Below are 72089 nucleotides of genomic sequence, written 5' to 3'. Positions count from 1 at the left end.
CCCATATTTCTTTGCATTTGGTGGCTCAGAATGTTCTTCCCTTGTTCTCATCCCTCATTTGTCACCTGTGGGGTGTCACTGGGTCCCTAATCTGGACTGTGGCCCTAGGTGAAGATGATGATGGTGGTGGTCACTGATGTTTGGCCCCACCCTCTGGCTTCCTCTCTTCTGACACCTGTGAGAAGGTGCAGTCTCAAGCACCGATGATTGGCGACCACTGGTAGCCTGGCCTCAGATTTCCCACTGCCTGTGAAAAGTGCGAGCAGCTCCCTGACTAAGTTCCCAAATGCCGACAATGATGACTGCTGGTAGTCTGGCCTCAGCTCTCCCCCTGGTACTTACCAAAGGTGCAGGCCATACCCCACCTGAGTACCCAAGCTGAGGATCTTTGATTTCTTTACCAATCTCTTGATAACTAAATTTGCATGCCTATACATCATAATTGGGGTAAGTTTAGAATAGCTCTGACCTACTTTAAAATCAAATTTGATGTGCTTCATAGACTCAAGCTCCTTTACAAACATCATTTTACTTTTGTTAAAATAAATCCAATTAGTCCTGGGGTGCAAACAGATGATATTCTCTCCCAGGAGGAATGTTCCAAGATCAGAGTTTCTGTGCAACATTGTCTTGCAAAAAAATCCTACAGTACTACTTTTTGGCAGGCTCCAATATCATCCTCAGGGTTGGACATCACGAGCATTGTGAATATCTGTCTGACTGTCTTAACACATGTCAGCCATGATATGGTCCTGCTAAATCAGGTTTTGGATTCTTATCTCCCCACAACCCAGCCTGGATAACTGCAGGAAAACTGAGATATTAGGAAGCACCAACATTCATGCTTCTGTTTAGACCCTCATGGCACTGTGCATGAATACCTTCACTTTATATAGTTTGGTTTGGTTTCTTTTACCAGATGTGTCTATGCAGAAATGGCTTCATAGACATGCATACACTATAGGTGTTCCACACTTGGTTTGATGATCTACCCTCACCATCATTTAGAGTTTTTATATGCTTGATATGTTTTCTCACTTTTATTTTGACCTTGGTCCCACAAATTATGCCATTGGGTCTTATCCATACTTAACCTAACAGTTATAAATTTGGGTATTCAATGTAATGACCAGAGAACACACAAAAGAACTGTACAGAAACCCATCTCACCTAAGAACATTTAAAGTAGACTGGGAAAAGGGTACTGGAAAAGGTATATTAAATTGAAAAATAACTGACATCTCTGAGTGTGTTTTACCTTATCCCCAACACCAGCTGTGTAATCACCTAAACAACAATAAAGAAAAAATACTTCCAGGTGACCTAACATGCAACAGGATTATTCTCACTGTCCTAATGCCTTGGACCTGATCAGATCTTCTGATTTTTTCTGAAAATGTGATATGAATTAAAAATAGAGTAAAAGAGAAGTACTGGGCTTTTTGGAGTTTTAAGAGTGTCAATGCCATGAAAATAAAAAACAACCTAAAGAGCTATTTTGAGCTTAAAGAATACTAAAGAAAGAAGAAAAAAACTTACACCTAACTCTCAACTGGAACTTTGGCAAAAGATTAATGATCCAGATTTACTACAGACATTTTCACAATACAGGTAAAGAGGAGTGTACAAGGAGTTCACTGAAGCTGTGCTTCTGGTAGTAAAAGATGAATATTATTTCCATATCTACCAAAGGGGTGGAGTTATGTAAATTATGAGAAATTGTTGAGTAAAATTGAAGAAGTCCACATGCAGTGATCTAAAAAGTATTTCTGACAAGTTCTGAAAAATGCTTTTAAGACTACTATGTACACCAAAGTTGAATTTTTATTATACATATATTTACATACATATATGTCTGAATATAGCAAAAATTACTTCCAAAAAATAAAGAATTTCTGCTCTTAGTTTGTATATACTGTACTAATTTATTTTCACTTTTTTAAAGTATTAGTCAAGTATTCTATTTGCATATAAAATTAATAGTTTTGACCTTTTTTTGACTGTAATAGCTTATTCAGTCAATAATCCTTTATGACCACCTTTAATTTTAAAGTACTTCTCTTCTGGTCAACCATCAGAAGATGTAAATGAAAAGCCTTAGAAAGTAGTTAAACTAGTTTTAGAAAACCTGGAATAAAAGGAAAACAGTATTTTCAAGTAACTTACATTTTAGTAAAGAATCAATGTTCTTAATTTCAAGGAATTCAGAACTGCCAGTGTACTAATTACATGCATCGAATCCTTCCAAATGCAGATCTATTACATGTTTGCATGTATCTCTTTAAGCATAAAATAAAGAAATTGGGAGAGATGAGAGACACTACTATAAGCTCTTTGCCTCACTCTCCACAAACAATAATTTGGGTGATTTCAGGATTTATAAAAAAAAACACCAAGCTGCATAGAACTTTGTGTTTTGAAACTTCAAGCAAAAATATCCAGTTAAGCAACTCTCTTTCTTCCTTGGGAGATAAACCAGGTTCTAAGTGCCCCCTATATAAATCATCAAACCATGGAAAAAATTACCCCCAAACTTTTTTCTTTATTGGGCCCCACTTAAAGTTTATTGTGGAGGATTTATAATCCCCATCTAAACAAGGCTTTGGAAATTTGTAGCCTAACAATAAGAAGCCAACTTTAATGTTGTAAAAGGACAAGAATGTCAGTTCCATATATGTAAACAGAGGGGAGAATGAAGACCACATTAATCTCTTCACCAACACTAATCTTATGAAGTAGTTGTGGCAGATAACTGGCATTTACTTCTCCAGAATCTATTTCTTCTAATAGATGTATTTCCTGTACTTCTTCACATAAATTACTTTTCCCCAAAAGGAATAATAAGGAGAAAAAATTTTCATGAGACTGATCAAAGAAAAAGGGAAAAGGTCTGGAAATGTTTTTACTTTCATACCAGTAAGCCATGGATTGGGCACTGATCTAAGTTTGAGAAGTTGATGTTATGTGAGTTAGGGAGCTATCAGGATTTAGCACCAAACCAGATTCTCTACCCAATCTACTAAGGTTAGTTAGACCTTGGTACTGTAGACTTTGCTTCTCCATTTGCCATCTTTTCACCTGCAACGACTATGTTCATTCACCTTAGCAGCCACAGTTCACTGTAATAGTAACTTACTTGTTCCTTTTCAGCTTTAGTTTTGTATCCTACTCTTAAAATAAAACATTATAAAATATGTTACTTAGATGGTTTAACACAGAACAGGCTCTTTCTCCTTTAAAATGTGGAGGAATTATACAGTTCAATAGAAAGAGGAACTCAAGTCTCAAAACCTAACTAAGCCATGTGGCAGAAACCATGTGCATCTTTAGCCTTATTCAACCTTAGAAAAATATAAATTCTGATGTTGTTATTATTATTACTAGGTTACAGAGTGGGCTTACTCCTTAGAATCAACTTCTTTCTTGATAGAAGAAAGAGAAGAAAGAACTGAACAGAAAATAGAGGACTGAAGCTTTTTACAGAACTATTGTGAAACTTTCCTTGAATCATAAGAAAAACAGCCCTTTGACATTTTTTGTTTTGATGCAAAGCTTTCACATAGTGACTGACTCTCATTCTCTGTGCCTATCCTTTACACAGTCCTAAAAGCACCCCATCAAACTCCCTCAGCAATATTTGTTCCTCAGGAATCTAAATTTCAGCTCTGCAGGATTTTTCTTTCCATACCCTTAAACAGCCAAAGATTGCCCAATGTCTATCCCTCAAAGATCTGGGTTCTGCTTTTGCATACTTCTCCACACTGCGAAGTCATCATACCACATACCTGATCTCTTGTTTCTAAGTCCTGGGAACCCTAGTTCTTTCCTACTGCTACGACATCCGTATTGCCTTAGTGTTCACATTCACTATTGCAGTCTTCCACATTCTGATTTATCAATTCCATATATAAATTCTTTGTTAGAACTAAAAGAATTGAGAGCAAGGGAGATAAATCAAAGGGATGGTAAACTTGAGTTGCATTCACAAATCTCCACATTTCATTACCAGCACCAGATGCCCCCAATGAGCACCATTGCATGTAACTATGGTACCTTCCATACCCATAGGGTGGTCCAAATGGCTTCCAGATAATGACCATTGAGCCACTTGGTCAAGCATCAAAGCAAAAATTTGTACCAATGGTCTAAGTACCACCAAAGTGACCTTTGGGTTCCCAAACACCTCTGGAAATGTCTGCCCCACTCCAATCTCCCAAAAGGAAAGAACCATTTAGCATGGTTTGTTTTTCTTTAATTTCTCCTGACTGCTTCCAACATTCTCATCTAAGACATGGATCCCTGTGTAAGCAGATAAAGAAGAGCAACACAAGAAATTTTCATTACAAAGTGGACACAACTGTAACCTGGTATTGATTGAGTCTTTCACATAACAATACTATCACCATGCTTCCTGTTCCAGACCAAATTGACTTTCTTCATTCCTGTTCATCCTGTGTCTGATCCACCAGCTTTCCACAGATTATTTAGAATTCGTGAAAAACCTTCCCTCAAATCCTTTTGCCCAGTTTAGCAAAAATTTGTTTCTGTAATTTATGAAAAGAAATTAAACTGAGAGGCTGGATCAATAGTACAGTAGATAGATGTATCTGAACATCAGGTTTGGTTTTTGGCGCTCCATCTTGTCCTCTAAACCCTACCAGGTGCAAATCTGGAGCACGGAGCCAGAAGTTCACTCTAAGCACTGCTGAATGTGACCCATAAAGCAAAACAAAAATCACTGAAACTAAAGGCATTAAGTAGCAAATTTTAAATGAACATGTTCTTCACTCATTTTATCTTTCAATCCATAGGATACATTGAACAGTAACAAATGAAATCAACTTCAGGCAGAGTACTTTTTTCCTATACTTTGAAAGTCAGAAATTTGTATCAATAGTTTCTAATGACACACACGATACACACACACACACACACACACACACACACACACACACACAAGGGTATCACCTATTCCCAGCATTCCCAAGCTCGTACTGAGTCATCTATCTATGAATTATTTGCTCATTAATTGTTGAGTTCAGCTGGCTCATTTCGCAGGCCCAATCAGAAAATGAGATGGGCCCAAGGTTTAAAAGAGAATTAGATCACAGAGAAGACTCAGCTTTGTTTACCATCTATAACTTCCACCCAGTCAAACATGATTCTCTTAGATAGGGAAAGATGCCTGAAAGAAAAAGAACTTTAATGGATAAAGTACACTGAGAGGGAATTAAGAATGCTTGTCACACTACAGAAACCATGTATCCAAAAGGAGATCCATCCCTAAATCAAAAAATTACCAAGGAAGGAAAGTAGAAAAACTGGTAATATTTTTCAATATTTAAACGTTATTAATTAACTTAAAGAAAATTGTACAGAGCAACTGTACAAGAGGTAAGGAGATTTCCTTGCATGTGACTGACCTGAGTTTTATCTCTGGCATTTCATATAGTCCTCTGAGCCCATCAGAATTGATCCCCAAGTGCAGAATTAGGAGTAAGCCCTGAGCAACTCTGGGTGTGGCCCAAAATCAAAGCAGAAAAATATTTTTGTTTGTTTTTAGATTTTGGTTTTTGGCAAGTGTCCTACCCTCTATATTATCTCTTCAGCTTACCTTTTTCATATTTTTATATTATAGTTTAGTAAAAGGGTTACAACAGTGTTTATTGATATGCAAAGTTATGCACCTCACCTCTGTGCCATGACTGCTCATTATTGTCCATATATAAGCTCTGAATTAGGTTTCATACCTACACCATTATATATTGATTGACAGCTATGATTTGGGGGTAAATTGGACCCTCCCCTAGCACCACCCACATGTTATAGACCCTCCACCTATACTACCAATAATTTGTTTTGTTTTGAGGCCACACCCAGCAGCACTCAGGGGTTACTCCTAGCTCTGCACTCAGAAACCACTCCTGGCAGGTTCGGGGGATCATATGGGTTGCTGGAGATCAAACCCGAGTCCACCCCGGATCAGCACACATGCAAGGCAAATGCCCTACTACTCTGCTATCTTTTCTTTTTTTTTTTTTTTTTTTTTTTTTTTTTTGGTTTTTGGGCCACACCCGTTTGACGCTCAGGGGTTACTCCTGGCTATGTGCTCAGAAATCGCCCCTGGCTTGGGGGAACCATATGGGACGCCGGGGGATCGAACCGCTGTCCGTTCCTTGGCTAGCGCTTGTAAGGCAGGCACCTTACCTCCAGCGCCACCGCCCGGCCCCTCTGCTATCTTTTCGACCTCAAATGCCAAACATTTTTAAGAACTCATGAAATTGAATCTTGTAAAGGAGACAGGCTCCTTTCCTCATTCTTCCATTTATTTTTATAATTTTATTATGAACGTCTTATAGTACCATAAAGAGCTCTATTTTATTTTCTGTAAAGTAAGGATTAAAAACAAATAGTCTTTTTATTTCACAAAAGTATTGTAGTCATAAAATGAATTCATTGAGCAAATGTGTGGGCTAAGTATTATTTTAGCAGTAAGGAACAGAGCAGTGAACAAAACAGAACCCCTCATCTTCTTTAAAGCTTAAATGGCAGTACAAAAAATAGACTTATAAATAAATATGGCATTTTAGAAAATAACAAATACTACAGAAAAATAAATAGCTTAGATGGGGGATTGGGCTCAGGAAAAGTGCTCTGAGGAGCTAACACTTGAATTGAGTCATGAGATGGTGAGAAAGAAAAAATATGTAGCACCAATAGTTGTTCATAAATTTGTTCTGTGAACTTAATGAGGAATACATGCAATCTCTTGAAAGAAAATAAAATGACCAATAAATGTTAGCAAGTATTATCTAAAGACATTGAGGTAATGGGTGTTAGACTAAAATTCAACCATCAACAGCATTGTAACTGTGTATCTCCTGGTGATTCAATACAAAACTAAAAAATATTTAATCAAAAAAATAAAGACATTGAAGTCAAACTAAGGGAATATAAAGGAATCAATGATGACCATGATGTAAGTTTCACCTAATTGCTTATGGCTAAATAAGCATCATAAAGTGACATCTCCAACAATTCTTTATTTTCTTAGTGTGGAAAATTAATTTATTTCATGTATCAATTATACTATTATATGTTGCTGAGAAATACTTTTAAACAAAAGAAATGAAATAAAAATATGTACCAAACTTATGGTTGTGTTCTCAGAAGCCAATTTTATAATTTCCCTTTTTATTGCATAATTGTATTACTTATATTATTTTCAATGATCCATTGATCATTTCTAATACTTTTTCCTTCAATTTTCTGTGTTCTTCCTTATTCTTTGGCACATTTATCAGAAAAAGACTGGTAGATCATCCTGGTTTTTTTTCCCTTATTTAAACACAAAAATTCATGTCTCATGGGCCAGCAAGGCACTGTCCAATAGTGGATATGTTGTTGAATTTTAGAATCAGGTCTGTTACATTTTCAAATCAGTGCAATAGTAACAAAGGCAACTTAATTAACTTCAGTAAGACTCGAATTTGTCATTTATAAAATATATTTAAAAATACAAATCTAGGGGCCGGTGCTGTGGCACTAGAAGTAAGGTGTCTGTCTTGCTAGTGCTAGTCTAGGAAGGACCGTGGTTCGATCCCCCAGCATCCCATATGGTCCTCCTAGCCAGGAGTAACCCCTGAGCGTCACTGGGTGTGGCCCAAACCCCCCCCAAAATACAAATCTACAGGAATTTTGTTAATAATATGTAAATGGCTATGTGAAGTGCAGAGCTTGGCAAAGGGAAAGCACCAATGAATACTGATTGCAGCGACCCTTGAACATAATTATTTCCTTTCCTTTAGCTTCTAATTACTTTTCCTCCTGTTCCTTCAAGATATAAGCCACATGTCTCAGCTACAAGTTGTCTTTTCTACATTTTCAAGCTAAATTATGGGCTTCATCATTTTATTATGTAACACAACATATTGAGATGCTCTGTTTCTACATCTATCTCTCTATTCTATATTCTGATAACAAGTGATATATGTCATTCATCTTTGCACCCATGCACAAAGCCCAATTCTTGCACACAATAAATTCCCATTTTTTGAGGGGGTGGAGAGGAGGACTACACCCAGTAATATTCGGAACTTACTCCTATCTCTGTGCTCAGGGTTCACTCCTGGAAGGGTTCAGGGGCCATAGTTATGAAGGGATTCCAACCACCCAAAAGGGAAGTGTCCTATTCATTGTACTGTCTCTCCAGCTCCTTAAATTCCCATTTTTTATAAATTCAACTGTGTAATTATCCAGGCAGTGGCTGTATAGAGAAAATGTATTTGGCTGGGAGTTTGATAAAGGCAGAATAAAGGGCCAGAGAGATAGTACAGTAATTAAGGTACTTGTCTTTCATACTGCTGACCTGGGTTTCATTCCCAGCACCACACAATTGTCTTGTAAGCATACCCGGAGTGACACTTGAGTACAAAGATAGAAATAAGAAAATAAGCCCTGAATATCCACAGATTGGCCTACCTTGCATCCCCTCCTTTATACACATACACACACGTACACATACAATATACATACAAAGAAGTAAGAAATAAAACTAAACCATTCTGGTAAGACATATAGTTAATCTGTTACTTGTAACTTATGACACATACATAGCATTTTCTAAATGGTACAGCACTGACCCTTGGTGTTGACCAGAGGATTCATCCTGAAATTACGCTAATGCTTGCTTACATTACCACTGAAGAAAAGAATGATATTCCTTAAAATAAAAAATTCATGGGGCTGGATCAGTCTTGCATGCACTAGTCTAGGACTGACCGTGGTTCGATCCTCTTGTGTCCCATATGGTCCCCCAAGCCAGGAGCAATTTCTGAATGCATAGCCAAGAGTAATTCCTAAGCGTCACTAGGTGTGGCAGAAGGAAGAAAAGGAAGAAGAAGAAGAAGATGATGATGAAGAAGAAGAAAGAAGAAAAGAAGAAGAGGAGGAGGAGAAGAAGAAAAGAAGAAGAGGAGGATGAGAAGAAAAGAAGGAGAAAAGAAGAGAAGAAGAAGAAGAAGAAGAAGAAGAAGAAGAAGAAGAAGAAGAAGAAGAAGAAGAAGAAGAAGAAGAAGAAGAAGAAGAAGAAGAAGAAGAAGAAGAAGAAGAAGAAGAAAAAGAAAAAGAAGAAAAAGAAGAAGAAGTTGAAAAGGAAGAATTCACATGACTTCCAATGAATGTTTAAAAACTGACTTTTCAAAGTTAGCCAGAAAGCAATTAAATGTCATTAGCATTTTAGTCTTCTTTGAAATGAGACTTCTAACAACTTTCTCAAGTATCTGTTGCGATAACTGTGCACAACCAAAATAGTGTTCACTCTCATGAAGAAGGCAGTATATCTTGGGAAGGATATTATTTTAGCTTTCAGAACTCAGAGGAGAAAGGCATGTTTCATCTGTCACACGATTCAACACTCAGCTGATAGTCACAGAGAAAACTGGGGAGTGGGACCTTCTACAAACGAACGCCTCTCCATCTGTTTGCAGAGATAAGAGTTCAGTAACTTCAAAAACCAAATCAGGCATGAGAGCTGCATCAGAATGGTTGAGAAGGGAAAATGGTTAGATTTTTTTTTTCACCCACACATAATGGAAATGGATGGAAAAGCAAGAGATGTAAATCTCAACCCATTGTTGGGAAACAATGTATCTTAGCTATGAAAATAAGTCTTTCTCCATTCATTTCCAAAGCTGAAAGATCATACAAATGTCACACTGCCTGCTGTGAGGTTGGTACATTCTCCTGTGCTTCCCTGCAGAAAGGGATATACAAAAACACATGCTCAGTCGTCTTCACCTGACTTGAGAACCGTGCCTACCATAATTGAACTACAGCTATCAAATGTGGTTCACAAATTGATTCTGCCTATCAGTAAAAGCTCATTTAAATAAAATGATTGATTCTGACTCGTGACAAAGACACTATTTTCTTTATCCCCCAACAAATAAATCTGCCCTCATTGTTAAGGTCAGATATTTGCAGAGAAAAATGGCAAAGAATAGAAAAAGAAAGCAAGTCATAAATACAGAGTCTATTATCTGAGAAAACTATTCAACATTCTGTCCCACTCCAGTGCAACCTACACTCTCTTCCATAAATGGTTAGAAAAGAATATGCTAAAATCTCTCTCTGCAATTTTTCCCTGGTCAGACAATCTTGGAGTTCTGGAAACATCTTGTCATATTGTTGGGGAAATCTTTAATAAGCCAAACAAAAAGGAGATAAATGCTCCCCCTTGAGGAATTATCCCGCAAAATGGAGGTAGGAAATAGTTTCCTAATACAAGTAAACATATTTATTAATTTATTTATTTTTGGTTGGGGGGCCATACCCTATGACGCTCAGGGGTTACTCCTGGCTAAGCACTCAAAAATCGCTCCTGGTTTGGGGGACCATATGAGATGCTGAGGGATTGAATGGCAGTCTGTCCTGGATCAATTGAACGCAAAGCAAAAGCCTTGCCGCTGGGCAATCGCTCTGGCCCCAGAGATTTTATTTACTATTAATTTATACTTAATTTTTAGCTAGAAGCCAAGGTCTATGTAGTGATTGGAAAAGGGGAAATTCTTAAAACAACAAAAAATAAATAAGTCAACCCCTTTTGTAAGTGTCCCATTATGAGGAACTGGATTCCATAGGTAATTTTTTCTTCCACCTGCTCTCAGAAACATCACATCTGTCTCCCTCAAGAAATCACAAAACCATGGCACTGCCCTCACTGACCTGTGAGAAAATGTATGTAGGAGAAAATTCTCTAGCTCTTTGAATGCTCTGCTTCTTGTAAAAAAAACTTTTTTTCCCCTATTAAAAACTCAGGACAGTAAAATTGTCTCCTTTCATTCCTCTCTTTAATGCCTGTCTCTCCCTTTCTTTAAGTCCTATAATTTGTTCTCTGAAGTATATAGCAGACTATGGCTTCCTCTGGTATTTCATGGGATAGAATTTCCAGTCATACCATTATTTTCTTACTTGTAACATTCACAGACTGCATTTCTCATAGATCTAGCATGGTGCTAGCAAACTTACGCTGCCTGTTCAACAAATATTTTTCCCCTGATCCACCCTTAATTGTTTTCTACTTTGGCATAATCTATAATTATTCAGAAAGATAATCAGATCTTAAATGTGTGGCTCCTGTGTTGCCATAGTTTCAAGAAACAAACAAAAAAACGCATTGACTATAAATAATTACATGAGTTGAGGAATCGGGAGACTTTATCTGACTAATATTTATGATTTCTGGCTTCTCATAAGGAATGGGATGATTTGCAACCCTCATTATACTTAGGCACAGCAGATCCCTGAAGCAGGGTGCTAGTTGAAACTTTATCTGGGTCATGTTCTCCAAACCCCAATGCCCTAAATTCAAGACAGCTTCATTGGTTTATCCCTTACGTGGTTCAAAATGTATTTTAATTTAAGCAATGTCTGTTTGACAGGAAATTTAGACCCTGCCTGGGAAGCCAATCACTGTTTATATCAGTGGGAGCTGTTTTGCTTAAAACAGGCTTTGTTATCTCAGACTATGAGAATATTGTGAGATTTTCTTCCTCTTCTTTCTCTGTTACTGTTATCACTGTCCTTATTACCCAAGTTCAAAATCTTGGAGTCTCACAGAGACAATTCTATCCCAAGTTCTTTAAACTTACCCAGTACTGGTTTAGTTTTTGGTTTACTCTGAAACTGATTCTACATGCCTGAGCCTGTCCATGTGCTCCACCCACCTCAGGGTGAGTGGCCCTCTAAAGGAGACCTAAGGAAAAGAGCTCAATCACATCCCTTTTTCTTCCTCATGGTAAATGTTAGCCAAATAAACTTAAACTAGAAAAACTGCTTTCAAGGAGAAAAGAACCTCTTGAACTCTAAAATGTCAAATCACTCCAACAACGTCTTGCTTGCCTAAGCCCATTTAAGTCATTTCTCTAACTGGAAGACTTTCACAGGGAGAGAAAAATCAGAATTGATTTATTACTACTAGTGAATTGAATAAGAGTTCATATGTCTTGGGACTGGAGTGATAGTAAAGAAGGTAGGGTGCTTGTCTTGTGTGCAGTTAACCAATGTTCAATCCCCAGAATTTAATAGAGTCCCCTTAGGTCACCCAGAGTGATCCCCAAGTACAGAGCCAGGACTAAGTCCTGAGTACTTCTAGGTATGGCCCTAAAAGTTTAAATAAAAGTTAATATTTATTTCAGAAATCGTCACGCTAGTTAGGTCCTGATTTCAATGTGTTTTGTTTGTTTTTTAAAAAGGTTTTATTTGCAGCGGCCAACTTGGTTAAGCATATGAAAAATTCTTACAAATTGGTAAGCAGAACATTATTTTCATATGTCCCTTTTTTGCTCAGCTTTCTATTTCTGTTAATGGGCTTAAAACTAATTAGAGTAAATTAATTCTTTGGAATAATAACAATTGCCAGGGAGTTGCACTCTAATACTTTATTCTTAGAGACAAGAGTTTCCTGGGGGCTGGGAAGCAATTACAACTTCTTAATGATCTATGGAAGGGAAGGATATTGGATCTGTATCAATTATGTTTTATTTCTCTGTCTCAGAAACTTTTAATGAAGTTAAGGAGAAAATTATCTATTTTAATAAAAAAGATATTATCCTCTCTAGACTGAGCTTTGTGCTGTGGTTACAGGTGACTCCTTAGGTTGAGACAATGAGAATACACCAAAGGAAATGGTGACAGAGTTCTCATTATTCATTCATGAGCACTTTTCTTTCATATTTACCATTTACAAATTTATTATGAAGTTTGCACATGGAATATGGAACTCTTGAAGAAAGAATGTCTGGCTCATTTACTTGGAAGGACAAAAGTGAAGATGAATGCAATTCACCCATGCAGATGAGAAACTCCAACCTTGAATTTTACCTTGAGAGATTCTTTGATACAACTGAAATGATAAGCAGATGAACAGTGCTTCCTGAGACCTGCATTTCTTCAGTCTACAAGTTATATTCTCTCAAAGATTGAGTGATCTGTAGTGTGAATGGTCCAGTAGCTGAAGGAGATATGCCAGTGCCATCTCCAATATATTCTTCAATGTATTCTTTTCTGGTATCTCTGTAACTAAATACCTGCAAGAAATCCCTACCATGATCACCATTCCTCACCACCTGCCTCATTTTTAGAACAAATCCCTAGTCTCATACTAATCTTAGCTTCTAAACAGTTCCCCTAACCTATCTCCAAATTATGAATTGAGTGCGGTTTTTGTCTATAATACAGGCCTTATTATTTTTTATTATCATCATCACAATATGACATATTATCATAATAAAAGAATCACTCAGTATTAAATTACAGATAAGAAAAATAAACCCAAGCTGATATAAGGAGACCAGCATGCACTTAATGAATATAGGCACTTTCCATAATCTCTAAAAAATCCAGATAACCACATATGAAGTTACAGACTCAGGAATCCTTTTGTCTTGGGGATTGTCTGCTAAGGCTCATGCCCTCGCCTACGAAATTGAAGTTTGCACCTTTGAGGCAGAATTTTGTATGTTCCTAGTAGGCGGCTGCACTAGCTCAAATAATGCATCAAACTGCCACCAGGAGCACCATCAGAAGCATTGAAAAAGGGCGAATGCTTGGTACTCCCTAAAGGATAATGTTTTCTACTCAATGTCTGTGTCACGTGCCTCTGAATCTTGATAGTTCCAAGAGATGCCTATGTTTCAACTACATGACAACAGGCCTCTAACATAGAGTCTGATCACCAGTGGGAAATGTCCCAAAGGAAAGTGACATCATCATAAATAATAAATAATTCTCACTTTCATACCTTTAGTTCTATTATAATGCAAAGATTTTATACCCGTTATCTTTCTAATACCTCACCTAAAAAGATGTTTTATTTCTTTTCTAAATTAGGAAATCAACTGGGCAGATAAAATCCACAAGAATTTATATATGGTTGCTTTGCAGAATATGGTTTTACACAGAACATTTGCAGTTTTTAATGTCTAACTACCAGTTACCTCTTCTATGTTCTCAATAATGCTACCAGTTCAGCAAAAAGTTTGTCTCAACAGTTATGTGAACATAATTCTAACTCTATCTCAGAGAGAAATGATTTGCCCATGGCAACAATAATGACAATAGTAAAAAGCCAGGATTTTAATTCTGGAGAATGTAGTTTTGCTTAAAGCCCTGAAAAATTCTGAAATAATAAATAATAGGAAATATTAGCTTCCTCAAGGGTAGTCTTTGAGCCAAAAAAAATCAGTCTTCAGAGACCACTTCTATTTTGAAAATGTTTTGTTTTCTTTAGAATAATCCATGTAATTAATTTAGATCATCTTATTAGTTAATGCAACATCTCACTGTCTTCTCCATTGGCAGACAAATCCTATTTGGGGGATGATGTTGTATGTATTACCATGCTTTCCTGTACAATAAACTTGACACTTCAGATGGTGACAAATGACTAGAAAATTGGCCCGATGAGACTAATAGTCTAGCAGCATTTACTTGTAATTATTCTGCCTAAGAATTTAATTTTGCTGGTCAAGAAAGTTGTGCTGAGTGAAAAGGCCCTGAATGGTGAACCCTGGACTCAAGTGGTAGATATTAGCATGGCACAGAATTCCAGAATATTCGTTTTATTGCTTAAAATGTGTTTGGCTGAGCATATTTCGGCAACAAATTTAGACAATGTTTCACACTGTGTGACACTAAACACTTTTCAAAATGTTACATGTATGTCTCTTTTACTGGCTTCTACTCTGTCATTTTTGCCATTGTTCCATAGTGCTGTGTGCCTATCTCCTGCACCATAGATTATGAATTAACTCTTTTCCTAGACTTTTGCTCTTCCTAGCTCCTTCCAAAGACCTTATGATCTTCTTGGTGAAGGAGAACACCATGGTTACCACTTTCATTAGACTTCTTTCACTTAGCAAATTTCATTTACTAAGGCTGGAGCAGTGACTCAAGTGGTAGGGCGCTTGCCTTGTACATGCAAGGACGGACTGTGGTTCAATCCTTCAGCATCCCATATGGTCCCCCAAGCCAGGAGCGATTTCTAAGTGCATAGCTAGATGTAACCCCTGAGCATCCCCAGGTGTGGCCCCAAAACCAAAATAAATAAATAAATAAATTTACTAAATAAAAGGAGAAAGTTCAGAAATACTAAAAGATGTAAAACTAGATCATGACAAACTGGAGTAATAGCACAGCAGGTAGGGCATTTGCTTTGCATGAGGCTGACCTGGTTTGAGCCCTGGCAGAACCTATCATCCCCTGAGCCTGACAAGAGTAGTTTCTGAGTAAAATGAAGTCAGGCAAGAGGTAATGCCTGAGCACTGCTGGGTGTGTCCTCAAAATAAAACAAAAACTAGATTATGAATTTATAAGTTATTTGATACTCTCTGATAACGTTCTTATGACTATGTATCTTCATAGCTTTCATGCAAATGTTGAGTGTCTGGAGCATTCTATTATAAGGAAGAAGAAAGATTAGCTGGACAGGAAAGGGACATGCTTTTAGCAGCTTGCAGTCTAGGGAGAAGCACAAAAAATAAGCAATCAAATTAATAACACAAACATTCTAATTTGGGGCCAAAGTCATAAAGAAAATGCTTAAGAAAGTGATTGGCATTGGGGAGATAAACTGATTCAAAGATGTCTAGGAATGGCTCTGGACAGAGTAATGCTTAAATTGAGGAATTAATGACAGATACAGGCACTAGTCACAGAAAGAAGAAAGAGAATCTGGGATAGAAGAAAGTTCCAATAAATATGGCCCCATTTACAAAAGGGTTTAACATCTTTGAAGAACTCCAGAATGCCAATCTAGCTTATGAGTGTTTTTTTTAAATATTTTTTGGGAGGTCACTTTCCATGACACACTGGAGTTATTCCTAGCTACGCACTCAAAAATTGCTCCTGGCTTGGGGTGCCGGGGGATCGAACCATGGTCAGTCCTGGGTCAACCACATGCAAGGCAAATGCCCGACTGCTGTGGCATCACTCCAGTCCCCTTATGAGTGTTTTTTCAAGGATAGTTTATGGGATAGATATTTGCTGATGGGTGAGACTAAGAGAAAGAGGAAAAGAGAAAGATTGGAGTAGTTCATGATGACATTTGTAGAATTATAAAAGTCAGCAAGGGAGCTGATTAGGCCACCAATGGAAGACATACAATGTATTTGGAAGAAAAGTTTGAGATTCTGTGGAATAATAAATATAGCACAAAGGTCTAAAGTCACTGGGAGAGATCTTTGCTTTCACTAAATTTGCAGAGGTTAAGGATTTTCTTTTTATATAATACCAAAATCTGCTGATGTATTGACCATAATTGGTGTCACTAAAGAGCAGTGGCCTCCATTGCTACTCGTCCTTTTCTAAGATCAGGAGAAAAATGGAGACAAATGAAGAAGTTGATAGTGATTCAAAGTGGGTGTTCACCACAAGATCAGTTACAAAAGAATCTGTTCTTGGGAAGTATAGTAAAGTAGGAAGTATTGGTCTGGATACTAACACTGAATCTCGGTTATTTCGCCTGTAAGTTAGGAATCATTATATCTGTATGTAACATATATTGTATGCACATTTAGTTTTTAAAAAGATCAGATAAATTAAGTAAAATGCAATGCATAATATATGTATATTATACATATATAATGTATATGTCTTGATTAATAATCATTCTCGTTGTCAGTCATTAATTTTGACTGACACTGATTTTTCTTTTATAAAGTACCATGTTTAAAAGAGCATTTATTTGCAATTGATAGAAATCAAATCCACTTAAACAGAGGGAAACACATTGGATATATATAGAAAGAAACTAAAGGCATATAGATCTATGGCCCTGCTATAAGTATGAGGGTTCAGCTTCACTGCCACTCAAGGATCAATCCAACATAGATGCCAAAGGATGGGTAAAGAGTGTTCTTGGCAACAAGCCAAGTAGCAAGTAGGAAGCTGATCAAGTAATGTCCTCAAAGTAATCATATGACCTATAGATTCAAAAGAAACGTTTTAATAGAGAAAGAAAACAGTGAAGTATGATTTTAGGGTGGGGGAATTCCAGACTAGTAACCACCAGAATGAACAATAAAAGATCCCCTAAAGACTAGTTCCCTGAGGCATATAGTCTCATCTGTAAACCAAAATAAAATAAGAGATAGATTTTTTGTGGGGGAAGAATAACCAAAAGAAAAACTAAGAACTTTCTCATATTTAGGCAAAGATAGTTTTCTTGCCTAATACTGTTCATTAACCTGATTTCACTAACCCCTGTCTGATGTCATTGGGGAATTTCTGCTGAATCTCTTTGCTGTTCTCCTTTCAGTTGTTTTTCATTCTCAGGATGACTCACACTCACATCCCAAAGTCCAAAAACAAAATGACCCCAGCAAACTCTGTACTCTCAATTGCCTGCAAATTCCAGAAAAAGATTCTCTCCTTCTCATTCATTTTGATTTAATTCTGAAGATGAGGTCTATTGTCAGAATGCTTGATCCAAACAGAATAGCCACAGAAATAGAGAAAGGAGTTTTTCAACCCCTGCCCAGAATCCAAGTGGAGATACCTAAGGGGGACTCTTAAAAAAAATCAAGGTATGTTCACCAAATAAAGGAAATGCTATTTCTGAATATGACAAAAAAGAGTGTTCCAAAGTTTCTGAGGCAAACCAGTTATCAGAAGAGGCTAATACATCAACAGATGATTAAAGCAGGATTTGTTCAAGGCAACATCATACATGCTAAGAGGGTTAGGGACACTCAGAAGAGGCAGCCAACTTAGCTAAAAGGAATGGAAAAATATCAGGTAATAATTTGTTCAGCCATCAGGGACAACATAATTGGTGCCTAAAATAACTAAAATAACTTTCCATTGCTTAGCTGTTCCACTTCTGGGCATCTCTTCCTTGATATATTATACATTATCACATATATATCTATAAATTTATTAATAAGTACATAAATTTGTCCACAATTAGAAACTGAGATGCTTACTATGAATTAACAACAGGTAATGGTTTCTTTCTTCCCTGGAAAATGACTGGCATGTTTACCCATTCCACCACCCCCCTCCCACGCCCCATTTTGTGCTATTATACCAAGATACTTGACGTTATTTTTAATATGCTTCTCTCCCATATCCACAGTATTGGCTCAATTACTAAATCCTGCAAGCATGCACTTCCTAGTTATCTATCATGCACACTGGATTCACTTTATCTGTATTGCTGACCTATCTCCAAAATTGCAAAACTGCTAATTGAGGTCATAGGTACTGTTACAAATACAAACCAAATGTTGCTTAACAATTTAAGACTTTTCTAGAACTTCCTTGTCCCTCTGAAGAGGAAAGGGAAATCCTTGAATAGCTTATCAGCCTACAATGATCCAGCCCTGCCTCTTACTCCAGTTTTAACTTATATCCAATTTCAATTATATCTCCCATAAATTTCTCCAATTTTTAGTTTGCCTAACTCATTTTTTAATTTATGCATCATGTTTATTCTATTTACTCCTAATGATCCCCTTGCTTTTCTCCTTATTCTTGAGGAGTAGGTTCCTCAAGCTCCTCAAATCCTGAGGCCTAGGAAGATACCAAGTTTATAAAGGCCTTAATTGCCAAAGGGAGGGTTTTGTTTTTTTTTTAAGTCGTCTGCTGTTACCGGAGCTTGTACAAAGCAGTCTGTATTCGCAGAGAGGATATTTAATAAAAGTAATACCTTTAAGAAAAGATACTTGAGAGGCCGGTGAGGTGGCGCTAGAGGTAAGGTGTCTGCCTTGCAAGCGCTAGCCAAGGAAGGACCGCAGTTTGATCTCTCGGCGTCCCATTTGGTCCCCCCAAGCCAGGGCCAATTCAGAGTGCTTAGCCAGGAGTAACCCCTGAGCATCAAATGGGTGTGCCCTCCCCCCAAAAAAAAGAAAAAAGAAAAGATACTTGAAAAAAAATCACCTTACTCAAAGGCATTAGGGCCCTTTAAAAACCTTGGCTACCTGTCCATGAGGCATTTGGGAAATAAAGGAATTAGCATAAATATTAGTTGAGACATACCTTCAGTGAAAATTCTAAGAGTACTCAGATTTAATGTTAACTTGGATTCAAATATTCTTTATCTAATATTTACTTGGATTCAAATATTCTTTATCTAATATTTACTTGGATTCAAATATTCTTTATCTAATAATTATTACTCAATTTTTTAGAGTCTCTCTTAAAATTATTCAAATATATAAACACACCTTATGAGGAACATTTGCTTAGATTCAAGTATTTTTATTTAGTCTTACAGAATAACTACTCACCCTCAAATCTAACTTTGCTCTTAGCCTATGTGCAGTCATAGTAAGAGTTAACGTTTCAGGCCCCAGTTCAGTGTGCATAAAACCAAGACAATTCTCAACTGACCTTGCTACTGAGAAATGGATAGCAATAAACAAAAAGCAATAAGCAGTCTAAAAAGTAAAACTATCCTGCATCAGAAATATGCCTTGAACAATTTGCCCCTATGCCTTTTTTTGTAAATTAGCCTTATGATCTGTCAAGAAATTGAGTATAAGTATTCCACCTTGTGCTTTGAATAAAAAGAACAGAGCTTGAACCCAATTTGACTCCTTGGTCTCTGTTACCCATTTGCCAACCCCATTACATACCTGTCAAGGGACCCCCAAAAGATTTCTTTATGTCAAGACCAAACAGTCAATGACATCAAGTCATGCTAATGAGACCCAAGGATCACTCCGGGTGATTATTAGCCAACCAAGACAGACAGTTTAATATGACGGGCCAGGGATGAGGTTCTTCTCTGGCCCTGCAGTGCTAGACCAGTTGGACCAACAAATAGCTTTCAGGGGTGCGTTCTCTAGAACCACATCCATCAATGCTCAGGAGATCATGTAATTTTGGAAATCAAACCAAGGATGGGTGCATGATCCTGACAACTTTCAGGTCCTGATATCTCCCAGGCTCTTTTTGTCTCTTCTTTTTTAAATTCTATATGCTGTTAGATAAGAAAGCCTATGGAGAGTTCCAGATCTATGAGTTCACAATTTAAACTCAAATAGTGCCCAGCTGGTCTCCTTCATATCAATTATCACACAAAACCGTGAACTCCCTGAGGGTAAGGAGTGAGTTGTCCTGACACATCCTGATATTACTAGTATATAGAACAAGGACTACCATCAAATAAGTATTCTTAGTGAAAAGAAGGAAGGGCTGATACATTAATTTTTGGCACTGGTCTGCCCCCCTCTGGATAGTGAAGAGAGCACTGTTTCAGGGCAGCCTAATTTGCAACTGCCTAAAAATAAAAGTGAAATGCAAACAAAATGTTCCTTGTCAGAAGGAAGTTGCTGAGAAAGAGCAGTTTAAAAAGCTGATCCTGAGCAAAAGAACATGGAAACCTAATACTCCTTAAATAGCTGCTTAAATACAGTCATCAATCAAAAGTCATGTCTTCGTGGATCTTCATTACAGAGGGAACCTACTGAGAAATGCACAGCCCCTAACTGCAGAACTGCCAGAGCAGTGCCTAGCAAAGAATTTACAGAAAGGGAAGACTTAAACTAATGCAGCTGAGTCCAAGAAGTTATACTCCTGTAGTTACAGAGGCAATATTTGAAGTCACCCAACTAAGATACTATATTTGATTTCTTCTGACCATAAAAATATATTGGCTGAGGTCCCTGGTGAAAAATTTGCTAAACTAGTTCTTTTAGCCCAAGAAGCAACAGTCTACTATGTAGGCAGTCAAAAATTTGAATAGAAAGTCCTAGGTAATTAAGGCTGTGCTAAGCCCTGCTGGGAATTCAAAAGGAAACTGAAGACTCAGGCCATTACCATCAAATCCCAATACTCATATCAAACATTAGACATGAATTCACATTAAACCACCCTATGGGGCTGAAAAGATTGTACAGTGTGGATAAGGCTCTTGCCTTATATGTAGCTAACTTTTGTTCAATACAGAGCTCTACAAATGATTTCTATATCACTGCCAAGAGTAACTCCTAAACAAAGAGGTGGAAGTGAGCCATCAATATTTCTGGGTGTGGCTCCAAAACGAACAATTCAAAAAGAAAAAAAAAGCACCTAACTCTTTCAAATACCAAATCTAGTTCACAGTTTTGTTGAATTGTGTCCAGAAAAGAAATTAAACTGAATTCTGTCAAAACATAAGCTACTAGAGATGGAAAAAGACATCATAATGCACAACAGATCAAAAGTGGATAGAGAATTCTGCAAGGCAGTATGGATCATTGCCAGGTGCTGGGCAGGAAATGCATTGATGCATTGATGCTGGGCAGGAAATGCAAATCCTATTTGGGTTGAATCTTGGAAGAAAAACAGGCAAAAACATAAAAAGTAGCAACAGTAATCATATTAAGTATGATGATCCCTTAGGACCCACTCAGCATTGTACATTCTCTTTCTTCTTTAACCATTCTTAACCATAACCAAATGACTTGGAAATGGTAGAATTGAGTATTTGATATGGCCATAACTATAGGTGAGTTGAATTATAAAGTGGTCTTGAATAACAGTGCTCCCACCCTCCCCCCACATTTATCATTATTCTCATAAAATCTAAAACTTTAAAGTTTTAGCTGAACACCTTCTGCTCAAAACTTCTGTGCTTAATTCCAAAATCATACAGTATCACGTTTTTCCCACACTCTACCTAAGTTTCCCCACTATTGCTTGCTCCTTTCCCACCACTCTGCGAGGGCCTACCCCTACACCCTAAAAGTGATGAGTTATTAATTTATCCACACCACCATGCAATTGTTCCCAACTTCACTAGGCAGTCTGCTACCTTCACCACTCTGTCATTTACAAATTTTTCTCAAATACCACTTTCTCCCGAAAGTATTTCTTGATACTTGGATATTCTATTTTCTAAACAACTTGAACATTGCAATTTGAAGCATAGTCTTAGATATTATTGTTCTTCTTATAATATAGTTTTAGATGGTTTAAGTATATTTTGTATGTATTTACTTTTTTTATCTTTCAAAATTGACAACTTCAGTACAGGAATTATCTTGCATGTCCTCATTATTAGCCAGTTTATTCTGTATTATTTAATGGCTAATAGTTAGCACTTATAATTTGATTAATTTCTCCCTGCTTTCAATTAAAAAACAAGCAAACAACAAAAACAACAAACACCATACCTTAGAAGGACATATTAAAACCTACAGGGTTTGATACAGTAGAATTTCAAGATGAATTTTCAACTATTCCCTTGATGGTTTCCTGAATAATCCAACCATTATTACATTTTAAAGTTGGTTTATATTTTAATTTAGCACTAGATTATGAAACTGTTTCCAAGAGTAAATTTATCATCATAGAGACATTCTTCATCTTAAGACTAAAAGTAAATAAAATAACACACTCAAGTTCATTGAGGTGGCTAATGGAGCAAGGAGAAGAAAGTATGCTGATTAGTCTCAAAGAGCTTTAGTTGAAAAAGCATCATATCACATAAAATACATGGCCTCTCTTCTTGTATTCCTAAAGTGCCCTATAACCTCAGAAAGTAAGTCAGCAACTTTCTGAGCATCTAATTTAATATAATACTTTGCTATCTGCATGTATAATGCTCTAATTTGTTTATTCTACATTACTATTCTCAGGTAATATCCTTCTTTGTGAACTACTGGCTCCAACCTTACCCTGTTAATCCATTTTCCTTCCCAAATACAATATAATCTCTCTAAAAAGTAGATATGATTATATTAACTGCTTGTTGAAATTTCTGAGTGACTGTCCATCACTTTAAAATCTATACTTGTAAAAAGGGAGAATAAAACACTTCAAAAGTTCTCTTTTGGGGAGTGGAATGGGATGAGAGTTTGGGCCACATCTGGAATTGCTCAGAGGTTACTCATGGCTCTGCACTCAGAAATCACTCCTGGAAGGCCCAGAGAACCACCTGGGATGAGCAGGATCAAACCTGGGTTTGCCCCAAGTTGGCCACGTGCAAGGAAAACACCTTACCACTGTGCTATTGCTCCAACCCAAAAGACATTCTCATTTTTATAATCTTTTTTATATGCTGTTTCTACTTTCTCCAATGCCCTCTTTGACTTCAAAACTCCAGTTATACATTGTTTATTTACTGATATGCAATATCATCCTAAGCTTTCAATGTGTATATATTTATATATTATGTTAAAAAAATTCCTACCCTTCTCCAGCCCTTCAAGGATATGTCATGTTTTCTTTGGTTTTCCACTTTTTTTTTCCTTTTTTTTTAAATACTATCCTCATTTAAGCACCCTGATTACAAATATGACTATAGTTGAGTTTAAGTCTTTTTGGAATCTGTATTGACTTCAATTTTTAGTCAAATATACAGAATATGCTCTTTACTGTACCTTCTATATCCCCACATACACAGTGGCAGAGATTACAGTGGGTTATCATGTTCTAGTTACTAATAAATGTCACATTTAGATTGAGTGAATATTTCCAGAATCAAACATAAATCTTGGCCCAAAATATATGTGCTCAGTAAGAAATAGGAAGAAATGAGAAAGAAGTGAAAGACAGGAGAGAAGAAGAAAGAAATCAAAAAAAGAAGGAAAAAAAAACAAATAAGGGCAGAAAAATGGAAAAGAGTGATTAAAAAAATCACAAAGGTTTTTCTTTAATTGAGATCAATGTGAATTATGTCTTCCACAGTTATATTTAAGGTACATAGTGAGAGTGAATTAGGGCAATTCCCACCACCATTGATGACCTCCCTCTGCCATTGATCCCCGCATGCTTTCCCTATCTTTATCCTCAGACCCCTGGACAAGTCTCTTTTGTGTATATCTTGTAGTTTGAGTCTCTTGATTCTATTGCCATTGACTTTGGTTGGGTATTTAGGTCTGATCATTTTTTATTCCCACTCAATTCTCCATGAGACTGCTTTGCCCCGGGTACCAATCACTTTTATTTTTTTTTCCTTTTCTCAGTGTGTAGGAAAACATATAAATATGAGGGAGAACATGACAATTCATGTTCCATGGTTCTGATAAAAGAGAAGGGCGGCAGGCAGGAGCCCCTGTCTAGAAGATGTATATATGTATATATATAAATTTAAAAAATAAAAAGAGGGAGTGGTATAATAAGGGATTTTTGGTTTTGTTTTTTGTTTTGCATAAGCACATCTAGAATTGGGGAAATTAGACAGGAAATTTCCTTGGCATAAGGGATACAGGGTGTCTCCACTGTTAAAGCATACTGTCATGAGCCCAACTACAGGCTACAGACCTGTTTATTATTGAAACCTAAAGTCTTTCTTTATGGTGTCAGGAAATGTTCTACTCAGTTGTGGTTGTCAAAGGCAGTCTTCTGCAATTGGAGATTTTGGTTTTTGCATAGTTCCTATGATGAAGTCTAGGATAAAATCTTTCTTTAGGGTTCCAGATTTCTTTTCAGTCATGGTTGCTATAGTCAGTCTTCTGTATTTAGTGATCTTGATTTTTGCACAGATCAAAGGACAGAGTGTCTTCTGATATCATATCACAATTAGATGATAAGGTAGGATGACCTGCCCTTAGATCAAGTTGTTGCTATTTCCTCGTAGACAGGATGGCGTATGAACCTACCCTGGACAAGTTGGAATCAGAACAGTATTAGGAAATCCCCTGGGAGAGTTTGCTTCCTGGTGCTACTACAGTGAATGGTACCAGTTCTAATATTGGGATTTAGGATTTGGGGTTGGACAGTCAATGTTTGAACATATGAGGTCTAAGTCAAGACCCCATGACATATGTTCAGGGTTGAAGGTTTAGTGTGCTTATGCAAAAAGGAATGTTTCTATATTATATTATTTGTGCATTTGGGGGTAAAAATGACAAGCTATGTAATCCCTGTGCCCTGATTTTGACCTGAACTTTTATTCCAAGCAAGACTCTTCTACCAGAATTTTCACAAAGATTTTAAATAAGAGCAGAAAAAATACAAAGGAAGAATGAAGAAAAAGAGTAAAGAAGATAGTATTTCTAAATTTAAAAAAAAAAACAGTATAATGACTTTTCAAAATATGTGACCATTTAGTGTCTGAGAGATAGTACAGCAGGTAGGGCATTTGCCTTGCATGCTGCCAACCTGAGTTTAATCTCTGGCATCCCATATAGTCCATAGAGCCTGCAAAGAGTGATTCCCAATGGCATAGTCAAGAGTAAGTCCTGAGCATTGCCAGGGGTGACTCAAAACAAAAATGAAACAAAAAAGTGTCCATATCTTATATGATAAAATAATTCACTAGATGTTGTTGCAGAAAGCACCAAAAATGCCTCCATGAATCCAGTGTAGGTAGGAAATTTCTAGATTTTCAGCAACTATTTAACAAAAATATATATACAAATGAGATATATGGTAGGAATAATCACTGTACATGAGAATGTGAAATACCAAAGCTGCCCAATGAAGAATTATTTTGAGATGTGAGACCACTAACCTGGAAGCATTTAGCTTATAATATATTCATGGACTTAATTTTAATTGGAAAGAGGTAACTTAAAAATCAAGTCACATATATTTTTCTACCAAAAAATATGTTGCACTATGGCCCCACAAGATATATGTGCCATATGTTATTTAGACCAACCCAGGAGAAAACTGTTAACAGAATTACTAGAAAGTCACTTATTAATCTATACTATCATCAAAACTCCCATTTATTATGACTTTATAGTTTATAAAAATGTTTCAAGTACATCAGATCATCTGTTTTTCCCCTAAAATAGATCATTCTACTCTCCAGATTAAAACTACCAATGGTATTCTATTGCTTTGAATAAAGCTTATTAATGACCTATGTCATTCATAGTCTAGACTCAACCATCTCCAACTACTAAAAGTTGGCAATTCATAATGTATTAGTTTAAATGTAAAAGCAGGCTGTCTATAATATATTAGTTTAAGAGACATCTTGATACTTTGAAGATAAGCATATAGAATTTTAAAGTCATAAGACATTTTCTGTTTGGTAATAGTTCAAACATGTACATTTGTAAAAATGTATTAAAAATAAAAGGAAATTAAGAAACTGCCTAACTTGTGGGCAATAAGTATACCTAAATAACATAAATAAGTAAATATGATATGATTATAGATAAAATAAATGTTCGTCTATACCAAGGGAAACAAAAACTACAAGTAGAAACTATCATTTAAATATTTTCATGATTCAGGAAAATTTCAAACAATATTATCTTAAGGAAAAAACACAGAATATTACAAGCAGCATTTTTAAAAATTTGCTTTAATATGTAAAAGTAGTTCTGAAGCCAGATAGTGTAGCAAGTAGAATGCTTGACTTGCAAATGACTGACCCACATTAGATTCCCCAGAACCACCTATGATCCCCTGATTCCCACCAGGATCTCTTTTTTTTTTTTTCTTTTTGGTTTTTGGGCCACACCCGGTGGTGCTCAGGGGTTACTCCTGGCTGTCTGCTCAGAAATAGCTTCTGGCAGGCACGGGGGACCATATGGGACACCGGGATTCAAGCCAGCCACCTTTGGTCCTGGATTGGCTGCTTGCAAGGCAAACGCCGCTGTGCTATCTCTCTGGGCCCTCCCACCAGGATCTCTAAGCACAGAGCCTGGAGTAGGGACTGAGGAGTATTGTCACATGTGTTCCAAAAAAAAAAAAAATGTTCTCAACTGTGGCCATTACAACTCTCATGTATATATTGGGCAATGTTTGGAACTAGTTTTCTTGCTATAATAAGATGGTGCAAAAAAAATTCTTCTGAGTAAAGACTAAAGATGTTATCATTTTCATTAAAGATCAGGGCCAGAGCAATATCATGGCAGTAGGGCATTTGCCTTACACATGGCTAACCACAAACAGACACTGGTTCAATTCCCAGCATTCCTAATGGTCCCCAGAGCCTACTAGCAGAGATTTCTGAGCACAGAGCCAGGAGTAATTCATGAGTGTGCCAGGTGTAAATAAAAGAAAAAATAAACAAAGAATTCTGTCCAAATGTTAATAGTGCTGGAATAAATCCAGAGACGTAAAGATATCTTGTAAGAAATTATTATCCAATAAAACAGCCTATGATTTTATTTGTTAATTTTATAATTATATATTATATATTTTATTTATTATTTGTGTTATTTGTATACAAATATTATATATATTTAATATACACATAAAACTTATTGATTATATTTTTAATGATTGAATACATCAACTTTAGTGTTTTAAAAATGCTCTGAATAGGAGATTCGCAACTGGGAGATATGGAGGGGACCTGTGGCTTTGCATGTTTCTCTACTCTTCTGTCTCCAGAGGCTCTCCTGAGAGGGCCAGGAAGGGCCCAGCAAAAACTGTCTCCAAAAGGCTCCAGAAGAACGCTTGCACTGCTTTGCTTCATGGCTGTGTGTTCTTTATAACTAATGAACCCCACATTAACACGCAAAAAAAAATCACACTACAAGCGTGACAATGGGGTAATCTCGCAGGCAAACATCCATGCACAGAGAATGAAGATGAGAGCTCTGATTATCCAAAAAATACCAACTATCTGATTAATCTCTCAGATAAGGAGTTTAGAATATAAATATGGAGGATCCTCATGGAAATCAAAGAAAACATAGCTCTAGCTGAACATAACACAAAGACAAAAATCAGAAAACTCCAAACTTAAATAACAGATATGAAAAACACGATGATTGAACTGAAAACCACAATAGAAAGCTTCTCCAACAGGGTAACAGCAGCCGAGGACAGAATCAGTGAACTGGAAGATGAAATGCAGAACAACTCCATACAGTAGAAGAGAATGAGAAAAAAAAAGTTAAGGCAAATGATCAGACAATGGAAAAAGTACTCAAGGAATGTGAACAGGTAAAAATAAAATGTGAACAGATGAAAATTTGTTGATAAACTCAACAGAAAGAACATAAGAATCATTGGAGTCCCAGAGGCCCAGTAAGGAGATCCCAGGAAGAATCAACAATCAAAGATAGCATCACAGAGAAACTCTCAGAGCTAAGGACTGAATGCAATCAAATCCTGCATGCCCGAAGAGTACCAGCTAAAAGAGAGCCAAAGAAAAATACCCCAAGACACATCCTAGTCACAATGACGAATCCTACAGATAGAGATAGAATACTGAAAGCAGCAAGATGAAAAAGGGAAATTACATTCAAAGGGTCATCTATAAGATTTACAGCAGACCTGTCACAAGTAACTCTCATGGCCAGAAGACAGTGGAGGGATATTGTGACAAGACAGAATGAAATGAATGCTTCACCTAGAATGTTGCACATAGGCTGACTCAAGTTCAGGTTTGAAGGAAAGATATATAGCTTCACGGATAAGCAATAGCTCAGAAACTTTACAGATGCAAAAAAAGCCTTAAAGGAAAAACTGAAAAAGAATATGGGAGGCATTACTTTCTCCAACTTTAAACTGTATTACAAAATAATCGTTATCAAAACAGCATGGTATTGGAATAAAGACAGACCCTCCTCAGATAAGTGGAATAGGCTGAAGTATTCAGAGAATGTTCCCCAGATATAAAATCACCTTATATTTTAACTAATTTTTTTTATTTTGAACAAAGTAAATTACAAATCTTTCACAGTAATATTTTAGGCACATAGTGACATAGAATTAGGGGCATTCCCACCACCAGTGTTGTCCTCCCTCCACCCCTGTTCCCAGCATGCAACCCATATCCCCCTCCTTGGACCTTGGGCTGCTAGTACAAGTGGTCCCTTCTGTGTCTAGCTTGTTGTAGATTGGGTTTTGATTCTGTTGTCATTGGCTTTGACTTTGGTGTTTAAGTATGATCATTTTTTATTTCGATTCAATGTTCATACACCTGTTTGGTCTTGGTGCCCTCCATTATGTCCCCCTCAATTTGTGAGGCAAAACAATTTGGTTCAAGTTATGTGGTTCTGTTTGGAAGGGAAGAATAAAGAAAGAGGAAAAAGGGGGGATAAAAATCAAACAGGAAAGAAACGGGAGGAGTCCTTCTAGAATCTTTATGTATCAATTTAAGGAAAAGGAAAAAAAAAACATAAAAACCATACCAAAAAAATCAACCAAACGAACCTGAAAAGCACCACAGCAATAAAGACAACAACCAAACAATACCCACAGTCTTGAATTAAAAAACAAAACAAAGCACACACACAAAAGAAAAACAACAACAATAACAAAAAATTAATTTATGCATTTTTTGCATAGACACAGGGAGATTAGAAAAGGTATACCCTTGGCCTAAGATTTCTCTGCCCTTGAAGAATACTGTCATGGGAATAACTATAGGCACTGTACATGCTTTTTTTCTCTTCCCTATGTCCTGTTGTGCAAAATCACCTAATTTTTGATAAAGAAGCAAGAAATCCAAAATGGAGCAAGGAAAGCCTAATCAACAAGTGGTGTCGGCACAACTGGTTAGACACTTGCAAAAATGCAAACTTAGACCCCCAGCTAACACCGTGTACAAAGGTTAAATCCAAATGGATGAAAGACCTTAATATCAGACCTGTAACCATAAGGTATATAGAACAACACATAGGTAAAAACACTCCATGACATTGAGACTAAAGGTATCTTTAAAGAGGAAATAGCACTCTTCAAACAAGTGGAAGTAGAGATAAACAGATGAGAATATATTAAGCTGAGAAGCTTCTGCACCTTAAATAAAACAGTGCCCAGAATACAAGAGCCACCCACTGAGTGGGAGAAACTATTCACCCTATACCCATCAGATAAGGAGCTAAAATCCAAAATATACAAGGCACTGACACAACTTTACAAGAAAAAAACATCTAATCCCATCAAAAAATGGGAGAAGAAATGAACAGACACTTTGACAAAGAAGAAATTCAAATGGCCAGAAAGCACATGAAAAAATGCTCCCCATCACTAATCAACAGGGAGATGCAAATCAAATCAACCATGAGGTACCATCTCACAATACAGAGATTGGCAAACATCACAAAGAATGAGAACAAGCAGTGCTGGCAAGGATGTGGAGAGAAAGGAACTCTTATTCACTGCTGGTGAATCTAGTCAAACCTTTATGGAAAGCAATATGGAGATTCCTCCAAAAACAGGAAATTGAACTTCCATAAGATCCAGCCATACCACTCCTACGGATATACCCTAGGAACACAAAAATACAATACAAAAATCCCTTCCTCACACCTATAACTATTGCAGTGCTATTTACAATAGCAAGACTCTGGAAACAGTCAAGATGCTCTTCAACAGATGAATGGCTAAAGAAAACTATGGTACATATATACAATGGAATATTATGCAGCCTTCAGGAGAGATGAAGTCATGAAATTTTCCTATACATGGATGTACATGGAATCTATTATTCTGAGTGAAATAAGCCAGAGGGAGATAGATAGACACAGAATAGTCTCACTCATCTATGGGTTTTAAGAAAAATAAAAGGCATTATTGCAATAATTCTCAGAGACAAGAGAGATAAAGGCTGGTAGGTGCACCTCATGACATGAAGCTCACCGCAAAGAGTGATGAGTGCAGTTAGTGAATAACTACACTGAGAACTACCATAACAATATGAGTGAATGAATGAATGAATGAAAGAGGGAAATAAAAGCCTGTCTAGAGTATAGGCAAGAGTGGAATGAGATGGAGAGGAGAAGATTTGGGATATTGGTGATGGGAATGTTTCACTGGTGAAGGGGGGGGTGTTCTTTACATGAACAAAGGCCAACTATAATCATATTTGTAATCAAGGTGTTTAAATAAAGATTTTACTAAAAGACAGACACATCACTGCTGAGGAAATAAAAATGGTCATCAAGAGTCTAAAAAAATAAAAAGAAATGCTCTGAATAAACATAATTTTTATAAATTTATATAAAGTAACAAGATATCTAAATTTTCCCTTTTCTTTGCAAGATAGGTCAATAAGTAATGAGGTCAACATAGAAATAGGTTAGAAAGTGGTCAATATATCAAAGAAGGAAGATCAACAGAGAATGAAAACAAATTGCCATGAGGTTGTGTGAGTGTGATATTTTCCCCTGCTTTAAAAATCCTTGGGGAGTAAAGGGGAAAATGTTATCGGCCATCTGGAGTGTCAAGAATAAGTAAAGCATCAGCTCCTCTATGATTCATATACTAATCTTCATGATTCAAGCAGACACAATCGCATAAATATATAAAATATATTCATTCATGAATAAAAATTTAGATTCTTTGGGGAGTTGGGACCTAGAGTCTCTTAGTGATTAAAATATTTAGTGATTAAGCTGCCATTGTAGGTGCTTAGGGACTTTGGCTTGGAGGACCACCCTGCAACTTCTCGCAGGTACAGGAAGGAGACTTGAGGGCTGGCTACCAGCGGGTTGCTGCCATTGTGGGCACTTGGGGAATGTGGCTTGTAGGGCGACACTGCAATAATTTTCAACAATTATAATTAAATAATAATAATTTTTGCAAATAATAATATATATTTATAAGTATTTATTATTTATAAAATTTTATTTATAAATATTTGTTTAATATTCAATATTTAAAATTTAATGATTTATTTACTTATACTTATTTAAAATGTATTTATACATATTTAATATTTATAAAATTTATAATATTTATTTATAATAGTAATATTTGCAAATAATTATTGGAGGGAGGAGACCTAATGGCAGGGTTAAACCTCGGCAACTGCTGTCATCATTCCACTTAGGGCCACACTCCAGAGAAGGGACCCATCCCTACACCACAGGTGAGAAAGTCAGCTGAGACTAGAGGGCAGAACACCCTAATGCAAAATGCAAAGAAATATGGGTAAACTAAGAAAGACATTAGCAGACCTGGATAGAGAGAGAAATCCTAGCAAGTTTCCAAGTCCACCAAAATGCATGAGCCCAATAGATGAGGAGCTAAAAGTGGCAAGAATGTCATGGCAATAGAAATCAAGAAATCACTAACCAGCGAGATCAAGAAATCCATTGATAAACAAATCAACCAACTCAAAGAACTTTTACAGAAGATGATAAAATATACACAAATGGAAATAAGGATAAAAAAAAATCTTAGCAAACCATAATAGCAGAATTACACAGTTGGAGAATCACATAGAAGAACTTGAAGAAAAACTACAAACCAAAAGTGTCAAAGATGCCAATAGAAAATCAGAGGTAAAGCATTAGAAGAAAATGTTAGATATTTAATGGACTAAGACAAAAGAAATAATCTACTCGTTTTAGGAATACCAGAAGGGGAGAAAATAGGGAAAGGGGAAGAACAAGTGATAAGGAAACTAATAACAGAAAATGTTCCCACCCTCTAGAAAGAGGTCTAGTACATATTCAAGAAGTAAATAGTGTCCCTAATAAAATATACCCTAATAAACCAACACCAAGACATATAGCAATCCATATGGCAAAAATAAATAAATAAATAAATAAATAAATAAATAAATAAATAAATAAATAAATAAATAAATAAAAGAGAGAGAAAGATGAATGCCTTAAAGCAATAAGGGAGAAAAAAACCTAAAGTACAAAGGAAAGAACATAAGAATTAAACCAGACCTCCCATTTGAAACAATTCAAGTAAGTAGAGAGTTGAATAACATATTTAAACTACTGAATAAAAGAAATTCCGAACTAGAGTCCACTACCCAGAAATCTCTCATTTGTATGGGTGGGAGGACTAAAAAACTTTCTCAGACAGTAAAAAAACTCACACTATTTGTACTACCCAAGCCAAATCTAAATAAACTACTCAGAGATGAATTGCACAATTAAAAGACCCAATTGTAACAACAACCATCATACTCAATACTATTGCACAACAGCTCTCTCTCTGTCAATTATCTTCTTAAATGTCAATGGACTAAACTCTCCCATTAAAAGACATATAGTAGAGGGTTGTGTCAGAAAACAAAAACCAGATTTCTGCTGCCTCCAAGAAAACACCTAAATGTACAAGATAGAAACAGGCTTAGAATTAAAGGATGGAAATCAATTATTCAAGCAATGGAAAGAAAAAAACTGGGACAGCCATTCTTATATCAGACCAAATTGCATTTAACCTCAAGAAAGTGTTCATAGACAAAAGGGTAACTACTTACTGCTCAGGGGAACAATAGAGCAAGAAGTACTAACTTTGGTCAACTGTTATACACCAAACACAGGGCCAGCAAAATATGTCAGGCACTTGCTTGCAAACCTGGAGAAACATATGGAAGGAAATGTTATAGTAGTAGGTTACTTCAAGACATCATTATAATCTCTAGACAGATCTACTAGGCAGAAAACTAGCAAAGACATAGAGCCTTAAATGAGAAACTAGAAGAATTGGGACTAATGGACTTACACAGGGACCTACACCCCCAGAAAGCAGAATACACATACTTCTCAAGCACACATGGAACCTTCTCTAGAATATACCATGTCTTATGATACAAATATAACTTGCAAAAAGTCACAAATATAAGTATTATTAAAGCACCCCATCAGAAGCGACAGAGATCAAGATTGACTGTAAAAAGAAGCTGTGAAGAAAAATTCATCACCTGGAGATTAAACAACATGCTGCTCAACAACAGCTGGGTCAAAAAGGAAATCAAGGAAGAAGTAAAAAGATTTCTTGAGATGACTGATAATGATGAGTCAAACTGTCAATATCTGTGGGACACAACTAAAGCAGTAATGAAAGGGAAACTTAGAGCAATACAAGCCTACATCAAGAAAGAGGAAAATGACAAAATAAACAGTTTAAAGGGACATCTTAGGATCTGGAAAAAATAGGGCAAAGAAATCCAAACATAGCCAGAACACAAGAAATAATAAAAACTAGGGCAGATATAAACAACACACAAACTAAGAAAACAGTACAAAAAAATCAATGAGACCAGAAATGGATTTTTTTAATACAAAGAAGATAGACAAACCACTGACAAGACTCACCATAAAAGTGGGGAATACCCAAATAAATAAGTTCACAAATGAAAGGGGAAAGATTACAATAGAACCCCCAAGAAATCCAAGACATCATGAGGACCTATTATGAACAATTATACTCAGTTCGATTAAAGAACCCAGAAGAAACTGACAGATTTCTGGAAAAAATATCATCTTCTAAGACTTGATAAGGAGATAGTAGAAAGCCTAAACAGGCCAATCACATCTAAGAAAATTGAAACAGTAATTAAGAATCGTCCCAAGAACAAAAGTTCAGGTCCAGTTGACTTTACAGGTGAATTCTATAAAACATTCTAAGAAGAATTATTAGAATTTATCCTAATATTCTTCTAAAAGATTGAAAAGACAGGAATTCTTTCTAACTTTTTATGAGGCAAATATCACACTCATCCCCAAAAATTACAAAGTCAATACCAAGAAAGAAAACTACAGATCAATCTCATTAATGAACATAGATGCAAAAATCCTCAACAAAACCTTAGCAAACCAAACCCAACAATCTATCAAAAAGATTATACACCATGGCCAAAGAGGGTTCATACCAGGGAAGCAAGTATGGTTCAACATATGCCAATCAGTCAACATCATACACCACATCAACAAAAAGAAAGACAAAAATCACATAATTATATCAATCGATGCAGAGAAGGCACTCAACAAAATCCAACATCCATTCATGATAAAAATACTCAGGAAAATATGGCTGGAAGGAACCTTCCTCAAGAAGTTACAGCTATCTATAAAAAGGTCACAGCCAACATTATCCTTAATGGTCAAAAACTGAAAGCATTTCCACTAAGGTCAGGAAAGAGGAAAGGCTGTCCATTTTCTCTGCTCTTATTCAACATAGTTTTGGAAGTCCTAGCAATAGCAACGAGACAAGAGAAGGGAATCAAAAGAATTCAGATATGGAAAGAGAAAGTCAAGCTATCTCTTTTTGCAGATGATATGATGATATACATCGAAAGCCCTAAAGATTCTACAGTAAAACTCCTAGAAACAATAAACTAATACAGCAAAGTGGCCGGTTACAAAGTAAATACATAAAAGACAGTAGCATTCCTCTACACAAATAATAAACAAGAGGAGAAAGATTAAGGAGTCAATCTCATTTATAATTGTATCCAAAAAATTAAGTACATAGGAATCAACCTGACAGTAGAAGTGAAGGACCTATATACCATGAAAACATCAAAACACTTTAGAAAGAAATTGAAGAGGACCTAAGGAAATGGAAGAACATCCCATGCTCATGAGTAGGAAGAATCAACATCAACAAAATGACTATCTTTCCTAAACTTCTATATAGATTTAATGCAATCCCCATACTAATTCAGACATCATATTTTAAGGACTTGGAACAATCAATTATAAAATTTATCTGGAATTACAAAAGACCCAGGTTAGCCAGATACATATTTAAAAAAAGAAGCTGGGTGGAATCTCTCTACCTGAACTGAAGCTTTACCATAAAGCCATAGTTATCAAAACAACACGGTACTGAAACAAAGCCATAGTCTTAGACCAGGGATATACCATCAAATATATGGTCAATTAATATTTGAAAAAAGAGCCAAAACTTGAAATGGAACTAAGATAGTATTTCAACAAATGGTTTTGGAACAACTAGATAACCACCTGTAAGAAATTAAAAATTGGAACTACGCCTGCCCAGTGGTGCCCGACTGTGAAAAATTGTGAGTGCTGCCTATGAGTGTCTGTCTACTATCCTGTTGTGTGAACTTCTTGGAAGTGGGCCGAAAAAAGGCTCCAGAAAACTCGCTCTATCAGAGGCCAATTCTAATGGCAGGAATGCCAAGGAACTGCTCCATAATGTGAAAATCGGCTATACTTTGCAGAAGCCAGGTCCCCTGTTTGTGACATCAGGCTGGGAAAATCCATGAAACTATGCCTGCCCGGTGGGGCCCGATTGTGAAAAATTGTGAGTGCTGCCTGTGTGTGTCTGTCTACTATCCTGTTGCGTGAACCTCTTAGGAGTGGGCCGAAAAGAGGATCCATAAGAGCACTTAGCTTCACTTTGCTACATGGCCGAACACTCTTTCTCTGCTGTGTGCTCAGGCCTAAGATTTGATCCTGTGTGAGGCTTCATTCATGAAGGACTCCCCTCCCTTGGAGGCAAGTCGACCCATCCAGAAAGGGAGGAGCCAGATGAGTGTGCTGCCTGCATCATTTAGCCAATGAATACCACCACAACATGTAGAAAAACCCACAATACAAGTGTGACAATGGGGAAACAATGCAGGCCAGCATCAGACATAGAGAATGAAGATGATAATTCTGATGACCAGATAATGACCAACCAACTAATCAACCTCTCAGATAAGGATTTTAGCAATATGGAAGATGCTCAACGAACTCAAAGAAACCATGGATTGAGTTGAACAGAACACTAATAAGAACCAAGAAAATATGAAGACAGAAATCACAAAACTCCAAACTGAAATAACATGTCAACTAACAGGCCTGAAAAAGTCAGTAAACGAACTGAATGAAAAAATGGATAAGCTCTGGGACAAGGTATCAGAAGCTGAGAATAGACTTGGTGCTGTGGAAGATGAGATACATAACAATTCCATACAGCAGGAGAGCTTGAAAAAAAAGCTTAAAGCAAATGAACAGACAATGGAAAAATTAGTAAGAGAATGGGAACAGATGAAAATAGAAGTCTATGATAAGCTCAACAGAAACAAATTAAGAATCATAAAATTTCCAGGAAGAACAACAGTCAAGAAAATCATTAAAGAAAAACTTCAAGAGCTAAAGAATATAAGTGATCAAATCCTAATGCTCGAAGAGTATCAACCAAAAGAGACCCCAGAAAAATTACCCCAAGACACATCCTCATCACAATGACGAATCCCACAAATAGAGACAGAATTCTGAAAACAGCAAGATCAAAAGGGGAAATTACATTCAAGCGAGCATCCTTGAGATTCTCAGCAGACCTGTCACCAGAAACACTCAATGCCAGAAAGCAGTGGTGGGATATTGTGACAAGACTGAATGAAATGAATGCTTCACCTAGAATACTGTACCCAGCAAAACTCACTTTCCAGTTTGACGGAAGAATACATGGTTTCACAGACAAAAAAACAGCTCAGAAAATTTACAGACTCAAAAACAGTCTTAAGAGAAAAACTGAAAGACCTAATTTAAGACAAGACTAACCAAAAGAAACACCAAATTTCGATATAAAGATGGCATAAATCCCAGGACAATTCTTTCTCTCAACGTCAATGGACTAAATGCACCAGTTAAGAGACACAGAGTGGCTAAATGGATCAAAAAACTCAATCCAACCTTCTGGTGCCTACAAGAAACACACCTGAATAGTCAGAACAAACATAGATTCAAAATAAAAGGCTGGAGGAAAATTATCCCAGCAAACAACACCCATAAAAAAGCTGGAGTGGCCATACAAATATCAGATAATGCAAACCTTATAGTCAGGAAGGTTGTAAGGGACAAAGATGGACATTTTATAATAATCAAGGGGTATGTAGAGAAGAAAGAAATCACTCTCCTAAACATATATGCACCGAATGAGGGGCCAGCAAAATATTTAATACAACTGTTGGCAAATCTGAAAAATAATATCAATAACAACACAATAATTGTGGGGGACCTCAACACGGTTTTGTCAACACTGGATAGGTCAACCAGACTGAAACCCAATAAAAATATACTAGACCTGAGGAGAGAAATGGAAGAAAGTGGATATATCTAGGACACTCCATCCCCAGACACCTGGATACACATTCTTCTCCAATGTACATGGGACATTCTCCAGGATAGACTACATGCTGGCACATAAAACATACCTTCATAATATCAAGCGAATAGAAATTTTGCAGACTACCTTCGCTGACCACAAGGCTCTGAAATTATTTGTGAATTCCAAAGGGACTCAGAAGAAAAAATTTAACACCTGGAAGTTAAACAGCCTCAGACTCAACAACCAGTGGGTCCGAGATGAAATCAAGAGGGAAATCAAAAGGTTCCTAGAAACAAATGACAATAAAGACAGAAACTCTCAGAACTTATGGGACACAGCAATAGCAGTACAGAGAGGAAAATTTATAGCTTTGCAAGCACACATTAGGAAGGAAGAAGGAGCTTACCTGAGTAGCTTAATGACACAGCTAATACAACTAGAAAGTGCTCAACAAAAGAACCCAAAAAATAGAGACACAGAAGGAAATAACAAAGCTGAGAACAGAAATCAACGAAGTTAAAACCCACATAACAATCCGAAATATCAACGAAAGCAGAAAAATAAACAAGACTGATAGACCACTGGCAAACCTAACAAAGAAAGAGAGAGAGAAACTTGATAACTCGTATTAGGAATGAAAAAGGAGAGATCACTACTGATATGACAGAGATTCAAAGGGTAATCAGAAACTACTTTGAGAAACTCTACACCACTAAAAATGATAACCTGAAAGAAATGGATAAATTCTTGGACTCTTATAATCTTCCACGGTTGAAGGAAAAGGATGTAGCATATCTAAACACCCCCATCACCATTAATGAAATTAAAACGGTAATCAAACGTCTGCCCAAAAACAAAAGCCCAGGCCCAGATGGATTCACTAATGAATTCTTTCAAATTTCCAAGAGGAACTACTACCAATCCTGGCAAGACTCCTTCATGAAATTGAACTAACGGAAACACTACCAAATAGCTTTTATAAAACCAACATCACCGTTATACCTAAACCAGACAGAGATGCTACGAAAAAAGAAAATTACAGACCAATATCGCTGATGAATGCAGAAGCAAAGATCCTCAACAACATCCTGGAAAATAGGATTCAATGCCTCATTAAGAAGATCATGCACTACGATCTAATAGGTTTCATCCCAGGAATGCAAGGATGGTTTAATATTCATAAATCTATCAACATATTACACAACATCAACAACATGAAAAATAAAAACCACATGATTATATCAATAGATGCAGAGAAAGCATTTGATAAGGTCCAACACCCATTCTTGATCAAAACTCTCAGCAAGATGGGAATGGAAGGAACTTTCTCAATATAGTTAAGGCCATCTACCACAAGCCAGTGGCAAACATTATCCTCAATGGAGAAAAACTAAAAGCCTTCTCTCTAAATTCTTGCACAAGACAAGGCTGTCCTATCTCACCACTCCTATTCAACATAGCACTGGAAGTACTCGCTATAGTGATTAGGCAAGAAAAAGATATCAAGTGAATCCAGAAAGGAAAGGAAGAAATCAAGCTCTTACTGCTTGCAGATGACATGATACTCTACTTAGAAAACCCTAAAGACTCTACCAAAAATCTTCTAGAAACAATAGACTCATATAGCAAGGTGGCGGGCTACAAAACTAACACACAAAAATCAATGGCCTTTCTATACACCAATAGTAATAAGGAAGAAATTGACATTAAGAAACCAGCCCCGGGCCGGAGAGATAGCATGGAGGTAAGGCGTTTGCCTTTCATGCAGGAGGTCATTGGTTCAAATCCCGGTGCCCCATATGGTCCCCCGTGCCTGCCAGGAGCAATTTCTGAGCCTGGAGCCAGGAATAACCCCTGAGCACTGCCGGGTGTGACCCAAAAACCACAAAAAAAAAAAAAAAAAAAAAAAAGAAACCAGCCCCATTCACAATAGTGCCACACAAACTCAAATATCTTGGAATCAACTTGACTAAAAATGTGAAGTACCTATACAAAGAAAACTATCAAATTCTGCTCCAAGAAATAAGAGAGGACACACGGAAATGGAAACACATACCCTGCTCATGGATTGGCAGAATTAACATCATCAAAATGGCAATACTCCCCAAGGCATTATACAGATTTAATGCGATCCCTCTAAAGATACCCATGACATTCTTCAAAAAAGTGGATCAGGCACATTTGAAATTCGTTTGGAACAATAAACACCCTAGAATAGCTAAAAAAAATCATTGAGAAAAAGAATATGGGAGGAATTACTTTCCCCAACTTTAAACTTTACAACAAAGCAATAGTTATCAAAACAGCATGGTACTGGAATAAGGACAGGACCTCAGATCAGTGGAATAGAAAATGTTTCCCAAACATACAGTCACCTAATTTTTGATAAAGGAGCAGGAAATCCTAAATGGAGCAGGGAAAGCCTCTTCAACAACAAGTGGTGTTGGCGCAACTGGCTAGCCACTTGCAAAAATTGAACTTAGACCCCCAGCTAACATCATGTATGAAGGTAAAACCCAAATGAATTAAAGACCTCGATATCAAACCCTAAACCATAAGATATATAGAACAACACATAGGCAAAACACTCCAGGACATTGAGACTACAGGCATCTTCAAGGAGGAAACTGCACTCTCCAAGCAAGTGAAAGCAGAGATTAACAGATGGGAATATATTAAGCTGAGAAGCTTCTGCACCTCAAAGGAAATAGTGCCCAGGATACAAGAGCCACCCACTGAGTGGGAGAAACTATTCATCCAATACCCATCACATAAGGGGCTAATCTCCAAAATATACAAGGCACTGACAGAACTTTACAAGAAAATAAACATCTAATCCCATCAAAAAATGGGGAGAAGAAATGAGCAGACGCTTTGATAAAAAAGAAATACAAATGGTCAAAAGGCACATGAAAAAATGCTCCACATCACTAATCATCAGGGAGATGCAAATCAAAACAACGATGAGATACCACCTCACACCACAGAGAATGGCACACATCACAAAGAATGAGAATAAACAGTGTTGGCGGGGATGTGGAGAGAAAGGAACTCTTATCCACTGCTGGTGGGAATGCCATCTAGTTCAACCTTTATGGAAAGCAATATGGAGATTCCTCCAAAAACTGGAAATTGAGCTCCCATACGATCCAGCTATACCACTCCTAGAAATATACCCTAGGAAATCAAAAATACAATATAAAAACCCCTACACCTATATTCATTGCAGCACTATTTACCATAGCAAGACTATGGAAACAACCAAGATGCCCTTCAACAGATGAATGACTAAAGAAACTGTGGTACATATACACAATGGAATATTATGCAGTTGTCAGGAGAGATGAAGTCATGAAATTTTCCTATACATGGATGTACACGGAATCTATTATACTGAGTGAAATAAGTCAGAGAGAGAGAGAGAGAGAGAGAGAGAGAAGCAGAATGGTCTCACTCATCTATGGGTTTTAAGAAAAATAAAAGACATTCTTGCAATAATAATTTTCAGACACAAAATAGAAAAGAGCTGGAAGTTACAGCTCACCTCTGGAAGCTCACCACAAAGAGTGACGATTTTAGTTAGAGAAATAACTACATTTTGAACTGTCCTAATAATGAGAATGTATGAATGAAATGGAAAGCCTGTCTAGAGTACAGGCGGGGGTTGGTTGGGGAGGAAGGAGATTTGGGACATTGGTGATGGGAATGGTGCACTGTTGATGGGTGGTGTTCTTTAAAAAAAAATAAATAAAGAAATTAAAGATTGATTCATATTGCAAACCTCACAAAAAAGTCAACTCAACATTAATTAAAGAACTATGGTACATATATACAATGGAATATTATGGAGACATCAGAAGAGATGAAGTCATGAAATTTTCCTATACATGGATATATATGGAATCTATTATGCTGAGTGAAATAAGTCAGAGCAAAAGAGATAAACACAGAATGGTCTCCCTCATCTATAGGTTTTGAAAAAATGTAAAACATTTGTGTAATGATTCTCAGAAACAAAATCGAGGAGGACTGGAGGGTCCAGCTCCCGACATGAAGCTCACCACGAAGTTTGTTTAGTGCAGTCACAGAAGTAATTACACTGAGAACTATCATAACAAAATGTGACTGAATGAGGGAAGTAGAAAGCCTGTCTAGAGTACAGGCCGATAGGGGGTGTGGAGGAAGGACACTTGAGATATTGGTGATGGGAATGTTGTTCTGGTAAAGTGGTTTTATATATATATGAAAAGAAAAGATAAGGCCTCCTAATGCTTACTAAAGGTTGTGTTCTTTACACTTACAGTATAGAAAGAGGAGGTACAGCAAATGCACCCCATATACACCCCATATACAGGCCCTTTGCCTAGTCTGTGTTGTCAATGGGGGGACAAAAAAATACCTGGAAATAAGACCCTAATCTATCTAGTTCATTGAGGAAAAAATAGACAAAAAACTTCAAGACCTATATATCAAAATGTCTTTTATGAAGGAATGCCAATGGCAAGAACTTTAACATCAAACCTAAATACATGGCACTATATCAAACTAAAAAGTTTCTGTATGGCAAAAGAAACCCTGGTTAAAATTAGAAGACAGGTAACAGAATAGGAAAAATTTTGCATTCAACATCTCAGATAAAAGGTTGATATTTGGATATACAAAGCACTAAAAAAGATGAGCTTTAAAAAATATCTAATAAAGCCACAGACAAATGGGGAAAAGAAATAAATACACAATTCTCCGGGAAAGATCAAAAGATGGGCAATAGACACATGAAAACATGCTCACCATCACTCATCATTAGGAAAATTCAAATCAAGACAACAAAGAGGATCTACCTCACACCAGTGAGGATGGCACACATCAAAAATAATGAGACCAATCTCTGTTAGTGGGGATGTGGTAAGAAATGAACTCTCATCCACTGTTGGTGGGAATGCTGCTTGTTCCAACCCTATGAAAAACAGTACAGAGGGTACTCAGTAAACTCAGAATTGAGCTGCTATATGACCCATCAATTGCTCTCCTGGGTATCTATCCCCAAGATGAAAAGACATTTATTCCAAAGTATGTGTGCACTCCACTATTTATCTCAGCACTCAGTACAATAGCCAAGATTTGGAACCCAGCTCGATGCCCAACAACAAATGAGTGGATTATAAAGCTATGGTACTTATACACAATGGAATAATACATAGCAGTTATATTAAAATAATATCATGGATTTTGCAGCAACATGGATGGATTTAGAAAATATTATGTTAAATGAAGAAAGCCAAAAGAAGGATAAATAGAAAAAGATAGCACTGCTCTGAGGGACCTAGAATATATACCATATATACATATAATACTCCAGGAACAAATACAATGGTCTAATAGGGTAGAAACTCCAAACACTGTAGTTGTCAGCATTTAAAGATCAGAAGTGTTCAAATCAAGTGGAAGAGGAGCAACACAAAGCCTGAACTACCCATTATACCATAAAGAAACCAGCAACAATGGAAACAGTGGTTTAGAGTGAACAGGTATGCATGCAATCAGCCTCTAACTACAGTGGCCTATAATAATGTCTTAAGGCAGGGGTCTCAAACTCAATTTACTTGGGGGCTGCAGGAGGCAAAGTCAGGGTGAGGTAGGGCCGCATAAGGGATTTCGCTTACCGAATATTCACAATAAAAAATAGCATTAGTAAGAAAAAAAATAGCAAAAAAAAATCGCATTAAACATTTGCATACCCCAAACAGAACTGCTCGGGGTATGCAAATGTTTAATGCAATATTTTCTTACTAATGCGATTTTGATTGTGATTATTCGGTAAGCGAATAATTGCGAATACCGCGATATTTGAAGGCCAGCCGCAGGCCACAAAATGTTGTATGGAGGGCCACAAATGGCCCGCGGGCCACGAGTTTCAGACCCCTGTCTTAAGGTATTATCCACAGAATCAGGTGAAGAATATGATTGGAAGCCGGAGACTCCAGCTGCAGTGATTCTAACAATATTTTTTAATACTTTAATCTTACCAGGGATAAAAATAACCCTTCAGCTTCTTTGTCCACAGTGGTTTTTAGATACAAAGGGTGGACACCATAACTTTACACCTTGGTGCTCAGTCATATTAGATACCACATACAATAGCTCAAAAGTCTTAATTAAAAAGCCTATATTTACATAATATGTTTAATACCTCTATACTACTACCTCTTAGTCTGTTTATTCCCAAATGTAAGGTATTCTCTTATATCACTTTTTTCTTTATTACTTTTTTAATTCATTTTTATTTATTTCTTCTATGTTATATATATATATTCTTTTTCTTCTTTAATTTCACCTGTTTTGGTTCTGTTTGTAATAAAAACTTACCAAAAAAAGTCTTGCCTGCAATAAAAGCCCAGGTCAAAACCAGAGCAAAGGGATGGTATAGCCTGATATTTCCACCCACAAATGCACCAGTAATATAAGACCATTCTTTTTTGCAAAGGCATATTAAAAAAGGTAATTTTATGCATAAATACAAGCTCTTATCTATTAGAGATAAGAACTCATACATTTTATAATACAGGGTTGCTTCCCACACTGAACATGTGTCATGTGGACTTAATTTAGACTCCATGTTATCAGACAGCCACCGTCCAATCCTGAACCCTAGATCTCAGATATAAAACAGACACAGTTCTCCACAACAGCGCCAGGAACCAAACTCATCCTGGGAAATTCTTAATTCTACTCTGGTACCAACATGCTCCAGTTTTGATATGACATCCTGACAATGAAGAAAAAGCAACAACTTGATCAAAGAGCAGGTTGTCTTATCTCATCTCCTAATGGTAAGATGAAATCAGAAGACACGTCATCTTTTTTTTTTTATGCAGAAATGACTTTATTGTGCTAAACTATTCCTTAGTGACCTAGCCATTATTCATGTAGAGTGTAGAAAACATGACTTAATTAACATTGTCCTTGATTATAGATGTGTGAATTTATAGGCATTATTCTCAAAAGTGTGCTACTGAGGGCCTCTCTGGAAGGGCTCCACCTGTGCTCCCATCAGACCACAACTAAGATCTGAGGCCATCTCTCCTGACTCTAAAGCTTCACAACAGTTTGAATACTCTTTCCTGCGCACATCAGTTCAAAGGCTTTGTTAATTTGGTCTCAAGACAGATTGTGAGTCACAAATTCATCAACTTTTATCTTTTTGGACATATATTCAGACACCAACTTTGGAACACTTTCTACTTTTCCACCCTCTAAAGGCAGTGCCTTTCCACGTGTGGCCTGTAACCAGCTGGAATGGAAGAGTGGCAATTTCTTCACCAGAACCAGCAACTCCCACTATCATGCTGACATCCCAGCCCTTGTGGCAGACCTCGAGTACTGCTCTCATAACCTTCACATTACCAATGCACTCAAAGGAATAATCCTCTCCCCCACTGGTCATCTCTATAAGCAATTCCTGAAAGAGCTTACTGAAGTCCTGGGGATTAATACATTCAGAGGCTCCAAACTTCTTGGCCTTCACAAATTTATCTTTATTGATGTCCACACCGATGATCCGTGATGTACCAGCCACCTTACAGCCCATGATAATTGCCAATCCAACTCCTCCCAGTCCAAAGACTACACATGTAGACCCAATTCCACCTTGGCAGTGTTCACAGCAGCACCATAACAGTGGAAAAGTCACACCTAAGAGGACAGACTTTATCTAAAGTTGCTAAAGGATCAATTTTAACAACAGAGATATCAGCTACAACTGTGTACTCAGAAAATGTGCTGGTTCCCATGTAGTGTAAAACAATCTTTCCTTTACAAGTAAATCTGCTAGTACCATCTGGCATCAACACTTTCACCTGAGTGACTCTTATCTTCTGGCAAAGATTTGTTTTAGGATTTAGACAAAATTTGCATTCCCTGCACTGTAGAATATAAAGTGAGATGACAGTGTCACCTTCCTTAAGCTTAGTCACTCCTCACCAACACTTTCCACAATTCCAGCACCTTCACGTCCCAAGATAACTGAAAAACTTTCCTCAGGATCTGCCCATTCAGGATATTGGCATCAGTGTGACAAACTGCAGTAGCAATAATCTTAATTCAAACTTCATGAGCCGTTGGGGGATCCACCTCTAACTTCTCAATGGAAAGAGGTTTTCCAGCCTCTGAGGCAATGGCAGCCCTGCACTTATTAACCTGGCCCGCCATTTCTCAAAGTGCGTCCACAGGTGGCTGCATCTGGGCAACACATAATCTTTTGATCTGTGCAAAAATCAAGATCACTAACTACAGAAAACTGACTTTGACAACCATGACTGGGCAGAACTTATCCTGGGACCAATAAGAAAGACCCTAGCCTAAGGATCAGACTACGATCTGTACAATAACATGATCTCTAATTCCAGAGGTCTGACTGTGACAACTGTAACTGAGCAGAACTTCTGGAAAAAATGAAAGACTCTATCCTAAGCTTCATCCTAGGAACAGTGCAAAAACCAAGACAACCAATTACAGAAGACAGATTAAAACAACAGTGATGGATCAGAATTTCTAGAATCATAAAGGAAGTCTCTACCCAAGGCTTCATCCTATAACCTGTGCAAATATCAAGATCTCTAGTTACAGAGGCCTGAATTTATCACCCATAACTAAGTAGAAAGATTCCTGGCACCATAAAAAGACCTGGGGTGTGAAAAAGAGCATGTATGAAGCCTGTAGTTATTCCCATGACAGTATTCTTCAAGGGTGGAGAAACCCTGTATCTCTTAGGCCAAGGGAATTCCCTTTCTAATCTCCCCAATACGTATTGTGCCTATGCAAAAAAAAAAAAAAAAAAGCACAAAATTTTTCTTCTTTCATTCTTTATATTTCATGCTCATGGTTATTTTTTTTTGTTTTTTTGTTGTTACTGCTGTAATTCTTTTTTTGTATTTGTGGTTTGGGGTATTTTTGTTTGTTTGATTTTTTGTTGTTGTTTTGTTTTCCTTTTTTGTATTTTTGTCTTTTTGTTATGTTTTTCTTTTTTCATTTCTTCTTTTAAATTGATATTTAGACCTCTAGACAGACATCTCCCAGGTTTTTGTTTTGTTTTGTTTTGTTTTTCTTCAAACAAAACCACATAACTTGAATCATCCTGTTCTGCCTCTTAAATTGAGGGAAAATAAATGGATGGTACCAAGACCAGTCAGATGAACATTGAGTAGAAATAAAGAAATAATCAGACTTAAACACCAAATCCAAAGTTAATGACAACAGAATTAAACAACCCATTCTACAGCACATGCCATACACAGAGGGGACCACTTATACTATCATCCTGGGGATAGAAGGGGGGAATGGGATGCATGCTGAGAGCAGGGATGGAAGGGGGACAACACCGGTGGTGGAAATGTCCCTGATTCAATGTTACTATGTACCTAAAATATTACTGTGAAAATTTTGTTTTTGTTTTGTTTTTTATTTTTTCAGGGGAGAGCGTGAATGCAGTCCCCCACTACCACAAATTATGCAGTCGAGTTTCCCACATTTGGGGAAATCGCAGGGGTCAGCACATCTACAATGCAATGGATAAGCCTCACCCTTGGAAAACCACTTTCGGGATCATGATATCTCCCCTTCCAGGTAAGTATACTGTGAAAAATTTGTAATTCACTTTGGTCACAATAAAAATTTTAATATAAATATTTATTTAAGCATCATGATTACAAGCATATTTGTAGTTGACTTTCGATTATAAAGAGAATACCCCCTTCACCAGTACAATATTCCCACCACCAATGCCCCTCCCCCACCCCTGCCTGTAATTTGCAACAGGCATTCTACTTCTCTCGTTCTTTAACATTGATTGTCATGCTAGTTTTTAGTGTAGTTATCTCCCTAACAGAGTTCATCACTCTTTATGGTGAGCTTCAGATTATTAAAAAAATTAGTGATTGAAAATATAGGGGCTGGAGCAGTGGTGCAAGTGTTAGGGTGTATGCCTTGCATGTGCTGACCTAGGGCAGACCATGGTTTGATACGCCAGCATCCCATATGGTCCCCCAAGACAGGAGCAATTTCTGAGTGCATAGCCAGGAGTAACCCCCTGAGCATCACTGAGTATGGCCCAAAAACCAATATATATATATTACAATTACAATTACCTGATGAGATACCAGGGATCAAACCTGAGTCAGCCACATGTAAGACCAGTACTCAACCTGCTATTTTATCTCTCCAGATTCAGAATTCTATATTTTATTAGCTTTTGGTATAATCAGACAATAAATTTACATTGAATGTAATTACACTAATTAGAGTTAACTAGAGACTACTTTATGTTATGATTACTGTATTTACTATGCAGTAGCATAACTGCATGACTCTGCCATGCATCCTGAACAAATGACAAACACTGTCTAATGTAGCCCATTCTGGGCATAAAACTTTGAAAGAGACAAAACCAACAGAATACACCCAAATGCTTGTAAGCTAGTTCAAGAAGGCTTATTGTGTGTTACCAAAATTATAGCTTTATGTCTTATTAATGCACACACACACACACACACAGAGGAAATAGATGCTCAGTACTCAATTACAGAAAAATCTCAAATAGTGCTATCCTTTTCCAATCATTAGAACAAAAAGGATTACAGACATTATTTTGCATTTCCTAAGGGTCTCATTCAAGACTATAGTCTAAAGAGACTAGAAGAGAAATTCTAGTACCCTTCAATTAATATAAAACCAAACATCAAAACTAAATGCACTAAATTGTAAATATCAGAATTTCAAAACATTTGCATGATTTTCTATACAGATTTCTAGAAAAATAACCGTTTAAAGAATAATTACTAAACATGGCGGTAGATAAAAATGGAGAAAAATCAAACAAAGAAACTAATAATAGGAAAGATGTTATGCTAATAGATGGTCACTTGAGGCTCTTTTGCTTTGCAGAGATAATGTTACAACAAGCAGAAGGGGAATAAAATTTCACTTCTCTTAGTTGGTGTCAATTCTTTATATCATAGTAAAATTAATATTAGGTCTCTGGTATTAAAGTTCTAGCCCTAAAAACTTAATATTTATTCCTCAACAGTTCCAAAAAAACTGAAGCACTTTTTTATTAAAAAGAGGCAAAGCATCTGCCTTCAAATATCTAAATGTTTATCTTCTAAGAAAGAATTCAGATGAAATGTTTGCCTTTTTATTGTGCAATAGGTGGTCAAAATATTTTTATTTTTAGTTATTTATCCTTCATACACTTTGGAATATATCATATTTTGAGAGTCAACATTTCTTACCTCTGTGCTCTTTCCATGCCCCCATAGCTATTCTCTAAAGTTTCTAGGGTCTTAATCATAGGCTAACTTAGATTGTTCTGAGTAGTACTGTCTCCTGTCTAAAATGAACAGGTGTGTGAGCATTTCCAGAAAACTTGTTCAAAGTTAGATACAGGCCCCATCCATCAGAGACTAGGAATCAGTAATATCTAGATAGAACAAAACATTTTATGCATTATTAAATAGCCAATAAATACCTATTCAGCTCCCTAGAAATTGTGAGCATGGAGAACCAGGCAATAAATTCAGTTTTATGAGTATATGCCACCAAACCCAGATTTATCTACAGCCATTAGTTCTGCTGAGGATGAGTAGCACAAACATAAAGATTAAAAGCATGAACTCAAGAGTTGACTTTTGAGGGTTTAAATTCCCACTCTATTACACTGTATTTTTTAATTTAAGACCTTTATTAACAGGTACTTGTAGTTTGTTGACTTATTACACTGTATTTTTGAAGATAAATCCCCAAACTCTAATCCCCAGGGGATTGGGAAATGCAGGTCTGGAAACAAAGCTGATACAGGAAATAATCCAGACTGAACTGGGGAAATGAAATAGATCCAGGAACTTCAACCACAAATTAGCAGCAAGTAGCAAGCAAGCAAGCTGTGGAAATCTACCTGACCATAGACTTTATTAGGAAGAGTAGAACAACTTCTATGTGTGGAGAACAGGTTGGGTTAGGGAGACTATCAGAGATACTTCCCACCCTATTGGAACACTCACATGCAAAAAAGCCATCCTTATTAGGTGAATACAGATTGCTCCAGCAACTCCCCGTTGTTGTTGTTGTTTCCACTAAAATGCAGAAATATGAGATAAACAAGAATAAGTCATATTCTAATGTTCTCTGTAAAAGGAGGGGGCCCCTATCTGGAAGATTAAAAGTTGGTTGTATTTTGAATTATATGTAGCCTTGAGCAAACGAGCCAACATATCTCCATTTCTGTTTCTTCTTTAGTAAGAAAATAATAATCAAATTGTCTAACTGGTAGGTTTGATTAAAGAAAGTTCCACAGATGATTCTGATGCAAAACTAGTGAGCAGATCCAAGGATCAAGGCCAACTCAGGTAGCTTAACAACTTTATACTTTTTCCCAAGTCAAATGAAAGTTCCTTGAGAGAATTTGATAGTATTTATAAATAAGGATTCTGAAGATGTGACTATCATGAATTCAGCTTTAGTGACAACTATAATTACCCCTTGGAAATTTTCTGAGACGTGTAAAAATCTGTGAGCAGAATCTGCCTGGATATTTTTCTTTCTGCTGCTCCCCCAAATAAGTGAGTCACCAATACAATGGGAGAAAATACTTGACATTGAACATTTTTCCAGGTGACCATGATGAGTAATATAAAGAAGAATAGCCAAGAAAATACTCCCCCTCCACATTTTGGGGGAAATTCAGCAGTTGTGGGGAACTACACTGAGCAGTAAAATGAGCCATGGGCTCCTCCAAGCAAAATAGTATGTGCCTCAGACCTATGGCATCAACCCCTGCCCTAAAGAGGCATTTTATTTCTTTCAAGACCAGAAACTGAACTCAGAGTCTAATGCATCCAAGTCATAATCTTTACCACTGCATCATATCTCAGACCAAATACACTTTGTTTGGTCACATCAGACTTACTGAAATCTTACTCCTGGCTCTGTGCTCAGGGATCACTCCTTATGATCCCTTACCATACTGGGTTCTGGAGATCAAATCAGAGTAGGCCACAGCAAAACAATTGTCTAACTCCCTGTATTATCTCTCCAGCCCCTGAGATGAAAAACTCTTAATAAATACTCTTCATAAAAAAAGTACCTATTTTTAGTAAAAATAAACTATAAATAAGAATATAAATATATGGCACCGGAGCAGTGGCACAAGGGGTATGGATTCTGCCTTGCCCACACTAGGGTAGGACAGACTGTGGTTCAATCCCCTGGCGTCCCATATGGTCTTCCAAGCCAGGAGAGATTTTTGAGCACATAGCCAGGAGTAACCCTTGAGTGGCACCAGGTGTGACTCGAAAACCGAAATAAATAAATAAATATACAACTTGGCAAGATAAATATCTTGAGAGGAAATGATAATAAAACAGTACAGTTTTTATTTTCATTAATTAACTGCTTAGTAAGAAGTGACTTTGTAACATAATTTAAATAAATAATCTCATGCCCAAGGTCACCGGCACACCAGCCACTGGCAGAAAGGGTTAGGAAGCTAATTTTCTCTGGCCCTACACCACACGCATGCCTGAGGTCCCCCCACACTCCAGCCGCAGGCAGACAGAGTAAGGGAGCAACTACCCCCCCGGTTCCCCACGTGTGGACTCCCCAGGTGTGTGATGTCCTCGGTGCTGCTGGGACCAGAAGGGAGTGTGGGACCAGTCCCCTGACCTTTGGGTACCCTAAAGCAGTCTGCCCCCCGGAGCCCCGAAGTGGACCTGGGATACCCAGGGCAGAGGGAAATTATCCGGTTGAGGCCTAAAGGGGACGGAGCTCCACTGACTTCCAGGTAGGGGAGGGGGCGAAGGAGCTAGGATCAACAGCACCCTGTACAACTGTGGCCAGGAGTGGAACTGCACTGGCTGGCAAGTAAGATGGGGTAAGCAAATGACCAGACTCCACTAGAGGGCATGCGAGGGGCCAAACCTCAGCGAGCTCACCCAACAGCCTCACATAGAACCACACTCAGGGAAGGAAACCATCCCCACGCCACAGGTGACAAAAATGGGCTTAATTTGGAAGGCACTGCACTCCAAGCCACACCAATGGATAAAAAGAAACATGGGTAAACTAAGGAAGACACTAACATCTGGGGATATGGAGAGGAATCCTAACAAATTTCCAAGTCCACTAAAACGCACAGATCCAACTAGTGAAAATCTAAAAGCAGCCATGGGAAAAGAAATACAAGCCATGGTAAAACAAATGAAAGAACGCTAGCCACCAAGCACAAGAAATCCATGAATGATCAAATCAGTCACATTAAAGAAGATCTGTTACAGAACATGAGAGATTCCATACAAATGGAATTAAAGGAAATAAAAGACACCATAAAAAGCCATATGAGCAGAATCACACAGTTGGAGAAGCACATAGAAGAACTTGAAGAAGAACTGCAAACAAAAACAACCAAGAAGCCAACAGGAAATAAAAGGCAAATCACTGGAAGAAAAAGTCCAGTATTTAATGAACAAAGAGAAAAGAAATAATCTAAGAATTGTAGGTAATACCAGAAGGGAAGGAAATAGGAAAAGGGGAAGAACAAGTAGTCAGAGAAATAATAGCAAAAAACTTTCCCACCATTTAGAAAGAGGCTTTGGTGCAAATCCAGGAAGTGAAAAAGAGTCCCTAATAAAATAGACCCTAATAAACCAACACCAAGACATAGTAATCCAAATGGCAAGAAACAAAAAGAAAGATGAATTCCTTAAAGCAATAAGGGAGGAAAAAACCACAAGTACAAAGGAAAGGACATAAGAATCAATCTAGATCTCCCATTTGAAACAATTCAAGCAAGAAGACAGTGGAATGGCATATTTAAACGACTGAATGAAAGAAATTTCCAACCTAGGGTCCAATACTCTTTTTAACATCGTTCAAAAATATTCTAATTCTTGACTATTTATAGGAAAGGAAATGGAATATCCTATATATGGAGGATAGCACTCAAATTGATCTCTGAAGTCAGTGTCTAAGTGAACAATACTTTCTATACAGTTGTCCTCTCTGACTGCCGAGCCTTATCCTTAAATATTTCATCTATGCAATGTATATAGCCCCTCTTCTATGTTGCCATTCCACACCCAGAGACCTTTCTACTCCCCCCTATCCCAACCCGGATTTGTTATCTCCCCCTTATTTAACCCTCTTTACCCTCAGTTTTTAACCTGTTAGGCACCAAGACTGACCTCCTTCCCAACAGACCACCATCCAGCTCCTCAATGAAAGACACCCTCTCGATCCCTCATCTTGTGTCTCAGCAAGAAACCACAACCAATAAGCCTCCTGACTCAAGCTTGTGACCCCTTTCACCCTCATCAAATCATGAATGGTTGCATGATACCGGATTCAGCTGCAGCAAAATCAATTCAAAACCAATTCAAGGACACTACAGGACTCTGAAATGCCACAAATCATATCTTAAATTCTAGACCAAAGTCTGTGATATGATAAAGTACCTTGGCTTTCACTCCTCATAAGAATATCTCAGAAGACCTAATTGGGAGGCCTATATTGCCTACATAAGCTTAATACATTTATAATAATGTATCTTAAGATATGTATTCCTAAACATACAGATAGCCTCCCCCATTACTTTCTTTCTTCAAATACCTTTTTCCTTCTTTTTTCTCAATTTCCTTTCTTTTTTTATATCTCAATTTCATATATATATATATATATATACACACACACACACACACACACACACACACACACACATACATATTTTCTTTACCTTCACCAGTTTTGGTGCTGCTTTGTACAAAATCTAAGAAAACATCTTGCCTGGGACAAAAGCTCAGACCACACCACAGATACTGTATGTGTAGCCTGTCATCCTTACCTGGAATAGCACCAGCAATACAAAAGTACACCATATGTTTTTGTATAGGCACAGTAAATAAGGGGAAATCATGGACTCAGACACAAGATCTTATCTTCTAAGGATAAGAACTCACACTTTTTATACAAGGCTGCCTCCCATCCTGGATATATGTCATGTGGATACAACTCAGACTCCACGAAATTGGACAGTGTTAGTTCATTCTCAAATCCCAGATCCCAGACGTAGAACTGAAACAACCCCCTGCAACAACACCAGGAACTAAGCTCCGTTGGGAGATATACTTGTGTCAGTGTTAATATGACAACGAGGACAGCGAGGAAATAACAACTTGACCTAAGACCAGGAGGTCCTATCACATCACCTAACACTAAGTGGAAATCAGAAGATGTATAGTCCTTTGAACTATGAAAAATAAGAATGCTAATTACAGAAAACTGACTTTGACAACCATGACTGGGCAGAACGTACCTTGAGACCATTAAGGAAAATCCTACCCTAGGCTATAACCCAGGTCTCCTATAAAAATCAAGATTTCTTGGTGCAGAGGCCCAATTCTGACAACAGAGACTGAGCAGAACCTTTGAACCATAATTTCCTAGACTTCGGCTTAGGGAACGAGCAAAAACATGGAGCACATGATACAAAAAAACGGAACACACCAACAATGTTGGAACAGTACCTCTAGAACCTTAAAGACTCTATCCTAGACTTTGTCCTAAGACCTGAGCAAATACCAAGATTTCTTGCTACAGTGGCCTTATTTTCTCATCCACAACCGACACACAACTGACACCACAAAACAAAAACAAAACAAAACAAAACAAAAAACCCTGGGATATGGCAATGAGAAGGTATGGAGCCAGTGGTTGTTCCCATGACAATATGCTTCAAGAGTGAAGAAACCCTGAATCTCTTAGGCCACAGGAATGTCCTTCCTTTCCAATACTTATTGTGCCTATACAAAAAAATGGTGGGGTAACACCAAGCCCTGCCAAGCACCACTTTTTCTACTTCTGTTTTGCTTTATTTTTAGTTTGTTTTTTGATATTATCTCACTTCTCTTTTTTCTTCCACTTTTTTTTTCAGTTATTTTTTTCCTTCTATTTTAGTAGTTGATACCTTTCTTCTCTTTTCCTTAACCTTTTTATCTCCAACAGAATAGCATAACTTGAGTCATTCAGCCTCATAAATTGAGGGGGAAAAGAATGATACCAGGACTAGTCATATGAACACACAGTGTAAATAAAAAATGACCAGACTGGAACACCAAACAGAATAGATACCCAACCTATAACAAGCTGTATGGTGGAGACAAGTTACACTAGGATACTGGAGGGTTAGGTGGGATATGTGGGAGACAAGCTGAGAACAGGAGTGGAGGGAGGACAGCACTGGTGGTGGGAAACCCCTTCATTCATTGTCACTATGTACTGTAAATAATTCTGTATAATGAACTTCAGTCACAAGCGCCCATGCGCTTTTGAAAATGGGTATCGATAAAAAAAAAAAAGGACACCCCTGCATAGGGGCTGCTATGGTTGAGATAAATCTGCTTTGGCTAGCTGTCCTATCCTATCCCCAAGGCCCAGGTTACCAGATGTGGCCATGAAGACCTTTCTGGCGTGGGGGAAACTGGCCCCCTGGACTAACTGGCAGTCCGGGGGGTTCTTTTACTAGCTGTTCAGCCCAGTGCCCACGACATACCAGTGCAAGGAGCAAACTCCTGGAATGTGTGATCTCCAAGACCAGGTCTTGCCTCTGTAGCTTGCAAATGAATGGAGAGGGGAGGAGTTTTCCTCCATGCCATCCCATCCCGCAAGGCCCAGTTTACTAGATGTGGCCATGAATACTATTCTGGCGTGGGGGAGTCTGCCCCCCGGACTAACTGGCAGTATGGGGGTTCTTTGGCTAGCTGTCCAGCCTAGTGCCCACCACATACCAGTGCAAGGGCAAACTCCTGGCATGTGTGGTCTCCAAGCCTAGCTCTCACCTCTGTAGCTTGCAAATGAATGGAAAGGAGAAGAGTTTTCCTCCACCGCATCCCATCCCCCAAGGCCCAGGTTACCAGATGTGGCCATGAAGACCATTCTGGCATGGAGGAGTCTGGCCCCCTGGACTAACTGGCAGTCTGGGGGTTCTTTGGCTAGCTGTCCAGCCCAGTGCTCACCACATACCAGTGCAAAAGGCAAACTCCTGGCATGTGTGGTCTCCAAGCCCAGCTCTCACCTCTGTACCTTGCAAATGAATGGAAAGGGGAGGAGTTTTCCTCCACCCCATTCCATCCCCCAAGGCCCAGGTTACCAGATGTGGCCATGAAGATCATTCTGGCATGGGGGAATCTGGTGCCCAGGACTAACTGGCAGTCCGGGTGTTCTTTGGCTAGCTGTCCAACCCAGTGCCCACCACACACCAGTGCAAGGGGCAAACTCCTGATATGTGTTGTCTCCAAGCCCACCTCTCGCCTCTGTAGCTTGCAAATGAATTGAGACGGGAGGAGTTTTCCTCCACCCCATCCCATCCCCCAAGGCCCAGATTACCAGATGTGGCCATGAAGATCATTCTGGCGTGGAAGAATCTGGCCCCCGGACTAACTGGCACTCTGGGGGGTTCTTTGGCTAGCTGTCCAGGCCAGTGCCCACCACATACCAGTGCAAGGGGCAAACTCCTGGGATGTGTGGTCTTCAAGCCCAGCTCTTGTTCTGTAGCTTGCAAATGAATGGAAAGGGGAGGAGTTTTCCTCCACCCCATCCCATCCCCCAAGGCCCAGGTTACTAGATGTGGCCATAAAGACCATTCTGTTGTGGGGGAGTCTGGCCCCATTGATGAACTGGCATTCCGAGGGGTTCTTTGGCTAGCTGTCCAGCCCAGTGCCCACCACATACCAGTGCAAGGGGCAAAATCCTGGCATGTGTGGTCTCTGAGCCCTGCTCTCACCTCTGTAAAAAAAAAAAGAGGAAAAACACCCAAATTAGTAAGACCACAAATTAAAGGGGAGAGATTACAACAGAACCCTGATAGATATAGCATATCATGAGGTCATATTATGAACAACTATACTCAGTTAGGCTAGAGAACCCAGTAAAAATCAACAGATTCCTCAAAAAATATCATCTTCCGAGACTGGAAAAGGGGGATATAGAAAGCGTAAATAGGCCAATCACTTCAGAGGAAATTGAAGCTGTAGTTAAGAAACTCCCTAAGAACAAAAGTCCAAGTTCAGATGGTTTTACAGGTGAATTCTATCAAACATTCCAAGAAGACTTACTACCATTGACCCACAGGCTCTTCCAAACCATAGAAAATACAGGAATCTTCCCCAACTCCTTTTATGAGGCTAATATCACACTCCTTCCCAAAGATGGCACAGACACCACCAAGAAAAAAAAAAAACTACAGACCAAAATTACTAATGAACATAAATGCAAAAATACTCATCACAATTTTAGCAAACTGAATCCAGCACTACATCAAAAAGATTATACACCATGACCAAATGGGTTGCATTCCAGGGATGCAAGGTTGGTTCAACATATGCAAATCAATCAAAATCATACACCACATCAACAACAAGACAAAAACCACATGATCATATCTATTTATGCAGAAAAGGTGTTTGACAAAATCCAACACCCATTCATATTGAAAACACTTAACAAAATAGGGTTAGACGAAACTTTCTCAAGATAGATACAGCTACCTATGAAAAGCTCACAGTCAACATTATCCTTAATGGTGAAAAACTGAAAGCATTTCCACTAAGGTCAGGAACTAGGCAAGGTTGTTTACTCTCTCCACTCTTATTCAATTAGATGTCCTAGCAATAACATTCCGACAAGAGAAGGAAATCAAAGTAATTCAAATTAGGAAAGAGGAACTCAAACTATTTCTTTTAGCAGTTGATATGATGACATACATCGAAAACCCTAAAGAGTCCACAGTAAAGCTCCTAGAAACAATTAACCAATACAGAAAAGTGGCTGGCTAAAAAGTCAATACACAAAAGACAGTAACATTTCTCTATACAAATAACGAAGTAGAGAAGAGAGAGATTATGTATACAGTTCCATTTGAAATAGTGTCAAAACTATTAAGTACCTAGGAATCAACCTTACAAGGGAAGTTAAGGACCTATACCAGGGAAACTTCAAAACACTTCAGAAAGAAATTGAAGAGGATCTAAGGAAATGGAAGAACATCCCATGCTCATTTATATGTAGAATCAACATAGTCAAAATGACTATCCTACCCAAACTCCTATGTAGATTTAATGCAATTCCTACCCAGAGTCAAAAATTATTCTTTAAAGACTTAGAACAATCAATCATAAAATTCATCTGGAACCACAAAAGACCCAGGACAGCCAAATACATACTGAAAAACAAGAAGCTAGGTGGCATCTCTTTACCTAACCGTAAGCTATACAATAAAGCCATAATGATCAAAAGAGCATGGTACTGGAACAAAGACAGAGCCTCAGAGAAGTGGGGTAGAACAGAATTTCCAGAGATAAACCCACAGATATACAGTCAACTAATATTTGACAAAAGAGCCAAGAACTTGAAATGGAACAAAGAAAGTCTCTTCAACAAAAGGTGTTGGTACAACTGTAAAACCACCTGTAGGAAATTGAAAATTGACCCATACCTCACTCCTTATACAAAAGTCAACTCAAAATGGATTAAAGTCCTTGAAATCAGACCCAAATCTATAAAGTTTATTGAGGAAAAATTAGGCAGAACACTTGAAGATCTATATATCAAAAAAGTCTTCGAGGATGGAGCACCAATGGCAAGAACTTTAGTATCAAACATAAACAAATGGGACTACATCAAACTAAAAAGCTTCAGCATGGCGAAAGAAAACCTACTTAAAACAAGAAGACAGTTAACTGAATGGGAAAAAAATCTTTACACTCAACACGTCAGTTATAGGGCTGATATCCAGAATATAATAGGCACTCAGAAAGCTGAGCCCCCCAAAACCAAATAAAAATGAAAAAATGGGAGATAAAATGAATAGACACTTCTCTGAGGAAGACCAAAAGATGGCCAACAAACACCTGAAAACATGCTCACCTTCACTCATCATTAGGGAAATTTAAATCAAGACAACAATGAGGTACCACCTTACACCAGTGAGGATGGCTCACATCAAAAATAAAGGGAACAATCTATGTTGGCAGGGATGCAGTATGAAAGGAACTCTCATCCACTGCTGGTGAGAATGCCCCCTAGTCCAACCACTATGGAAAACAGTCTGAAGAGTGCTCTACAGCATTGTAGAGAGAACAGGTATATAAATCAGCGTTTTTCTACAAAGGCCCATAATAATTTCTTAGGGATTTTTTTTACAGGATTACAGGTAAAGATTATGTTGGGAAATTACTGACTCCAATGGAAGCACTTCAAAACAATATGTTTTAATGCCTTAACCTTACATATTTAAAATAACCTGTCAGTTTTCTGTCCATAGCGGTTCTTGGATACAAAGGGTGGACAACCTAAGGTGGCACCTCAGTGCTCAGTCACACGAGATACCATACTCAGCTTGCATTATGAAAATATCTTGATAAAACTCTTTAACATACCTTTTATCTCTAGGTTATGCCCTCTTTTAGGACCTGAAGCACATGACCAGCCAGACCACCATAGCAGCCACTGTGACCTACAGACTTATACTACAGGGCCTACTCATCAAACACGTTCAAGCAAACTAACATTCCCTTCCTCTTTTCTCCTCTCTCCTCACTACTTCTTTTTTCTCTTTTTTCTTTTCTCCCTTTTATTCTTCTACTTTTCCCTCCTCATTATCATCAATTTAATTCAAGTCAAATAAAAAACACATGGTTACCTCCTCTATAGGAAAGGAAAGCTGATAAGGTTCTGTGGACAATACTGCAAAGGATAAACACCTATATAAATAGACCTCACTAACACAATGTTTAGTGCTCGAGATGAGAAACCTATATGTATCCAAAAGCTAATCTATTTGTTTCTTTACCTTACATGTACTATATTTACCTATTTTTCTGTACTCAGCTTATCCCTTGCTCTCTCCACCTCTTTTCATTAAGCTATACCTAAGCTAACTTCTATATGTTTATATGTGGACAGGAGCACACAGAGATAGGAATCCTCCTTGAGAGCCAAGCCTAAATTATAAACAACCCATACCTATAGGCTATACAGCCCCTCCATATACTATCTTCTCTCTCCCCTTCAGAAATCCGATTATTCCTTTACCCCTCAATCCCATCCCTGATTTCCCACTTTATTAAAACTCTTAACCCTCAGTTCTTAATTCATTAGGCATCAAGACTGACCTCCTACCCCAACAAACCAGTACCCAGCACTCAAGCGAAGAGACACCCACTCAACCCCACACCTCCTTCCCAGCAAGAAAATACAACCAACAGCCCTACTGACTCATGCTGTGTGGCCCTCCTGATCACCTCTCCCTAATGTGGACTGTGGCTTGATCTCGAACTTAGTTTCAAAAATATCCCCACTGCAAGAACTCCACCCAAGAACTCCCTGCCGCAAATCTTTTCTCAATCTCAAGAAGACCAAGGTGTGTGTTGTAAAGGCACCCTGGAGTCCACACCCCACAAGAAAATCTCAAAAGACAATGGGGAAGCCTATACTTTCATCATAAGACCTAGATAACACTATCTCTTAGCCTGTTTTTCCCCAAATGTAAGGTAATCTCCTGCATCACTTTGTCCCTTTAATTACCTTTTTATTTAATTAAAATTTTTTTCTTTATATATATGTGAGCATATATATTTTTATTTTTTTGTCTTGTTTCTGTTTTCTTCTCTTTCCACTCCCAAATGCACCAGCAATATAATGTAGCACCATTTCTTACTGCAAATGCATACTAACAAAAGGGAAAATCTTATGTATAAATACAAGCTCTTATCTACTAGGGATAAGAACTTATACTCTTTTACACACAGGGGAATCTCCCAACTTGAACATATGTCATGTGGACGAAATTAAAACCCAGGGAATTAGACACCGACCTTCCAGACTTGACTCCTATATCCCAGACATAGAAACGACACAGTTCTCCACAACAGCTGCAGGAACTAAATCTCTTTTGGAGCATCCTAATACTGCTCTGACACCAAGATGTGCCAGTTCTAAAATGATATCCTGACAACGAAGAAATAGGAACAACTTGGTGTAAGAGCAGGTTGTCCTACCTCAGCAGACAATGATAAGACAAAATCAGAAGACTTGTCACACTTTGATCTGTCCAAAAGCCAAGATTGCTATCTACAGATGACTGGCTGTTACAACCATGACTGACAGTACGCATCTTGGAACCAATAAAAAAGCTCTAGCCTAGGTTTTGATCTACGATCTGTACAACAAACAAGATATCTAATTCCAGAGATCTGAGACAATCGCAACTGAACAGGTCTTCTGGAAATATAATGAAAGACTCTATCCCAGCCTCCATCCTAGGAACAGTACAATGACTAAGACCACCAACAGAAGATAGATTAAAACGACACTGAAGAAGCAGAACTGCTAGAACCACAAAGAAAGACTTCATCATAAGCTTCATTCCTTGACCTTTGCAGACACCAAGATCTCTAGATACAGAGGTCTGATTTTACCACCCATGATGAAGCAGAAGTCTTCCACACACCACAAAAGCACTGAGGGGAGAGTAAATGAACATTCAAGGAGTCTATAGTTAATCCCATGACAGTATACTTTAAGGGTAGAGAAATTCTGTATCTCCTATACCAAGGGAATTCCCTCTCTATTGTCCCCAATATTTTCTGTGCCAATGTGGGAAAAATAGCACAAAATAATCTTTTTAATCTATTTATTTATTTACTTTTTTGGACTTCTTTGTTTTGGTGTAGATATTGAAGCTGATGTCTCCAGTTTTATTTTATTTTCTCTTTCTCTTTCTTTTTGTGCTCTGTCATGGTTTTATTTCAGGACTGAGACTAATATATGGTACTTGTCTTTATTGCTGTAGTGCTCACTGGATATTTTATTTGATATTTCTTTTTGTATTGTGTGGTGTTTCATTTTTTTTACTGTCCTCTCTCAAACTGAGGTTGAGAGCCTCTAGAAGGACTCAGTCCATTTCAGCTTATTTGATTTTTACCCCATTCTATTGCTTTTCTTTTTTTCAAACAAAACCATATATCTAGTTCCACCCCTCAAATAAAGGGGGAAATAATGGAGAGTACCAGGACCAAACAGATATATGATCACTAAGTAGTAAGCTAGACACAGAGGGGACCACTTATTCTAGCAGCCCAGGGGGTGAGGGTGGGGGATATGGGATGCAAGATGGGAATGGGGATGGAGGGAGGACAAATTTGGTGATAGAATTTCCCCTGATTCAATGTTCATATGGACCTAAAATACTACTGTGAAAGATATGTAAGCCAATATGGTCAAAATAAAAATTATATATAAAATAAGAGCTCAGGCCTTACATGGATTCATTTTCCTGTGTAGATATATATTATTATATGTACATGTATACATTTATGTGAATAGACACAAAGATATTTATGTTTCTTATAAAATGCAAGAGTAATACAATGAAAAATATCTTCTCTGTTACAAAAGATTAAAATTTTATTATAATATTGCTTGGTGGGAAAACCACTGAAAAGAAACTAGAATACTACAATTTTTGCTTGACATCTCAGAGCGAAACATTTTGGTAACAGATAAAGGAGTTTTTCCAGGAAATAATTTGCTGGTTAAGCAGGCCATGAAAACAATGAAATTCCACACTTCACAGATTTCAAGACAGATTTCTAAAGTGTTTTATTCCACACAAGCTTCAATCCTTAGTCACTCAACTTACAGCAAGCAATACAATAGAGAGTTGCCTCTCATATTAACCTATTCCTGCCTAAACCCTGGATTTACTTGTTTATAAAATTTAAAATGTAGGGTGGCTAGAGAGATAATTCAGCAAGTAGGGCTACCATTATGCAGCCAATCTGGCCTTAATCCATGGCAAAATAATCTCCAACACACTAGAATAATTGCTGAATACACAGAGCCAAGAACAACCCCTATGCACCAACAACAACCAAAAAATTAAATTGGAATCTAGCAGTAAATCTAAATAAATACAGTACACCTTTATCATGAGATCAAAACTGGCTAATATTTTACTTCCTGGAGCCATTGACAAGTTTGAAGAGTTTTTCATAATTTTTCTAATCCTATAATACACAGCCATCAACAGGAAAAGATTTCACAGATGTTTGTACAGTATTTGACCATCTCCATATTAAAACTAATTCTGTCCACCATTCTGATTCCTAACTCATCATAATATTTAAGAGCACTGACAAAGCAAGGGGGAGAGTAACCTTAAAGTCAGAATATGACACTAACCTAATGCATCCAAACTTCTCAGTACTCTGGTTCCTGATAGGCTGCCTCAAGTTTACTGGGTTCTTCACAAATGGAGCCATAAAACAGTACAACTGGGTTTCATGATGCCTGTCTAGGTATATGATATAGCTCCAGGTCTAAATAAATGCTGATTCTAAAAAAAGGGGGGAATTCTAATCAATCTTTGATCATATTAATGAATTAAAAATAACTGCACATTGGTGTTATTTTTTTTTGCAAACAGCATTTTACATTTTACCTTCTATTAGCTAATAAGTATTCAATATTTGCTATGCATCAAAAACTGTGCAAAACACTTTTCTTCATCCTCCAAGGTGGAAATCAAGACTCAGAGAAGAAATTTTCTCTGCTGCTTTGTCTGTCTAATGTTAATATCTTCACTTTCAAAGAAAATTTCTATAACTGCAGAGATAGTACAATGGGTGCCTGACTTGCATGTGCAGACCCTAGTTCAGTTATTATCAGGATTGAGATCTTGAGCACAGAGCCAAGAATATCTTTTGAGCAACAACACTGCATGTAGTACAACCCCCACCTCAAATTTTAAAAAACTGTATTAAAACATGGGGGAGACAGATAAAAATATTTGTTCAGCTCTGTGATTATTGAGGCTTTGACTCATCCCTAATATGTTGTAAGCTTTTCCATGGATTTTGATGTGCTAGCTCACATCAAAAAGGTCTAGTTCTTGGACTTATTTCAGTTTGTTCCCACACATTCTCAGCTCTTGCAGCTCATATATTTCAGTTGATCTTTCATATATACTTTTGTTTTCATTTGGAATGTCAGATTTCTATTGCCATGAGAGAATTTTATTTTTTTTCGTTAAAGTGATAGTAGATGGAAGCTATTCATTAGAACTTGATAAATAATATCCCTCATTTTAGATGATACATGATCTCTCTCTGCTTCTCCATTAATATTCTCCTTTGGATCCTTCAGGCCTTAGAATTTGAAGCCATTCATTTAACAAGCTGCTTTTTTCCTTTGAGAATACTATGTGGGACCAGTCAGTGAATCTCTGCAATACACTAGACAATATGTCATTAGATATGATTTTATAGGTGCCAAAAATAAGTAAGCATTGAACTATATCAAAATTTTAAAAAGACTTAGGTCACCTCAGCACCCTTCCACCCCTTCCTCCAGAACTCCAGTCGCACACCTAGGGGGCCAGTGAGGTGGGTGCCAGTGATGAGTTTAAAGGGAATCCCAGGCTTTCCCCATTTCCCACCTAGCTCCAGAGGGAGAGTTTGGGTGGGGGTGGTGAACTTCCAGGCTTTCAGCTCTTTAAGGATCTCTTTCCTTCCTGGGAGCTAAGAGCTTTTGCCAGCATGGGGAATGGCAACACAGGAGCCCAAGAGGGGCTGGCTTCAGAAATTCACAGGCAACTTTCCTTCTTACCCCTGTCCATTCTGAAACCGTGTAGAAACTAGCGCCCCCAAGTAGAAATTTTAGGCAATTATTTGGATATCATTGGGTTTAATCTGTTTGTCATATACAGAATGTCTATGTTGTATACTTTCCTTCCCCCCTTGACCCACCACCCAGAATCTCATTTTTAGTTCTTTACTCCCTCACTGTTACCTCCTATTACCCCACATTTTTACCCTCAGTTCTTGGCTTCCCACGAAGCACATTATTATCCTCACTCAAGGTAGCTGCCAAGCGGCTACCAAAGTGAAAAAAAAAAAAAAAAAGGACTATCAGGCTGAGAAGGAACCAGTAGTGTGTTCCTACTTATCTATTCTCTGTGGCCTCCTATCCTCCACCTTCCTTCACTGTGTAATTGTGGTTACTGCCATACTGGGTTTCTGATTAGTTCCCACTCAAGGGCATTTCCCGATATGGAACTGCTGGGACGCATTTGCAGACTCAGAAGGTCAAATTACAGACCAAAGTGGCGTCCAGGATTCAGCATCCTCCTCCCTACTATTTCTAGTGATATAAAAGGGACTTCCATATCTTTTTTGAATATCTTGGATATATTCCCCTAACTGCTATAAATCTTATTGAATATCCTCTTATACAGTGACAATTGTGCCTACTGTTTTTTGTTTGTTTGGTTGGTTGGTTGGTTTTCTTTCTTTGTGAGCTATTCAACAAGAATTCTGACAGAAGAGTCTTTCACTTTAGAATTCATGTTAGAATCAAGTTAATGGGATTGTTGAACTTGTTCTCTTGGCTCCCCAGAGACACCAAAAATCATTTGTGGCATTGCTCCTCTTTTGCATAGGTGCATTAAAATTGGAAAATACTACATGTGCAAACAAGTTCTTTTCTAATAGAGATAGGAACACAAATTTTGTAATGCAGTTAGGCTTTATACCCTGAACACTGGCATAGTGACTTGGCTCAGGCCTCCGAAGAATGGGCATTGCCCATACACCCCTGAACCATTAACCATCTAATGAAACAACCACAATTGTCTACAGCATCACCAATAAGCAAACCTCTACTAGGGAAGACCCTCCCACTGCCTTGGCATTGACTTTACTCCAAGGAATGTTCTCTTAACACCCAGATGACTCAGCAACAGCAACAACTTGCTTGCAAGGCAGGACGCCCCACATCTAATGGTGAGGTGAAACTAGAGAATGCTTCACATCATCCTGACTTCGATGAAACACTAAAACCACATGGAAACCAGAATCTTTCTGGCACACAAGCCAGAATCTTTGACTACGGAAACCGGACACCAACAACAGCTAATGTGTGAAAAAATTCACCATGACCACAGAGAATGATTCAGGGGTTGGACAACCTAGTTTGCCTGGAACCCAGAGTCAGTCTTATGACAGAAAACTTCAGGGATAAGGTCTCTTTTTGTATTTAGTTCAAGGCTTTATTCCCCTCATTTCCCCCCATATTTTGCTGGGACTATGCAAACAACAACAATCACCACTCTTACACTGTTATTACTATATTTTTTAACTATTATCCTTTTCTTTTTTTTTGAAAAAAAAAAAAAAAAGAACTTACTATACTTTCTGCTGGCGCTTCAGTGAATTAATTGTGAGTCAATAATTTTCAAAAATATTCTTCCTTTCTCTTCCATCTCTAGTTTTTCTTTCAATTTTCTATTTTTTCTAAAAACATGTTGCTTTTGGTCTTCCTAAAAATGTATTGTTATCAGTTATTAAACTATGTAATGCATTTTCTTTAAATAAATTAATTAAAAATAAAAACAATTTAAAAAGAAGGGCCTTTTAAGGATAGAAAGTTTGTGTTTCCACATGTAGAATTCACTGGGACATATTACAGGAAGGAATAGTGTTTTAGAAGTACTTATTACCTTGCATAAAAAATAATGTTACTATTGTCTTAACCAGCATTAAGTCCTCATAAGCCTTTTTGATGACAGATGTGATGATCTAAATGGATAATTACAATAAGTCGATGGCTTTACTTAGGTAATTTATTATAGGGTCCAAAGGCAGTGACACTGAACTGAAAGATGAATTTAAAAGTTATTGGAGATGGGTCAGAATCTCTGGAGCTAACCTTAGTTAGCTCAGAAAATTCCTTGAGTTTTGGTTTTGTGGGTTTTTTGTTTTTTAGAGATTACAATCTTCACTGGCTCAAAGAATCTAATTAATGATAAACTGTGTAACTAAAAATAGACAGCTCAATTCTATACTCAGTTCTGACAAATATAGTGTTGAGAATTTTTTTCAACTAATTGATCCTATTAGTTCTGTCTAAGTATCAACCAAGTATTTGAGTATTCATGTGTAGCAACATACACATAAATCTATACATAAAGAAGAAAAATTTCTGAATTTTATAATAATGATTATTTAAGTAATAAAGTATCCAAACAACTCCTAAAGGTAATATATGAAATAGATTTTTGCTTTATTGATGAAAACTGGGGGTAGAAAACTTTCTGGAAAGGTACAAAAAGTCAATATTTTACATTTACAAGCCATAAGGTCTATTGGAACTACTTAATTGTACTTTTATTATTTTTTGTTTGTTTGTTTTGTTTGTTTTTATTTGGGGCCACACCTGGTGATGCTCAGGGGTTACTCCCGGCTATATGCTAAGAAATTGCTCCTGGCTTGATGAATCATATGGGATACCAGGGGATGGAACCGAGATCCGTCCTGAGTCAGCTAAGTGCAAGGCAAATGCCCTACCACTGCGCTACATATCTGGGCCCTTAATTATGCTTTTATAACACAAAAGAAACCATAGATAATATACAAGCTTGGTAGATATCTGATCTGATAAAACTTTATTGATAAAAACATTTGGTGGGCTATGTTTAATTCTAGGGCATAATTAGTCAGGCCCTGTCTGATAAGAATAGTAAGTAATGCACTGAATCTTTACAGTCCCCATCCACAAACATCTTCCTGCCCTCCTACTAAATAGTAACTAACACTTACTGAATGCTTTTTCTGTACCTTGTAAAGCCTGTCACAGGCCCTGGATAGAGAAATTTGGTTAACAAAAGAATGAGGTGGGTGTTCAATTATCCTTCTTTTCCAAGTACTGAGACCTAGCATTTTTCATCTGTCCTCACTTAGAGAGCTAGGAGAGAGAAGATGGTACAACACCTCATTAAGTCTGCAGCCCATCTACGATAAACTGGGCTTTGTGAAGATACAGCTTTAAATCATTAACCAGGAGACAAATGGCAGTTAAATTATGAATAATTGTTCTTTCTATATAGAGGAGGAGAGTAAAAAGAACACAGTGGAATTGCAAGAGCTGCACAGCAGGTAGATAGTGAGTTACTAATAGATGCCCTCCTCTCTATCCTACAGTTCATTATCATGCTGGCTTCCAATTAAGTCACCACCTCAGTCAAGTCAGAAGTCAGAATAGTGACTTGGAAAATTGTTTCTTTAGGGCATTTCTTTGTCTCCAGTCAAACAGCCCTTAGACTCACTGCTGTATAGTTGCTAGATTGTCATCTTTACCTGCTCCTTACCTGAAGGAAGATTTGGAGGTAACAAGGAAGATTTTATCACTGGGAGCAGGGGTCATTCATCAATTATTCATCAAGATTGCCAAGGCAGACCTACATGTCCTAGAATAACTTGGGGGGGGGTGCAAAAAGAATGAACTGTTCAGCTTTCCATAGATAATGGAAAAGTATTATTCCCTCAGAGAAGGACCACTATGAAAATGATAGTTGAAAATAATTACTTTGGACAAAAACTGAGTGCTGAAAGAAGATAAATGGATATGCATAATTTCCAGTCAGTAATAATATTGAAACTCACATTGTCTAAAAGGAAAACTAAGGATGAGTGAGAGAAAAAGAAAAAGAGGAGGAATAATAAAAAAGAAGGAAGTAAAAAGGAAGAGGAAGAAAAATATGGAGAAGAGGAAAACGATGAAGAAGAAAAAAGAAAGATGAGAAGGAAAAAGAAAAGAAGACAAGAAAAGAGAAAAAAGAGAAAAAGACAAAGATGAAGACAAAGAAAAGAAGAGGATGAGGAGAAGAAGGAAAAGAAAGAAAGAAAGAAAGAAAGAAAGAAAGAAAGAAAGAAAGAAAGAAAGAAAGAAAGAAAGAAAGAAAGAAAGAAAGAAAGAAAGAAAGAAAGAAAGAAAGAAAGGAAGGAAGGAAGGAAGGAAGGAAGGAAGGAAGGAAGGAAGGAAGGAAGGAAGGAAGGAAGGAAGGAAGGAAGGAAGGAAGGAAGGAAGGAAGGAAGGAAGGAAGGAAGGAAGGAAGGAAGGAAGGAAGAAAGAAAAAGAGAAGAAGGAAGAGGAGATGGAGGAGGAGGAGGAGGTCTGCCCTCATAGTAAGGTGGGGAAAAAAAAAATCAGTGTAGGAAAAGTGCACTGGTGAAGGGTGTTGTACACTATATGACTGAAACTCAATCATGTCCTATTTTGTAACTGTGGGGAAAAATATATTATGAGCCACCTTATAGCCACAGTGTTTAAATAAAGTAAAAGTAAAGAAAAAACAATTAGCAGCACAACAAAGTTGAGTTTCATGGAAAGCCAAATTAACAAGCCAAATGCAGAAAGTTATAAAATTTCTCTCTCAAAGATAACTGCCCATTAGCTATGCATTCATAATAACTTTAGCCCCCCCCCCGTTCTACAATGCTCTTTTCCTGCAAACGTCCCACTCACTGTAAACAAGAACTACTTCGATTTCTGGAAATTAACTGGCAGGGCAAACTGGAGATTTTTCAAATGGCAAATTATTTCAGGAATTCCCAGAGAGCAGTCAAGAGAATTTTAAAGTGAACTCCCTCTTTCTGGCACACTTCTTTAACTTCTATGATTTTCAAGTGAACAAAATGTTCTATTGCCATCATAATTACCCTGCTATAATTTATTAATAGTAAAAGTAGGAGTACCATATTTCCCCAATTTACATACATTGTTGTTTTGACTCTGCACTTTGAATTTCATATTTCTTTTTTTTCTCAAGTCGATTTTCATATTTATTAAGTCAGAATGCAGCTGACTATTGGTTTTTAGCCCAAGAAGTATTTCTTTTATTATGTTGCTTTCGCCCCCCTCCCCCCGAATATTCTAGGCAACTAGAAAAGGAGGAAATGTAGTCAAAACATATAACTGCGAGGAATCCTTTATTGCCTCATCAGGACTAATCTCTGGCTAACTCAATAAGGAAAATTATGGGGAAGATAATTTGCATAGATACCTGGGAACAAGAGAAAATCCAGCCCCCCAGTTTCAATCACAAAGACTTATCGGAGTAATCAAAGAGCTACTTTCCTGTCCTGTGAGGAGAACAAATATCAGCCCATCTGTGCAGTCAGGTTCCACCTTTCCTGGTCAAACTAGGGTAGGGTGGGGTTCAACTGAAGAAGAGAGTCCCTGTCTATACATGCCTTGTTGTTGTTTTTGGTTTGGGGGGTCATACCCAGCAGTACTCTCAGGATTTACTCTTGCCTGTGTTCTGGGGTCATTTTTAGTGACCATATAGGGTCTTAAGCATGAAACTTAGTTCAGCCTCATGTAAGGCAAGTGTTTTACCAGTGTATGGCCCTGAAATATCTCCTCTGAGTGCGTTAGGGGCCACAGCATGGTGAGAAAGGGGTTGGGAAACTGTCCTTCAGAATCCCAAGAATTTCTTGCCTGATGCCATGCTGGACGAGCAGAGAACCAGTTGTATGAACACTGTTATGTCTCAGGTTGTCAGGATGGAATCACTGGACAAAGCTTAAATCAGGAGGGTTTTTTTCTTTTTTTTTTTTTGTTAAATTATCTTTATTTAAACACTGTGATTATAAATATGATTGTAGTTGTATGATTACAGTCATGTAAAGCACACACCTTCACCAGTGCAAGATTCTCACCACCAATTTCCCAGATCTCCCTCCTCCCCACCCCACCCACACCTATACTCGAGACAGGCTCTCTACTCCCCTCATTCATTCACAATGTTATGATAATTCTCAGTGTAGTTATTTCTCTAAAGGTACTCATCATTCTATGTGGTGAGCTTCATGTCATGAGTTGCACCTACCAGCACTCATCTCTCTTGTCTCTGAGAAACTGCTAAAAATGTTTTTTTTATTTTTCTTAAAACCCATAGATGAGTGAAACTATTCTGCATCTTTCTCTCTCCCTCTGACTCATTTCACTCAGCATAATAGATTCCACATACATTCATGTATAGGAAAATTTTATGACTTCATCTCTCCTGAGAGCTGCATAGTATTCCATTGTGTATATGTACCACAGTTTCTTTAGCCACTTATCTGTTGAAGGGCATCTTGGTTGTTTCCAGATTCTGGCTACTGTAAATAGCACTGCAATGAATATAGGTGTGAGAAAGAAATTTTTGTATTCTATTTTTGTGTTCCTTGGATATATTCCTATGAGTGGTAAGCTGGATCATATGGGAGCTCTATTTCCAGTTTGTGGAAGAATCTCCATATCGCTTTCGATAAAGGTTGGACTAGACAGCATTCCCACCAGCAGTGAAAAAGAGTTCCTTTCTCTCCACATCCCCGCCAGCACTGCTTGATTTTCTTCTTTGTGATATGTGCCAATCTCAATGGCGTGAGGTGGTACCTCATAGTTGTTTTGATTTGCATTTCCCTGACGATTAGTGATGTTGAGCATCTTTTTAGGTGCCTTTTGGCCATTTGCATTTCTTCTTTTACAAAGTGTTTGTTCATTTCTTCTCCCCATTTTTTGATGGGGCTAAATGTTGTTTTTCTTGTATAGTTCTATCAATACCTTGTATATTTTGGATATTAGTCCTTTATCTGATGGGTATTGGGTGTATAATTTCTCCCAATCAGTGGGTGGCTTTTGTATTCTGGGCACTATCTCCTTTGAGATGCAGAAGATTCTCAGCTTAAGATAGTCCAATCTGTTTATCTCTGCTTCCACTTGTTTGGAGAATGCTGTTTCCTCCTTAAAGATGCCTTTAGTTTCAAGGTTATGGAGTGTTTTACCTACATGTTGTTCTATATACCTTATAGTTTCAGATCTAAAATCCATTTGGATTTTACCTTCATACATGGTTTTAGCTGGGGGTCTGAGTTCGCTTTTTTGCAAGTGGCTAACCAGTTGTGCCAACACCACTTGTTGAAGAAGCTTTCCTTGCTCCATTTTGGATTTCTTGCTCCTTTATCAAAAAACTAGGTGGTTATGTGTTTGGGGAACATTCTCTGAGTACTCAAGCCTATTCCACTGATATGAGGGTCTGTCTTTATTCCAATACCATGCTGTTTTTATAACTATTGCTTTGTAATACAGCTTAAATTGGAAAAAGTAATGCCTCCCATATTTTTTCTCAAGGAGTGCTTTAGTTATTCGGGGGTGTTTATTGTTCCAAATAATTTTTAGAAGTGTTTGATCCACTTTTTTGAAGAATGTCATGGGTATCTTTAGAGGAATCATGTTAAATCTGTACAATGCTTTTGGATGTATTGCCATTTTAATGATGTTAATCCTGCCAATCCATGAGCAGGGTATGTGTTTCCATTTCTGCGTGTCCTCTGTTATTTCTTGAAACAGTGTTTTATAGATTTCTTTGTATAGATCCTTCACATCTTTAGTCAGGTTGACTCCAAGATATTTGAGTTGTGTGGCACTAATGTGAATGAGATTGCCTTCTTAATGTCCATTTCTTCCCTATCATTATTCGTGTATAAAAAGGCCATTGATTTTTG

General features: G+C 37.6%; 2 non-coding genes and 1 pseudogene across 2 annotated transcripts; 1 reads left to right on the top strand and 2 right to left on the bottom strand.

Annotated features, from left to right (window-relative positions):
- Nucleotides 1-41924: 41924 nt before the first annotated feature.
- Nucleotides 41925-42058, top strand: LOC126028796 (small nucleolar RNA SNORA51). The gene has a single exon (XR_007502508.1). It is a non-coding gene; the product is annotated as a small nucleolar RNA SNORA51 (small nucleolar RNA).
- A 2618-nt stretch (nt 42059-44676) lies between these two features.
- On the bottom strand, nt 44677-45870 carry LOC126027894 (alcohol dehydrogenase class-3-like; annotated as a pseudogene).
- Nucleotides 45871-47127: 1257 nt separating this feature from the next.
- On the bottom strand, nt 47128-47291 carry LOC126028854 (U1 spliceosomal RNA). Its single transcript, XR_007502553.1, has one exon. It is a non-coding gene; the product is annotated as a U1 spliceosomal RNA (small nuclear RNA).
- Between the last annotated feature and the right edge of the window lie 24798 nt (nt 47292-72089).

Source organism: Suncus etruscus, chromosome 14 (genome assembly GCF_024139225.1).
Source record: "Suncus etruscus isolate mSunEtr1 chromosome 14, mSunEtr1.pri.cur, whole genome shotgun sequence".
Lineage (NCBI taxonomy): Eukaryota > Metazoa > Chordata > Mammalia > Eulipotyphla > Soricidae > Suncus > Suncus etruscus.
Note: the sequence above shows the minus strand (reverse complement) of the source record. Positions and strands in the feature narration are given on the sequence as shown.